This window comes from Heptranchias perlo, unplaced genomic scaffold, assembly GCF_035084215.1.
Source record: "Heptranchias perlo isolate sHepPer1 unplaced genomic scaffold, sHepPer1.hap1 HAP1_SCAFFOLD_44, whole genome shotgun sequence".
NCBI classification, from domain to species: Eukaryota; Metazoa; Chordata; class Chondrichthyes; order Hexanchiformes; family Hexanchidae; genus Heptranchias; species Heptranchias perlo.
This window is the reverse complement of record NW_027139453.1, coordinates 11,146,398-11,218,486: the sequence shown is the minus strand read 5'-3', so window position 1 is coordinate 11,218,486 and position 72,089 is coordinate 11,146,398. Positions and strand designations below refer to the sequence as shown.

At 44.7% G+C, this 72,089-nt stretch overlaps 1 long non-coding RNA gene across 2 annotated transcripts; it reads right to left on the bottom strand.

Moving 5' to 3' along the window:
* Positions 1-22,962: 22,962 nt before the first annotated feature.
* On the bottom strand, positions 22,963-71,665 carry LOC137312938 (uncharacterized). 2 transcript variants are annotated; one of them, XR_010960939.1, is made up of 5 exons: positions 71,511-71,665; positions 56,385-56,550; positions 44,028-44,192; positions 25,858-29,129; positions 22,963-24,092 (listed from the first exon to the last, which is right to left on the bottom strand). It is a non-coding gene; the product is annotated as an uncharacterized lncRNA (long non-coding RNA). The 2 variants fall into 2 exon arrangements; XR_010960940.1 differs by having other exon boundaries at positions 25,858-28,914.
* Positions 71,666-72,089: the final 424 nt, after the last annotated feature.

The following is a 72,089-nucleotide window of genomic DNA, read 5'->3' as shown; positions in this document are numbered from 1 at the left end:
TTGGTGTTGAGTATTGATGCTGTCGCAGCGATGCCGTCATCGTGGGGGAGACTGGTGTCGAGTGCCGAGACGTCCATCGTGGTGAGAAGTGTTCCTGGTTCAACAGGTCCGTGGGTACTGAGTTTTTGTAGGAAGTCTGTAGTGTCGCGACAGAAGCTGGGGGTTCCCTGCACGATGGGTTTCAGGATGCCCTCGATGTATCCAGAGAGTTTCTCACACAGTGTTCCGTTGCCTGATACGATAGGACGTCCGGGTGTGTTGGCTTTGCGTATCTTTGGAAGGCAGTAGAAGTCTCCCACGCGGGGACTACGTGGGATGAGAGTGCGTAGGATGCTTTGAAGGTCTTGATCAGTTTGTTGAGCTGGTGGGTGTGTTCTTTGGTCGGATCTGTGGGTAACCGTCTGTAGTGTTCCTGGTTGTCCAGTTGTCGGTATGCTTCTTTGCAATAGTCCGTTCTGTTCTGTATGACGATGGCTCCTACTTTGTCCGCTGGTTTGATGACGATGTTGCGGTTGGTCTTGAGAGCGTTGATGGCGTTGCGTTGTGCTCGGGTGACATTCTGGACTGTCTTGTGAGTGTGGCTGATGAATCTGGCATTGACGCATTTCCTGACAGCTTGAGCATGCATGTCCAGCTGAGGGCAGCGACCCTCCGGAGGAGTCCAGTGTGACTCTTTCCTCTTCGGTTGCTGTACCGCGGAGCCCTCTGTCTGCTGTTCCGGATCATTGATTGTCTCATTGGGTTCGCTGCTGAAATCTTGGGGTTTGTGGATGAATTCCCGGAGACTCATTCTCCTGATGAATTCCTCTGTTTCCGCCGCGAGACAAATGGTGCCCATTTTGGTCGTGGGGCAGAAATTGAGCCCTCGGCTGAGAACTTCGATTTCGCCTGGTTGAAGGGTGTGGTCGGACAAATTGACGATAGACTTCACTGTGGTTGCAACCGTGGTACCGGGGGAGGCTTGATTGATGCTGGGGGTGATGCCGAGTTTATCAAGCTTCCTGCTCTTGGTTTTCATGTTGGCAGCGTAGTTCCGTTGCCTCGTCTGTTTGGTGGTGTCTCGTAGCTGGTCTGCTGTGTCCTGAGTACAGGTTGAGAGCATGGACTCTATCTTGGTTTCGAGATTGCGGCGTCTGCTGTAGAGTTGGTGTCCGAGATGGTTGCGGAGTGTGCGAGAGCTACGACGGCAGAGTCTCTCAGCGTAATCGGAGTTGTATGTCGACTTGAGTGGGTTCGTGATCTGTCGTCCTTTCGGGATCTTGTCTGCTTTCTTGCAGCTCTGTAAAAACTTGATGTCTGTGTCTATATGCGCGATCTTCTTGGATATCCTCTCCACTGTGAGCCGGCAGTTTGTGGTGTCGATGGTAGCCATGATGTGCAGATGCCGGTGATGGACTGGAGTTGACAATTGTAAACAATTTTACAACAAAAATTTACAGTACAACAAATTTATTTTAAATTCCACAAGCTTTCGGAAGCTTCCTCTTTCCTCAGGTGAGTGGTGTGGAAATGAAATTTTCGAATCCTTCGCATTTGAAAATCACAGAACAATGCCTGGTGATTACTGCCCGTTGCCAAGGCAATCACAGTGTGCATACAGAGAGGTGTCACCTAAAAGGCCACCGAATATACAAACCTCCCCCCCCCAAAAAAAAGAGAGAGAGAGAGAGAAAGAAGACAGTCAATGACCCGTTATATTAAAAACTGTTTCAACCGAGGCTTGAAACAGTTCCAATCTCTATAATAATACATATTATAGACCCGGAGCATCTCTAATCTCTACAACAACGTGTAACAAAGGCTTGAAACATTTCTAATCTCTAAAAGATTGTACAACATAGACCTGGAGCATCTCTAATCTCCACAACAATGTGTAACATAGGCCTGGAGCTTCTCAAATCACTAAAACAATGTTTAACATAGGCCTGAAGCATTCCTAATCTCTAAAACAATGTGTAACATAGACCTGGAGCATCTCTAATCTCTACAACAATGTGTAACAAAGGCCTGGAGCTTCTGAAATCGCTAAAAAAATGTTTAACATCGGCCTGAAGCATCCCTAATCTCTAAAACAATGTGTAACAGAGGCCTGGAGCTTCTCTAATCTCTCCCACAATGTTTAACCTAGCCCTGGAGCTTCTTTAATCTCTACAATAATGTGTAACGTGGGGCTGGTGCATCTCTAATCTCCACAACAATGTGTCGCATGGACCTGGAGCATCTCTAATCTCTACAACAATGTGTGACATAGGCCTTAAACATTTGCAATCTGTACAACTTGTAACAATGTCTTGAAACCACTTTAATCATTAAAATAATGTGTAACACAGGCCTGAAACATCTCTATTCTCAACAACAAAGCCCTACAACATAGACAAGTTATAATATCACGTTATACACTGTTAAAAAGATCACAGATGTTTCAGGCCTATGCTCCAGGTTGTTGTCGAGATTACAGATGTTTCAGACGTATGTTAAATATTTTTGTAGAGATAAGCGATGTTCCAGGCCTGTGTTACATGTTGTTGTAAAGATTGCATTCTTTTCAAGCTTGTTTTATACATGGTTGCAAAGATGACAGATGTTTCAGGCCCACGTAGAATCGTATATTCACAGAATGCTTACAGCTCAGAAGGAGGCCATTGAGCATGTGTCGGCTCTCTGGAAGCACAATCCAGTTAACCCCACTACCCGCCCTTTCCGCGTAGCCCTGCAGATGTTTCCCTTCAAGCACTTGTCCAATACCCTTTGCAAAGCCAAGATTGAATCTGCCTCCACCAACCTTTCAGGCATTGCATTTCAGATCATAACCGCTCGCTAAAAAAATGTCCTCATTTCGCCTTTAGTTCTTTTGCCAATCACCGAAAATCTGTGTCCATTGGTTCTCGACCTTTTCGCCATTGGGAAGAGTTTCTCCATATCCACTCTGCCTTGCCCCCTCATGATTTTTTACACCTCTATCAAATCTCCTCTCAATCTTCTGTGCTCTATGGAGAACAATCCCAGTTTCTTCAGTCAATCCACATAACTGAAGTCCCTCATCCCTGGAACAATTCCAGTAAATAGTTTCCACATCCTCTCTCAGACTTTCACATCCTTCCTAATGTGCAGTGCCGAGAACGGGACACAATACACCAGTAGTGGCTGAACCAGTGTTTCATAAAGTTTGGTCATAACCTCCTTGCTTTTGTACTCCATGCCCATAATTATAATACTGAGGATCCCTTTCGTTTTTTAACCGCCTTCTCAGCCTGACCTGCCAATTTCAACGACCTGTGCACATAATCCCCCAGGTCTCTCTATTGCTGCACCCCATTTACAATTGTAACCTTTCGATAATATTGCCTCTCCTCGTTCTTCCGACAGTGGTGCAAATTTTTGCAATTGATAGCAATATTTCAGGCCTATGTTACACATTGATTCAAAGATTATTGAGGTTTCAGACCTGCGTTACACATTGATTCAAAGATTACAGATGTTTCAAACCTATGTTACATATTGATCCAAAGATTACAGATGTTTCAGACCAACCTTACACATTGATTCAAAGATTAGAGAGGTTTATTACCTGTGTTACATATTGTTGCAAAGATTACAGATGATTCAGGCCTATGTTACAGATCGTTGTGGAAATCAAAGATGTTTCGAACCGAAGTTATACATTGTTGTGGAGATTAGCGATGTTTCGGATTGATGTTACACATTGTTGCAGAGATCAGAGACTTTCTAGGTCCGTGTGTCACATTTTTGTAGAGATTAGAGATGTTCCAGCCCTATGTTATGAACTGTTGACGAGATTATAGGTGTTTCGGGTCTATTTTATACATTGTTGCAGTATTTATTGGTGTTTCAGGACAATGTTGCACGTTGTTATGGTGATTGCAGATATCACAGGCCTATTCGTACACATTGTTGTCGAGATGACAGGTGTTTCAGGTCCATGTTATACATTATTGCAAAGATTGCCGATACTTCAGGCAAATATTACAGTTTATTGTACAGATTGGTGATGTTTCATCCCTAGGTTATAAATTGTTGCAGAGATGAGCAATGTTTTAGGCCGATGTTACACGTTGTTTCAGAGATTTGAGATGTTTCAGTCCAATGTTAGACATCGTTGGAGCAACTGCAGATGTTTCCGTCCCTTGTTAAACATTTATGTAGTCCTTACAGATATATCACGCCTATGTTGAACATTGTTGTAAAGATTATTGATGTTTCCTAGGAACATAGGAACATAGGAACAGGCGTAGGCCATTCAGCCTCTCGTGCATGCTCCGCCATTTGATAAGATCATGACTGATCTGTGATCTAACTCCATATACCTGCCTTTAGCCCATATCCCTTAATATCTTTGGTTGCAAAAAGCTATCTATGCTGCACATTTTCGCAACAATTACAGATTTTTCAGGCTTATGTTACAAATTGTTGCAGGTAAGAGATGTTTAAGGGCTATTTTAGATATTGTGCAGATATTATAGAAGTTTCCAGCCAATGTTGTACATTATTGTTGAGATTGGCGTTGTTGCACGGAATAAAGACTTTTCTGGCTTACACAACACATTGTTATTGAGAATAGAGATGCTTTAGGCCTTTTTTATACATTGATGTAAAGATTAGAGATATTCCCGGTCGATGTTACACATTTTTGGATTTATTAGAAATGTTTCAGGCCTGTGTTACACATTGTTTTATACATTAGAGATGATTCAGGCCTGTGTTACACATTGTTGTATACATGAGAGATGATTCAGGCCTATGTTACACATTGTTGTATATAATAGAGAGGATTCAGGCCCATGTTACACATTGTTGTGTACACTAGAGATGATTCAGGCCTAAGTTACACATTTTTGTATACATTAGAAATGATTCAGGCCGATGTTACACATTTTTGTTTACATTAGAGCTGATTCAGACCTATGTTACACATTGTTGTATACATTAGAGATGTTTCAGGACCAATTTACACATTATTGTTTCCAATAGGGATGTTTTAGGCGGATATTACACATTGTTTTATACATTAGAGAGGATTCAGGCCCATGTTACACATTGTTGTGTACACTAGAGATGTTTCAGGCCTATGTTACACATTGTTGTATACATTAGAGATGATTCAGGCCCATGTTGCACATTGTTGTATACATTAGAGATGATTCAGGCCTATGTTGAACATTGTTGTATACATTAGAGATGATTCAGGCCTGTGTTACACATTGTTTTATACATTAGAGATGATTCAGGCCTCTGTTACACATTGTGGTGCACATTAGAGATGTTTCAGGCCTCAGTTACACATTGTTGTATACATTAGAGATGATTCTGGCCTATGTTACACATTGTTGTATACATTAGAGATGATTCAGGCCTATGTTGCACATTGTTGTATACATTAGAGATGATTCAGGCCTATGTTACACATTGTTGTTGAAATAAGTGATGTTTCAGGCCGACGTTACCCATTTTTGTTCACATTAGAGATGTTTCAGACCTATGTAACCCATTGTTGTATATATTAATGATAATTCAGGCCTATGTTACACATTGTTGTTTACATTAGAAATGTTTCAGGCCTATGTTACACATTGCTGCTTACATTAGAGATGTCTCAGCCCTATGTTACCGATTGTTGAATACATTAGAAAATTTCCAGGCCGATGTTGCACATTGTTGCAGAGGTTAGAGCTGTTTCGTTCCAGTGCCAGCTCTGTGAAAGACCTATCCAATTAGTCCCATTCCCCTGCTCTTTCGCCACAGCCTTGTATGTTTCCCTTGAAGTGTTCCCTTTCTTGATCTTTGTATCTTTCTCATTCGCCAGGATCTGTGCCATTTTTTGTCTTTTTGTATGTCCTTTCCTTATGTCTTATACTGTCCCTTACCTCTTTCGTTTTCCATGGCTGTTTTTTTTTTTTGCCAAGTAGAGTTCTTGCCCCTCAGGGGTATAAACCGATTCTGTATCACGTTAAATGTTTCTTTAAACATTTCCCACTGATCATCAGTCGTTTTACCCATTAACAGATTTGCTCAGTTTACTGTGGACAGTCTCTGTCTCATCCCATTGAAGTCGGCCTTGCCCGAGTCTAGAATCTTAGCAGCTGATTCGCTTTATTCCGTTTCCAACACTACATTGAACTCGATCATGTTATGATCACTATTGGATGGATGTTCACGCACTGTTAAGCCGTTAACTAAATCTGGTTCATTACTCATTACCACATCTAGTATGGCTTGCCCCCTTGTTGCCTCTAGGACATACTGCTGTAGAAAACTATCCCGGACACACTCAAGAAATTCACTACCTTTCTGACAGTTGCTAGTCTGCTTTTCCCAATCTATGTGAAGGTTGAAGTCCCCCATTAAGAACACAATGCCTTCCTTACAAGCTTGTCGAATCTCTGAATTTATACAATCTATCACTTCAGAGCTGCTGCCAGGGCTCCTATATGCAACACCCACTATAGTCTTAGATCCTTTTCTATTTCTCAATTCAACCCATAAGGTCTCTGCTTACCTCTCGTTATATCCCCCTTTATCATTGAAGTGATTTCATCTCTAATCATTAATGCCACTCCTCCCCCTCTTCCATTTACCCTATCTCTCCTGTAGACCTTATAACCTGGTATAATTAATTCCCAATCCTGGCCATCCTGCAGCCAAGTCTTAGTAATATCTATCATTTCATACCCTCCAATTTGAATTTGAACCTGTCGTTCATTTAATTTATTCCTTGTACTCCGTGCATTTGTGTATAGAAATCTTAGTTGGGCCACACACCCCAGCCTGACCTTCAGCTTTGATGCTGGGTTAATCGCCTTATGCCTTCTAGTTTTTATTTTATCTATCGTGCCTAAAGTACACTTTCTTTCCGCTGCTCTACGCTTTTCCCTTTCACTTGTTCTTGAACAACTGTTTGCACTATTTGAATTGTAAATTACCCCTGGGTCTTCCCCTCTCTTGCTGCTCTCAACTTTATACCCTTCTGACTCCCCGCTCAGGTTCCCATCCCCCTGCCACTCTAATTTAAACATTTCCCAACAGCACTAGCAAACACCCACGCGGGGACATTGTTCCCGGTCCTGCTCGGGTGTAACCCGTCCAGTTTGTACAGGTCCCACCTTGCCCAGAACCGGTCCCAATGCCCCTGGAATCTAAATCCCTCCTTCCAACACCATCCCTGCAGCCACGCATTCATCCTGTCTCTTCTCCTGTTCCTATACTCACTAGCACGTGGCACCGGTAGTAATCCTGAGATCAGTACCTTTGAAGTCCTGCTTTTTAATTTATCTCCTAACTCATTAAATTCACCTTGCAGGACCTCATCCCTTTTTTACCTATGTCGTTGGTACCAATGTGGAGCACGACGACTGGCTGTTCACCCTCCCCCTCCAAAATGCCCTGCATCCGCTCCGTGACATCCTTGACCCTAGCACCAGGGAGGCAACATACCATTCGGGAGTCACGTTTGCGGCAGCAGAATCGTCTATCTGTTCCCCTTACAATTGAATCCCCTATCACTATAGCCCTGCCACTCTTCTTCCTCCCCTCCTGTGCAGCGGAGTGACCCGTGGTGCCCCGAACTTGGCTCTTGCTGCTTTCCCCTGATAAGCCATCTCCCCCAACAGTATCCAAAGCAAAATATCTATTTGAGAGGGAGATGGCCCCAGAGGACTCCTGCTCTACCTGCCTCGTCCTTTTACTCTGCCTGGCGGTCACCCATTTCCTTTCTGCCTGCGTAATCTTTACCTGCGTTGTGACCACCTCACTGAACGTGCTATCCACGATAGTCTCAGCATCGCGGATGCTGCACAGTGAATCCACCCGCAGCTCGAGCTCCGAAATACGGTTAGCCAGTAGCTGCAGCTGGACACACTTCCTGCACACATAGTCGCCAGGGACACTGGTCGTGTCCATGACTTCCCACATAGTGCAGGAGGAGCATATCACATGTGTGAGCTGTCCTGCCATGATTGCCTTAGACTCTCAGACTCTCGTCCCGCTCTAGGTCTCTCCTGTTATACTGTGCTCACCTTTCGGACTCTCCTGCCTCATCTGTGACGTCGCACAGAAGTTTTCTCTTATTGCAGGTCTGCTGCTGCTTTTGTTCCCCAATCTCAGTCTTCAACGCTCAGGTCCACTGCCCCTCTGTGGAAAAAGTTAGGAAAAGCAAGGCAAAGCAGCACCTCCTTCCCCCACTTCACCGAACTCCCACACTTACCAAACTCTCAGCAGTTCACTGTGTTGTCCGCATACCGTTCTGTTGCACTGACAGGCCCCTGTATTTCTACAGTTTGTGACTCAGATGAGTCAGGCCTGCCCCACCTTCAGGTACTAGTTTAATCCAGCTAACCAATTAACTTCCGACAACAGCTCTCTCTGCTGAAGCCTGGCAAAAACTTAAAAATGTAAAATTTAAAATTGAACTTAAACAGTTGAAAGCAATATACACATACCAAACTCTCAGCAGTTCACTATGTTGTCCGCACACCGTCCTGTTGCACTGATAGGCCCCAGTATTTCTACAGTTTGTGACTCAGATGAGTCAGGCCTGCCCCACCTTCAGGTACCAGTTTAATCTGGCTCACCAATTAACTTCCTACAGCAGCTCTCTCTCCTGAAGCCTGAAACAAAGGAGAAAAAAATAACTTCAAAATTGAACTTAAACAGTTGATAGCAATTGAACTTGAACAGTTGAAAGCATTATGCACTAGATTTTAACGAGATTAACCCGAAAACTCCCACACTTACCAAACTCTCAGCAGTTCACTGTGTTGTCCGCACACCGTCCTGTCGCACTGATTGAATTTTTTGAAGAGGTGACTCAAGTAATGGACATGGGAATGTCACTGGATGTTATTTATATGGACTTCCAATAGGCATTTGATAAGTTCCACGAAAGAGATTGTTAGCTAAGTTAGAAGCCCATGGAATCGAAGGAAAAGTACGGACTTGGTTCGGAAATTGGCTGAGCGAAAGGCGACAGAGAGTAGGGATAATGGGAAGGTACTCACATTAGCAGGATGTGACTAGTGGAGTCCAGCAGGGATCTGTCTTGGGGCCTCAATTATTCACAATATTTATTAACGACTTAGATGAAGGCATAGAAAGTCTCGTATCTAAGTTTGTAATGACACAAAGATTGGTGGCATTGTAAGCAGTGTAGATGAAAACATAAAATTACAAAGGGATATTGATAGATTAGGTGAATGGGCAAAACTGTGGCAAATGGAATTCAATGTAGACAAATGTGAGGTCATCCACTTTGGACAAAAAAAGGATAGAACAGGGTACTTTCTAAATGGTAAAAAGTTGAAAAATGTGGATATCCAAAGGGACTTATTGGTTCAACTATATAGATCATTGAAGTGTCATGAACGGGTGCAGAAAATAATCAAGAAGGCGAATGGAATGCTGGCCTTTATATCTAGAGGACTAGAGTACAAGGAGGCACAAGTTATGCTGCAGGTGTACAAAACCCTTGTTAGACCGCACCTGGCGTACTATGAGCAGTTCTGGGCACCGCACCTTCGGAAGGACATATTGGCCTTGGAGGTAATGCATCGTAGGTTTACTAGAATGATACCCGGACTTCAAGGGTTAAGTTACGATGAGAGATTACACAAATTGGCCTTGTATTCTCCAGAGTTTCGAAGGTTAAGGGGTGATCTGATCGAAGTTTATAAGATATTAAGGGGAACGGATAGGATGGATAGAGACAAATTATTTCCGCTTGTTGGGGATTCTAGGAGTAGGGGGCACAGTCTAAAAAATAGAGCCAGACCATTCAGGAGCGAGATTAGAAAAAATTTCTACACACAAAGTGTGGTCGAAGTTTGGAACTCTCTTCCGCAAACGGTAATTGATACTAGCTCAATTGCTGAATTTAAATGTAAGATCGATAGGTTTTTGGCAACCAAAGGTATGAAGGGATATGGGCCAAAGGCAGGAATATGGAGCTAGATCACAGATCAGCCATGATCTTATCAAATGGCGGAGCAGGCATGAGGGGCTGAATGGCCTCCTCCTGTTCCTATGTTCCTTTGTTCCTAATAAAGCGTCATGCTCGTCATCAGTTAAAGAGATCAGTAAAAGCTTCCTTCGAGTTGTACAAATCTATTTCAATGCAATGTCTGCACATAAACCAATTTATGTTGTTCTAACAAAGCTGTGTCGACGAATAGTTTTCAATGTTAATTTATCTCAACAAGCCCATCTGTTGTATAAATCTCTGTCTGGTACAAGAATTTTAGCCCAGAAACTACATTTGCTCATATAGTGAACAACAAATGAGAAAACACGGTCACAACAGAAATAAGAAGATACCGAGAGGAGTAATGAAAAGCTTGGTCAAAGAGTAGGTTTAAGGAGGATGTAAAAGGAAGAGTGGGAGACTAAGCTGACTGAAGGCATGGCCACCAATGGTGGGACGGAGAGAGTGGAGGTCGCTTAAATGTAACAAGAATAACTTGTAGCGCCTTTAACATTGATAAAGATCACTGGGTGCTTCACAGGAGTATATATCAGACAAAAATAGACCCCCAGCCAAAGGAGGAGATATTAGGAGGCGTGTCAAAAGCTTGGAGCATGAGATTGGTTTCTTGCAAGGTCTGAAAGGGGGAGGCGGAGATGAAAGGTAGCGGGGCTTAGGGCGGGTATTTTGGAGCGTGGATATGGCTTAAGCCGCGTCTGCCAAAATTAGGGCAAATGAACTGCAGATGCACAAGCGGCCAGAGTTTGAAGAGCAGTGGGAGGGGCTGTGGAGCTGGTGGAGATTATAGAGATTGGGAGGCATGAGGCTCTTATGTATTTAAGGTCGAAGATAAGCCATGATATTATTGAATACGGAAGCAGGCTCGAGACGATGAATGGCCTCTTCCTGCTCCTATTTCTTCTGTTCCCATAGACGAAAGAAAAATTAAACTGCAGGCTCAGGAGACAGGAAACCATTGCATCCAATAAGGACTTGGATGATTGGTGACGGACATTGTGCGGGATAGGACACGGACAGCAGAGTTTTGGATGAGCTTAAGTTTGTGGAGAGGCCGGAGAGGAGATCAAAGACCAAAGACGTTACAAAGGCATGGCTGAGGGTTTTAGTAGCACATGAGCTCGACGGGTGGGATGTTATTACGGATGTAGAAGTAGGCTGTCTTTGGGATGGAGAGGATATGGAGTCAGAAGTTTCGCTTGTGGTCGAATAGGACGCTGCAGTTATGAACAGTCAAGATCAGCCTCAGACTAAGGCCAGGCACGGGGTTGGAATCAATGACAACGATGTGGAGGTTGTGGGACCAAAGAGCATGATTCTCCAATTGTAACTGGAGGAAATCGTGGCTCATCTAAAACACGATGTCGGTCTGAAAAACACAAAGACATTGGAAGCGTCCAGAGAAGCCGAGGTTTTATAAGCGTACATCTGAAAACCAGTTTGTGACTGCGGACTATGTCACCAAATGGCAGCCTGTAGATGAGGAAAAGAAGGGAGCCATGGATTCAACATTTTGAAACATCAGAGATAATCCGTGATAGGTTGTGAAGAGGAGCTTCTCCTGGCTGTGATCAGATAGATGAGTGGAACCAAGCGAGGGTAGTCCCAACAAAGGAGGACAGTGTCCATTCAATAAGGGGGTCAGGGGTAGGTTTGTTGTTGGTGTATGGGGAAATTTACAAGGCTCTGCGCTAAGTGTAGACAGCTCTTTCAAAGAGCCGGCATGAGGGATCGAATGGCCTTCTTCTCTGCTGTGGGCTATATGCTTCTTTGATATCATGTGCAGAGGAGGGGAGGGGGATAGGGAGTGGTGGGCCATGGAGGGATTTAACCCAACAATGAGAATTTTAAAATTAAGGCGATGGGGATCTCGGAGCCAAGGAAGATAATGTGAGTACAAGCAGGTCCTGGTGCGCGTCGGAAGTTAGAGTTATGGTGTCTGCAGGAGGGCATTGGAGGAATGGTGTCTGGAGGGGACAGTGGCATGGATGGGGGTTTCTATGGCAATGGGTAGAAGAAGGAATGGAGGCTGGTGAGGGCATCACGGGGCCTTTGTGATGGAGGTCAAATCTGGTCATGAGCTCAGCTCGGTATTAAACGGGGCCAATTTTCTTGCAGTTGTTAACCAATGAAGCATAAACACGTAAATCTGCACTAAAATAGCGGAGAGAGGGATGCCAATGGGGTACGTTCAGTGTCTGTCGCCTAATATCACCCACAATCATTTCTAGGCTGTGGTCCTCAACCTACCCTTTAATGACCTTGTGTCTGACATTCAAAGTTCATATTTTAACTGGGAAACTGCAGGAATAGGGTGAAACCGGTATTCTTGTGTCCCTGGATTCAGTTTACACTGCAGAGAAATCGGTAACATTTATAAATGAATCGCCAGGAGTGAACATGATCAATAACATTTCAACGATAGAAAAACTGTAAATGAAGCCGCTCATTATTCTTGGATCAGTCCTGTATGAGTCCAGTTTTTAACTTTATTCCTGAGAGAGGTCTGATTGAGATAATATCCTGGACTTTGAGATGTTTGTGTTCTATCCACCACATTATTCTTTTTTTTTATTCGTTCATCGGATTTGGGCATCGCTGGCGAGGCCGGCATTTATTGCCCATCACTAATTGCCCTTGAGAAGGTGTTGCTGATCTAATGTGTTTGATCAATTGACTGTATGTAATGGAAATGATCAGGAGTATAACCATGTCACTGGAGACTTATCCCCTGTATAAATCAGGGCTTTTTGGAACGGACCAGCTCAGAGTGCCTACCGGAGCGAAGGTTTCCAGGCCAACATAAGTCAGTGCTTCTCGCAGAAATGCATTATCCAGTAATATATCAGGTACAGGACATTTACTATCCTGTTCTTGCAGCCGTTGGTGTTCCAGGTAAGCCGTTGTTGGTGTTAACTCTGCTGCTATACTTGGCAAATTATTTTTTCTCCCTGCATGTTTCACACAGTGGCCTGTTCTGCTCCATTGGCTGAATGATGGAATGTCTCAAGTCTCTGCTCTTTCTATCCTGTAGCAAATGCATTATAGCTGTAATTAAGTTTTTATGTCCAACCGTGGCCTTGCTTACGGGATTATTCTCTGCACTTACTCTATGTTGAGTAATGGAATGTCCTTAAATTCTAAACGTTCTCAATTGTCAAGTTACATGATATCCGTGATTATATTTTTATATCCAGCCCCGGCATTGTTATTGGATTGTTCTCAGTACTTCATATATTGTCGAATGATGGTATGTCCTTAACACCGATATGTTCGATCATATAACAATTACCTGATATCTTTAAAGACCATTTTTATGTCCTTGGATTATCACTGGATTAGTCTATGTCCTGAATGTATTGTTGGATAAAGGGATGCCGTTAGCTTCTAACCGTTCGGTCTTGTAGAAGTTACATCTATTGTGTATCGAAACCTAGCATTGTGACTGGATTATTCTCTGCACTGAATGTACTAGAACCAGGTGTCTTTGTTCAGAGCTGATATCAGACCACCAGGAGCTGTTAACCGTTTCATGACGGGTAACTACCCTGTCCTGGAATATTTTTTCATCAAACTGTTTTCGGTGATTGATAATGAGACAGCCCAGGGTCTCAGTGTTACAAGGAGGCAGCGCAAAGTCCTCCTGCCCCTAAAACATGCTTCGGTTTCACTAGCATTTCAATGTATTTAGAATCACTGTTATGTAATATTATTTCATCATGTGTGTATCTGACGCCACTTTAGATGCCTGGCAACTGAACTGAGTTTGCTTCTGATTCTTTCACCTCTCCTTCTCTGCTGCACTGTGGATGAATTTACTGACAGTCATTGTAAAATGCAATGTTTGTAGTTATGTTGTGTCAGTTTGCATTGTAAGAATCAGGAGGCCATTTATCTGTGGATTATTAGTTCCATGCAACCGTTTTGTTAATTGAACAATCGCGCCATCTATCGCTTTTCTTCATAATTGCAGGAGATGGAATCTCAATTATTTTGAGACCTGTCTGGAAGAGGTGTTCGATTTTGCTTATTCTATGATTTGCAGATGAAGTAAACTGTTCGGTGAAATAAGCAGACGTTCCTGAAAGTATCAGCAGATCAGACAGTATCTGTCGAGAAAGAGACAGAGTTAACCCTTCGGGTTGATGATCGTTCCTCGGAAAGGGAAGTTTAAAATGTAACAGTTTTTAAGCAAGTACAGAGCCCGACAAAGTGGGGATGAAGGCGGGTGGGGGTTGGTTAGGTTGTGGTGGGGGGGGGAGAACAAAGGGGAAGATCTGTGATAGGGTGGAAGGTGGGAGTGATTAAATGACAAAATGATGCAAGATAAGTAGGGTGGCAATGGGACAAATAAATAAATAAATAAAAGATTGGTCTATGGGAACTGTAAATGGCAAAATCAGAACCATTACCAGCACCTACAGTCCGAAAAAATGAGAGCAGTGTTTATGGTCTGAAGTAATTGAAATCACTGTTGAGTCCGGAAGTTTGTAAAGTAACTGATGGAAAGATGAGCTGATTTTAATGGAGCTTCCGCTGAGTTTCGTTGGAACAGTATAAGGGTCCGAGGGCACAGTGGACAGAGTGGCAGTGGGATAGAGAATTAAAATGGCAAGCGACCAGAAGGTTACAGTCAGGCAAAGCGGTTACCCAATCTGTGTTTAGTCTCCCCAATGTCGAGGTGCGAAGACTTGGCAGTGTATGTGAACAGGTGGAGAGGTGAATGATCTGTAGATACAGTGAACTGTGCCTTGGCAGCTTTAGCATTTAACAAACTGACACTGAGAATAGGATCGGTGGAACACGTGGATGGTGAAATGAATGCTGGTGTACGATGATAGGATTTAATCGGGAACGAAAATGCACTTGAGAAAGAGATGAGATCGAATGTTAGAGAAGGTGACTGAGAGAGAAAGCGATAGGCTGTGTTGTGAATAATTCATCAGAATGAACTGCTGAAACTTCCAGAACAATTAATCATAGAAAAGCTCGGCTGAATTCAATAAAGAACGTGGCTGGTTTAATTAAAATTTTGAGTTTAACTTCAATTGAATGTACAAAGTAAATTTGATGATCACATTTTATCCCCTGACACCAATGACCACAGAAAAGAACTGTTGAATTTATGAGTTGGATTGTGTTTGTGGGACATATAGATTAGATTTCCTCTAACACTCTGCTCCAGTCTCTTTCCCTATGAATCCCAGCCTCTCCTCCCAATGCATTGAATCATCTGTCTCCTCATTGATTGCTTCAGTTGATCCGCTTTCTCAAACTATCTGTTCAGGACTCCCCTTCAGCTCCTCATGTCCATTTCCTTATCTCCCTCCCAATGTCACTCACTGGCTCCGTCTCCACCTGATTTTCCCGTTTCGTGCCAGCCCCTGTCGACTCTCTTAACCCTGGGCAACAAATCAACAGCATCTCCCCCTGTCCCCTCGCCTTCCCGACACTTCGCTCCCTTTCCCCGTCCGTTCGGAGCCCAAATCCGGCTTTCATCCGCTGGATTCCAGATCGGTGACGCCACGTCTCCTTTCCAAACCGGAACTGTGCCCTCACTCAGCCATTCCAATGGATCAGATGCTCATTTTACTCACTTTCTTTATCGATCTCCCAATTCATTATTGATCATTGTGTTTAAAAACAATTCTCTGCCCGAAAGCGCTGACCAGGTCAATGAATCACTTTCCACCGTTAGATGCAGCAACAAAGCTGGAAATTTCACCCCAGATCCTCTCAAACTGCTGGTTTGGCTCCAGATCTGATCAGTAATTTGTCTGCTTCCTTTTCTACCTTTTGCAGTTACCTCGGTAGCGATTGTGATCCTGTCCCGAGGAAAGTGCGGTCTCTCCAAATGTATCAGTCGCTGCCTGGTGGGAATGGCAGTGGCCGATCTCCTGGTCGTTATCACTGATCCGATATTGAGATGGATTGGTCAGATTTATCTCCCACGGTCATTCCTGGACATAACTCCCGTGTGTAGTTTCATTATCTTCTTGAGTTATGCAACCGCTGTGGTTTCAGTCTGGCTCACAGTCGCTTTCACCTTTGATCGATTTGTGGCCATTTGTTGCGAGAAGCTGAAAACAAAATATTGCACCGAGAAAACAGCGGCTGTGGTTCTGGGAACAGTGAGTGCGTTGGGCTGTTGAGAGAGTCTCCCCTGGTACTTTACACTTAAACCTGACTATATAATTGATAATGTTCCCTGGTTTTGTGTGATAACACGGAGCTTCTGTACATCCCCCGCATGGTCCGCATTTGACTTGTTTCACCTCATTTTAACCCCTTGTGTCCCGTTCTGTCTGATTTTGCTGCTCAATGTTCTGACGGTCAGACGTATTTTGGTGGCCAGTCGAGCCCGCAGTGGACTCCGGGGCCACAGCAATGGAGAGAATCACAAGGATCCAGAGATGGAGAACCGAAAGAAATCCATCATTATACTCTTCAGCGTATCGGGCAGTTTTATATTGTTATGGGTAACACAGGTTATATTTTAAATTTTTGCGCGAATTATAAACATTCAGTCTTATAACTCTGCCACTGACCCTGTTTATATCGCAGAACACACAGCAAAGATGCTGCAGCTTTTCAGTTCCTGCACAAACACGTGTATTTGTGTCCTGACCCAAACTAAATTCAGAGAGGAGCTGAAGAACGCGGTGAAATACCCATTCCATCTAATTGTCAAATTAGTGAGATCATAGAAGGAGCTGATGGGTTTCAAGCATTGGAACCAATTCCGATTTTATAATCCACCCCAACACTTCTCAGGGGACGAAAAGTGCATTTTATATCAGCAGCACAGGGCCATGACATGATCTTAAATCGGACTCTGATATTATATTTTATTGACAATCTGATTTATTGAGGCGGGGCTTGCTTTACAGACAACACTTGAATGGTTGGTCAAAATGGCCGGACCAAAGATCTCAGCTGGACTTCAACTAAATGGCTGCCCCGCAAAATGGGCAAACCTGGCAATCAAAATAGCTCCCTTTGGCCTGATCAGAATGGGTGCAGTCCACATAAATGGAGAGAGAGAGAGACAGACAGACAGACAGGCAGAAGATAAGACAGGTATAGAGAGAGACGGACGCACAGACCAAGGGAGAGAGAGGTCGAGATTGATGGTCAGACAGAGGGAGAGAGAGAGAAAGAGACAGCGAGAGAGACACAGGCAGAGGGCGAGATGGAGAGAGACAGACAGATAGTTGGAGATAGAGATCAAGACAAAGAGAGACCACATCAATGAAGTCCCTCCTCCCTTATTCCATTTTAGTAAATATCCTCTGCACCATCTCCAGGGCTTTGACATCCTTCCTGGAGTGTCGGGCCCAGAATTAGACGCAATACTCCAGCTGACACGTCATCACTGATTTACAACGGTTTAGCTTAAATTCCTTGCTTTTATGCATTATGACTCCATTTGTCAAGCCAATGAACCGGTATGCTTTTTGTGACACTTATCAATCTGTCCTGCCACGTTCAAAGATTTGTGCACTTAAACCCGCAGTCCTTTCTGTTCCTGCATACCATTTAAAATTGTACCATTTAGTTTATGTTGCACCTCCTCACCCTTTCATCCAATCTGCATCACTTCACAATTCCCTGCGTTAAATTTCTCTGCCATGTGCCTGCCCATTACACCAGTCTGTCTATGTCTTGCTGAAATCTGCTACTATACTGTAATTACATTGTTTGGAACTATCCCTGTAAGATATTCAATGCTGCTTCCGGAGAGCGAGTGTGTGTCTGGTGTGTGTGCGTATGTGTGTGTTTGTGTGTTTGTGTGTTTGTGTGTGAGAGAGAGATAGAATATAGAAAGAGAGGGAGGTGTGGAAAGGATGAGGCACAGTTGCACAGGAAGATAAACATACTAACGAAGGCAGACAGAAATGGAGATTGAGAGAATGGCAGACTCAAACTCAGAAACAGATATAGAGTTCAGGACAGAAAGAGATCAGGGGAGAGAAAGATAGAAAGGAAACGGTAGGAAAGGGGAAATATGAGGAGGAGAAAATAAAAGATAAAGAAAAAAACACATGAGAGGCGATTGGAAAGACATGAAGACGGATAGAGATATAGTCGGAGAAATAAACAGAGATAGTCAAACAAAAGACAGAAAGGGAAAAGAAAGTAGGAAAGAGACAGGGAGAAGGCAAGAAATGGGCCAAAGGAAAGAAGTGATAAGGACAGGGACAAAAATAAAAATCGGAACTAGGACACGGATAGAGAATACAAGGACAAAAAAAAGTAATGATAAAAAAACAACGACAAAAATGAAGACAGGTTCACATAAAGGGGTGGGAGTGTGTGTGAGGGAGATATATAGAAATAAAGAGGGGCAGAGACACGGTTGGGCAGAGATGGAGATAAATAAATAGAGAGTTATTCAGACAGAAGGGAAAAATAAAGGGAGAAAGAAAGCAGGTAAATATATATATGTAGAAAGAGAGAGAGAGAATGCAAACATGGATGGAACGAGAGAGAGAGAGACTGATAAAGAATTATAAAGTGATAGCAGCAGGGTGGTTAATAGACAGAAGAAGTCAAACCAAATCAATTAAAGACTGAGGGATAGACAGAGTACGAGAGTTTCAGACATAATAAGACGGTAAGAGGAAGAGAAAAAGAAGAATTGAAAACAAGAAGAATAGAAAACAGGAGAGAGGAGGAGAAATACAAAGATTAAAGCCGAGATAGAAAGAAATGGAAGAAAATACAGAAACAAATGCAAAGGAAAGAGTGAGAAACAAACAGATTGAAACAAAGTCATGCGAAAATGGGAGCGGGAAGAAACAAATAGAGAGAAAGAAACAGTCAAAGTAGATACACAGAGAGAAATAAAGAGTGAGATAGACAGGGGCAAACAAAAAGGGACAGGAGGAAGCGGAGACAGAGGTGAAAGAGTAAATGACAGATGAAGTCAGAGAGAGAGAGACAACGAGCGAGAGGGACAGGGAGGCGGTCGTAAAAAAAAGACATAGGAGGCAGAGAGAGAAGACAGACAGCGTCGTACAGACACAGAGAGAGGCAAATAGCAAAAAAAAAAGCCAAGAGCATAGATAGGAAAAGATAGAGACAAAAACAGCGGCAGAGAATTAGAAATTAAAGTAGAAATAACAAGATAGGAAAACACACAGAAAATAAATGGAGATGAACGATATGCACAGAAAACAGACACAATGAAAGACAGACCAGTATATGAAATACAGGAGGTTCGAGTCAGGAGTGAGAATAAAACATAGAAAGCATTAAATATACAAACAAACTGTGTAATCAGCCTGGAGTGTGAGTGCTGACTCGCAGGACAGCAGCAGATGAAGCCAGTGAGACAATTAATGTTTCCTTTTTTCTGGGTTAAACTCTTTTCGATTTAATTTTGACAGTTCTAAAGATGATGCCTGGAGGCTGCACAATAACGTCACTCAGCCTTGTGTAACTTACCCGGCCCATTATTTATCGCGGGAGTTTCCCAGATGCGCTGTGCAGTAAAAAAAAAATCATCTGTTAAACGAAATCCTGATACTAAATCGGCTTCAGCATGTCTGGAGGAAAGGGTCTCTTAAAAGGTGGACGGGCTTTTAAAATGATTGTTAATGGCCCATTGTAAAATACACACAGCAAAGGATAACAACAAGAAGAACAATCCCAGGAGGGTTGGAGGTAGTTTGAACACCTGCCGACTGAACTTGGTTACATTGTGGACCCTCAGAGAAAACAAGTGAAGTGCCAATCAATCATGGCTCTATTAGTACGAACCTATTGTTGACAAATCACCGCCCCAGTGGTTTGAATCTGTGTTAAAAAGGTCTTTAAAAGCTGACCAGAAAGTGAGTGCGGAGAGGCACAGATCCACCAAGACTGCCCCGACTTCACCTTTCGCTTCCTGCCCGCACCACCACAGTTGTACTATTCATGACTGTTCGCTACCACACAGCTTGGTGCCTCGATGCAGGTTCACAGATTGTCTGTGAAGCAGATGACCTGGCGACAAGAGAAAGACATGCGACTCTACAACGGTATCCCTCAAAATACCCAGAATCTGCCCGGCAAGCTTGAGCCAACCATCAGTATATAACTTTCGTCCTGGGATTAATCTAAGATCGACATTTGATTTCCAAACGGTTATGCATTTTGGGAATTCAGAATGTATTGTTTTATTTTTGTTGAAGCGATTCTCAATCAGGCATAAACCCAAGATGTTGTTAACATTCGAATGTCAATTTTCCCAATGTATTAATAATAAATTATTGTTTTCTTTGAAAGCCTTTGTTTGTGCCTGAAGCTCTTTCGGGGAAAAAGCCCATTAAATTCAAAATAAAAATAAACCACGTGGAGATAAAAAATCATTGCCCCAAATTAAAGTGTAAAATCACATTGCAGCTTTTTGCTCCTCCCTAGTTTTGGTGGAGAATGCGGTCATCCTAATTTTTCACATCATAATGTTTTTGATTCTTAACTAGAAATCTTAATTTTGATATCCTGAGATATCTTATTTTGTAATTAAGGATCAGGAGATGTAGAATACAATTTTCAGGCATTCTGTGATTTTTAGAAAAGCAATCGAACTGATTTGACTTCAAGTGGCAGCTAAGACACTGCTAATTGAAGCTGAAATTAAAGCTTTAATGTACAGATATGGCGACTTTAAAGAGGAATTTGAGACTTGGAAAGACTCTTCCCACAAATTGACAACAGAAGCGAAACATGGGCCCAACTCCAACGTAGAAAATGTTGAGGTTCCAGTAGAAATTTTGACTAACAAAAAAAAGGCTCTGGTCGAATGAATTGCGAAATCGGTAGCGCTTTGAGATTTAATGAAGCGGTTATTAATATACCAGACAATAGACCACGAATCGTTACCAGATGAAAAGGAGAAATTGGAAAAGGGAAATTGCTGGTTTAACAGTAGAAGTGTTTTCTCCCCTACCATAGCAACACCTGCTGATCAGAGTAATAATGAATCTTTAACGTTCATTGTATTAAGAGTATTGGGACCTGTCGAGGAGATATAGACAAATCAAGAACATATTAGGTTCCAAATGAAAAGTTATATGAATCCAGGACAAAGGGCGAGAAACATTTGTCCGAGTGCTGCAAGTTGAATAATTAAATACAATAGTTCGAAATACGGTTATACTCTGAATCATTTATGGGGCAAACAGTCCGTATTTCAGAAGCAGAGAATAGTGACTCAGAGGAAAAAAGCGTTTGTTCTTCTGGAAGCTCCAGTGATAGATCTCTGCCCATATCTTCTTCTCGTTTCCGGGATCAGAAAATAAATGAGCGCACAGAATCAGTTGTGGTAATCCATGGGGTTAAGCATAGGAAGAGTGTAAGCACATTAACAGTACTGAATAACATAATGGCACTAATGAGTGACAAGTCCCAGAGGACCAGGAGGTTGCCATCCCCGGGACTTAAAGGAAGTAATTGAGAATATTGCAGATGCCTTAAATATAATCTTGCAAAGTTCTCTCGATTCAGGAACCGTTTCTTCAGATTGGAAAATTGCACATTGCACTCCGCTGTTTCAGAAAGGTGAGCGAGGGAAACCTGGGAATGATAGACCAGTTGGCCGAACATCTGTTGTCAGGAAATGACTAGATCCTCTAATTAAGGATGGAGCTACTAAATATCTTTAAAATTTCCAGCTGATCCGAGAGAGACAGCAGAGATTTGTAAAGGATAGGTCATGCCTGACGAACCTGATTGAATTTTTGAAAATGTGACTAAAGTGTTGAACAGGGGAATGTCGATGGATGGTGTTTATATAGTCTTCGAGAAGGCATTCGATAAAGTCCCTCATAAGAGATTGTTGGCTAAAGTTAAAGCCCATGGAATTGAGGGCAAATTATTGACCTTGTTCGGGAATTTGCTGAGCGGCAGGAGACAGCGAGTAGGGATAAAGGATAGTTTATCAAACTGGCAGGATGTGAGGAGTGGTTTCCCGCGGGGACCTTTGTTGGGACCTCAACTGCTCACTGTATTTATTAACGAATTAGATGACGGGATAGAGAGCCACATATCCAAGTTTGCTGATGACACAAAGCATTGTAAGCAACGTAAATGGAAGTATCAAGTAATAAATATATTAGTAGATTAAATGAATGTGCAAAACTGTTGCAAATTGGTTTCAATGTAGGCAAACGTCAGGTCATCCACTTTGCAACAAAACAGGATAGATCAGAATATTTTATAAATGATAAAAAGCTCGAAACAGTGGAGGTCCAAATATACTTCGGGATCCATGTACATCGATCATTAAAATGTCATGGTCAGGTACAGAAAATAATCGAATAGGCGAATGAAATGCTGGCCTTTATATCAAGAGGACCAGAATACAAGGGGGTAGAAGTTATACTGCAGCTATACAAAGGCTTGGTTAGACCACACCTGGAGTTCTGTCTTCAGTCCTGGACACTGCACCTTAGGATGGATATATTGACGTTGGAGGAAGTGCAGTGTAGATTTAAAAAATGATAGCTGGACTACAAGGGTTAAATTTCGAGGAGAGATTACACAAACTGGAGTTGTATTCCCTGGAATTTAAAAGATTAAGTGGTGATTTGATCGTAGATTTCAAGACATCATGGGGAACTGATAGGTTAGATAGAGAGAACCTATTTCTGATGGTTGTTGAGTCTGGGAAGAGGGGACACAGCCTAAAAATAGAGAAAGAACTTTCAGGAGTGAAGTTCAGAAGCATTTCTACTCGCAAAGGGTGATCGAAGTTTGGAACTCTCTTCCACAAACTGCAGTTGATGCGAGCTCTGTTGTTCATGTTAAATCTGAGATTGGTAGATTTTTGTGAACCAAAGGTATTCAGGGATATTGGGCTGAGGGGGCTATTTGGATTTAGGTCACAGATCAGCCACGATCTCATTGAATGGCCATGATGTGGAGATGCCTGTGATGGATTGGGGTTGACAATTGTAAACAATTTTACAACAACAAGTTATAGTCCAACAATTTTATTTGAAATTCACAAGCTTTCGGAGGCTTCCTCCTTCCTCAGGTGAATGTTGTGGAAATGAAATCCTCGAACCCTTCGCATTTATAAATCACAGAACAATACCTGGTGATTACAGATAGTCTTTCCAACTGCCCGTTGCAAAGGCAATCACAGTGTGCAGACAGAGAGGTGTTACCTACAAGGCCACCGAATATACAAACAATCAAAAAAAAAACAGAGAGAGAGATGCAGAAACATAGAGACTTCCGGAAGGAAGGGAAAGACAGCAAATGTCCCGTTACATTAAAAACAGATAACATTTGTTCCCTGGTGGGGGTACGTGTAGCGTGACATGAACCCAAGATCCCGGTTGAGGCCGTCCTCATGGGTGCGGAACTTGGCGATCAATTTCTGCTCGAAGATTTTGCGTTGTCGTGTGTCTCGAAGGCCGCCTTTGAGCTTACCCGAAGGTCGGTGGCTGAATGTCCTTGACTGCTGAAGTGTTCCCCGACTTTGAATGGCGGAAGAGGCTCGAAGGTCTAATTGGCCCACTTCTGTCCCGATGTTTCTATTGGCACTTTAACCAACTACACCACGCAGCGAAATGACGCTCTCACAATCTCGTTGAGCTGCAGTCTGTGATTCTCCACCTGTTGTTTCTGAATGAATGAATTCGTCAGTTTGTATTTCTTTGTTTGTGAGCGGGAGAATTTTCGAAATGTTTTGAAGATTTCCCAGTAAATCATTCACACAGAGTTCTCCCGAACTTTGTACGAGTGCATTGATGTGAGGATCACATACATCGTTCCCCAAACTCGTCCGCTAAAGTTTTAAACGCGACTGTGTTTATTGTGAGGCGGTTCGATTTATCCAGACACACATCTGGTATAAAGGTAACTGTGACCCCGACGTGATTTTAACTTGCAGCCTCCAGATCTGAATGTGCTACCTTATTGCCTCGAGGTCGTTGATGGTCAGTTCGCCCTTCTTGGCTATGGAGATATTTGAGGCACCGTTTCATAAATACTAGCTTTGTGATATATAAAGACTTTCAAATCTCCACCAGCTCCTGCAGGGTGTGATCCAGCCTTGGGAAGTAGAATTCCTTCTCAGCGCCCATATCGTGCTCGTTTCAGCCGCCTTCTGTAGTGAATAGGAGTAAAAGAATGCAATGGAGAAAATAACGAGACTAAAGACACAAAAATCTCCATCTGGTTTCCAACCCAGGGTATTAAAAGAAACAGACGAGGGCATTGCAGATGCTTTAATCATGAACTTCTACATCTCTCTTGATTCAGGAAGTTTCGTCTTGGATTGGAAAATTGCCAATGTCACTCCATTATTTAGGAATGGTGAGAGAGATAAACTAGGAAATTATATTCTATTTGTCTTCCACCTGATTTGGGGAAGTTAATTTAATCTGTTAATAGAGACAGAGTGACTGAACATTTGGACGAACATGAACTGATCAGAGACAGCAAGCATGACTTTTTAAAGGGTATTTCATGTTTAACGAATCGAGTTGAATCGTTTGAGTATGTAACCAACGTGGTAAATAAGGGAGTGTCTGTTGATGTTATTTATATGGCATTCCAGAAGGCATTCGTAAGAGTTCCTCAAAAGAGACTGTTAACAAAAATGAGAGTGCATGTAATTGGAAGGAAACTATTGACAGGGATAGCGAATTGGTTAAGATGTAGATGATATAGAGTAAGGATAATGAGTGTGCTTCAATTGGCAGGATGTGACTAGAGGTGGCACCCACAGATTTGAGAGGGGGCCGCAGCTTTTCACTATATTTATAAATAACTTAGATGAAGGAATGGAGAGCTGGACATCCAAGTTTGCTGACGATGCCAAGTCAGGAGGTACAGTAAATAGTGTAGATAGGAGCAGAAATGTGCAAAAGGATATTGGTAGATAATTACGTGGAAAAAAACTGTTTTGGATGGAGTTCAACGTGGAGAAGTATGAGGTCATCCACTTCGGAACTAAGATTGATAGATCGGAATATTTTCTAAATGGCGAGAAGCTAGGAACTGTGGATGAGCAGAGGGAATTGGGGGTCCGAGTACAGAAATCATTAAAACCTGGTAGACAGGTACAAAAGATAATAAAAAAGACTAATGGAATGTTGGCCTCTTTCTCAAGGGGTTAAAAGATAAAGGGGTGTAAGTGATGTTAAAGTTATATAAAACTCTGGATAGACCAGATCTCGAGTATTGTGTTCAGTTCTGGACACCGCAAATCAGGAAGGACATATTGACCTTCGAAGGGGTGCAGAGCAGTTTCACCAAAATATTACTGGGGCCAATAGGGTTAAATTTTGAGGACAGAATCCACATACGATGCTTGCATTCCCTTAAATATTGTGGTGTTTAAGATGATTAAAGGAGTTGATCGTGTAGATAGAGAGAAAATATTTCCTCTGGTGGGAGAGTCAAGAACAAGGGGGCATAACCTTTAAATTCGAGCCAGGCAGTTCAGGGTTCATGTCAAGAAATAGTTCTTCACACAGAGAGGACTAGAAATCTGAAATACTCTGCCCCAAAAAGCTGTTGAGGCTGGGCCAATTGAAAATTTCACGACTGAGATTGAGAGATTTTTGTTTGGCAAGCCTACGACGGGTTCGGGAACCAAGGTTGTAGATTGAGTTAAGACACAGGCCAGCCATGATCCAATAAAATGATGGAAAAGGCTCGAGGGGCTGAATCACCTACTTCTGCTCCTACGTTGCTATAAACCTTAAAGTTAGGGTTTGCGTTAGGGTGACCCTAACCCATTCACACACACCCATTCTTCAATATAAATCTCACACTCATTCATACCCATACTTCATTTTTAAACGTCATACTCAAATGTATACTCCGATATTTTATAAAGCAAAAGCGCAGTCATATCCACATACCCAGTTTAAAACTTCCGCTGGTCCTGTTTGGAGCTCTCACGAAAGTCTGCACACTGAACGGTTGACTGTTTTCCAGACGCTGTCCGCATTGCTTTGTTTTGGATTTGCTGCCTTCTGCTGACGGCAGGCGATTAATTCGAGCGCGATATCGCCCCGAGCGGCGAAAGCTGCTTCTGACGGATGTCTCCGTCTCCAGGAGCTGGACGGGATTGGAAAGCTCTTGTGTCACACGAAGTGCCTGAAGAGCCCATATAAACTTGAAGGTCATCAGTGCGCTGACTACAGCCTGAGGTTCAATAATAGCGTGTCTGGCATCAACTTAAAGGCGCTGTGTTGGAAATAGGTTGGGGGTCACAGTTTGTTTTTGGAGGAAACTGAACAGAAATCATTCAAGATGGCAGATTTTCTTTGCTGCATCATAATAACCAATATCTTGCTATACATTTGTCTCATTAGTTCCCCAGTGTCAGAAGGAGAATTCTCTGATCTCCTCATTTATTTCGTATAAGAAACAAACACAAGCAGGCGTCTTAAATTAGAATCAACTCACACATTGACACAGATAAACAGAGCGAGAGACACTGGCAGTATCGGGAAACCTGCGGGAAATAGGCAAGAGAAGCGATGAGGATACTCCTCAAACCAACCTTCTCTGCTGTGCGGTAGCTGATCGATCTCGGTGATTTGGCGCCGTGGTTTAGCTGGTCAAAGCACTTGTTTAATAAATAGGACATCCTGGGTTCGCTTTATCGCGGGGCCTTTCTATTACCTCAGTGATATTTATTCATTGTGAGTTTAAGGAAAAAATATCCGAGGGCGCGATTTGTAATAGTTCGGGAGCCAACAAGGTAGGGATTCTGGAATTACTGTGTGTAAGCGCCCCTTCATTGTTCAACAGGCTTCTCATAGAATGTGTCCAGAACACATTTCACCGATACTGCTCTGAAGGGCTGATTTTACAAACTTCCTTCCTTACAACCAGCAACCCATCTCCTACTCAAGGGTGCGAAGCGAAACTGGTTTCAAAGTCGTTTTCGATGTTCAGCTTTTATCCGCAACGTGCAATTGGTAGAAACTCTTTCACAACACATCTCAGTATCAATGAGAATGTCAGGCACAGGACGTTAGGGATGGAACCGCCTCTTACAATAAATACAAAGTATAATCGATTACAAAGTGAAAAAGCCAATCCAATCTCTCAGTCTCTCTCTATGAGTGGACATAAACCAGCAGAAGATGACAGAACAGTTTAGTTTGTTTCATTTTCCTTCTGGTGAGTACAGTTGAAGAGAATGATCGCTGTGTTCTGCTGGACAAATAACAGGAATGAGCAGTGTATCTGGTTCCGACGGTACCCAGTGAACCATCCACGTGCATATCTGATATTTACACTGATAGCTTCCTCCCGCACTAATTACAGGAAACTTTTGTCTCACGGTTCAACCACACTTCAGAAGTCCAGAAACACAAAGAATGGTAAACGCCTCCTGATGATGTCAAATAGAGATGAAAGAAGTTTGCAGGTTTAGAGAATCATAGAATGATACTTTCTTACAGAACAGAACGAGGCCCTTCGTCCCGTCGGGCCCGTGCCGGTTCTTTGAAAGAACTGTCCAATTCAATCCCACTTCCCAGCTTTTTCCACATTGTCCTGCAAATTTGTCCTGTTCAAGTACATGTCCAATTGCCTTTTGAAAGGTCCTATCGAGCCTGATAGGCACTTTCAGGTAATGCGTTCCAGATCTTCATAACCCTCCGTGTGAAAAAATCTCTTCATTTCCCCTCTCGTTCGTTGGCCAATTATTTTAAATGTATTACCTCTGGTTACCGACCCACTTGCCAAAGTGAACACTTTCTCCCTACTTGCTCTATCAAAACCCCTCATTATTTTGAATACCTCCATAGGTATCCCATAACCTTCTCTGCTCTAATGAGAACAATCCTAGCTTCTCCAATCTCTCCACATAACTGAAGTCCAACTTCGCTGGTATCATCCTGGAAAACCTCGACTGTGCCCTCTCCAAGACCTTGACATCCTTCCTAATGAGTGGTGTCCAGAATTGTACGCAATACTCCAGCTGAGGCCTAACCGGTGTATAATAAATGTTTCGCAAAACTTTATTGCATTCATACTCTATGCCTCCATTCATAAAGCCCAGGATCCCATATGTTTTTTACAGCCTTCTCAACTTGTCTTGCCACCTTCAAAGATGTGTGCACATGTACCCCCAGATCTTTCTGTTCCTGCTCGCCCTTTAAAATTGTACGATTTCATTTATATTGCCTCTCCTCATTCTTCCAGCAAATGTATCACTGCACTTCTCTGCGTTAAATTACATCTGCCATGGGTCTACCCATTTTACTAGTCTCTCTGTGTCCTCCTGAAGACTGTTACTATTCGCCACATTGTTTACCACGTTTCTGAGTTTCGTGTCTGCTGAAAACTTTAAATTATATACTGTTTACCTAAGTTCAGGTCATTTATATGCACCAGTCCTAGATCATACTGTGTCACTGTCTGTTTAATCGTGGTGTCCTGTCGTTCCGGATCATTCTGTATCTGTTGAGAATGGGTCTGCCGTCAGTGCCGGATCATTCTGTGTCTATGTCTGTTTAAAATGGGTCTGCCGTCAGTGCCGGATCATTCTGTGTCTATGTCTGTTTAAATGGGATGTGCACTCAATCCCGCATCATTCTGTGTCGATGTCTATTTAAAAGGAGTGTGCAGTCAATACCGGATCATTTTGTGTCGATGTCTTTTACAAAGGTGCGTTCTCAGTCCCAGATCATTTTATGTTTGTATCCATTTGAAAGGGATGTGCAGTCAGTCCCGAATCATTCTGTGCCTGTTTAACGGTCGAAGAGCGATCAGGCTGGAAAATACTCTAGGGCACAGGGAGCAAGCAGGAGCGAGGGGTTAGATACAGGCTTCATGTGGGGAGAATACTTTAGTTGGAGTTGATGGGTTAAATGCTCTGCTCGTCTACCTGGCACATCCTGTCAGCGGAACTCACATGTTAAGCCTTTAAGTTGGGTCCAATTTCACAATCTTGTGATCTGAAAGATAAAGAACTGACAGCTTAGTCCACCTGTCAACTGATCAGCAGTCATACAGGACGGAAGCAACTTTTCCCAGGATATTTTCAGAGACCGGTCAGTCCCCGTGTGTGTGATGATAAAATGCAGCAAACTCTTTGCCAAAACTGATGAAATCGCTGCTCTCGGTCCTTGGAGTCCTGGTGTTGAATTAGTCCATCACTGCTTGAAGTGGGCTGGGTGGAAGAGAGATCAATTTAAGTGGTATATTAAAGGGCACGAGGAGGGAACAGGAGAGAGGGGGCAGATTTAGAGCTCCTGTGGAAGCAATAGTGGGGGTGGAGTTAACCATTAAATGTCCTGCTTTTGCACCTGGCACAATCTGTCAGATGAGCTCATGTTTCAAACATGAAGTTGGGCCAAAAACACAACCTTGTGATCTGAAAGTTAGAGAACTGCCAACTGAGGCAAGCTGCCAACTGATCCACCGTCACACGGAAGGGAAAGTCCTGTTCCCAGGATATTTTCAGAAAGTCACTCCCCTTTTATGTGATTATAAATACAGCAAACTCTCTAAGTCCAGATACAAAAATTGTGATCTCCAGCCGTCTGATCCTGACTCTGAGGTACTCAGCGGAAGATGGCGAAAGTTCTAATTTTGGTATTTGTATTCCTGGTGCTGACTCAGTCCATCACTGCTCGAAAGCTGATCGGTTTCGGTGTTGGAGGTGGCGGAATATCATTCTTTGCAAGAAGTAAGTTTCTTTGATCTCTCAACACCAATTTTTGTTTAAACTATTTTATTCTCAGACTGAAGCTCACGGTTTGATTGCTTAAATGAACATTATTGTAATATTGTAAGAATGAATGAAGAATATTAACCTGAACCAGTTCCACAGGAAAATCGTCCGATTGTTTAGTCGGTACCTGAGCGGGGAGTGGGAATGGTGGGTGTTGTGTGAGGATCCAAACAGACCAAGAATTAAAGCACAAATTACTGGCCAGTGCCGAGTTACCGGATCTCAGCCGGAGAATTGACCTGTTTGGGAAAGTCTGAAATTGGCTTCAGTACCCAGGTACTGTGGATGGGGAAACTCACAGTTCCTGCTCCCGATCAGTGTTACCTGCTGTAAAATGTGAGTGTGCGGACTGGAGCTCCTTCAGTCCCTTTCCCCCACACTCGCTGATCAGACCCACAGACAAAGAATAGTGAATTGGGAGTGATACTGGAGGCGTCTGAGGAACCGATCCCCAGAGATGAGTCAGATTTTCATAACATGAGCGGAGGGGATTGGATCAAAAGGGTTTCAAAATAGGTTTCTGAATTCTAATAATTCTGCAGCCTTCATAGAGATCAGGATATGAGGACACTAAATAAGTGGAGGAGTCAATCGGTGAAACTATCAATTTTCAGGAGCCGGGTGTCAGTTTACCTCAGTTGGGAGTTGAGTGAACAAGTTAAGGGTTGATGTCCCACTCCGGTCCATACAGCCCAGCACTGGGGGAGTGCAGCACTGTTGGAGGTGTCATCTTTTGAATGAATCGTTAAACGGAGACCGTGTCTACCTGTTCATGGGGCTGGAAACACTTGGTCGCATTATTTGAAGAGCTGGGAGTTCTCCTGGTTTCTTGGACCAACATCACTCTCTCAACTAACATCACCAGAAACTCCCCACACTGTCAAATCTCATTTGCTGTTTGTGGGACTTTGCTGTGAGCAATTTGGTTACAAAACAGTGTCGGTACTTCAGAAATAATCCTTTGTCTGTGAAACTCTTCGGGCCCTTCTGTTAACGGGAAAGGCTCCATATAAATGTGAGATCATTCTTTTCTTTGTCTCTAGTCTCAGAAAGCGCGAACGGTGGGCTCCATTCTGTGGAAAAACTATTGGGCTGCCCTTGAGAACAAAGAGTGAGTCTCTACCGGTCGGGGAGGGGTCAGGGTGAGGTTTAATGAAGTACAAATGAGCTGAGGTTCATGTGTGGTCCAGAGTCAGTCCCAGTAACACGGACAGACTCAGCTTCATGTTTTCTCATTGTTCTCCCTCCCTCTATGTCCAGAACGGTCAATTAATTAACTCTTCATTTTGGATTTTAGATGGCAACGATATATGCCGCCCTCTTGTAGGAATGTGTCGTATAGGATCCTGTCACACAAACGAGGAGGCTCTGCCGGAATTCTGCGGCGATGGGTTACAATGTTGTAGACCGAAAGAGTGAAAGATCCAGTGATGGATTCTCACCAGCCCGAGCTCTCCAAGTTCTCACTGAATGAAACCTTCCTTCACGGGGAGCAGGCTCTGTTTGATTGTGTAAATCCCACAACCCCTGACCCTGTATTACTGCTGTCTGAATAATGGGCTGTACTCAGAAATAAATCTCACTGCATTGATCACAGCTTCATATCCGTGTCTTGTTTCTCTTTTGGATCATTGTGTCCGAGGTGTTCAGGGGTCTTATGAGGCTGCGGGAAGATGTGGGAATTGTAGGTAATGGGAAGAGGAGACCACAGCAGGGAATCTCTGAAAGTGCCGAATCACACATTCAGAAAGTTACTGAGATAAGATAGGTGTCCCAGAGTGTCAGCTCTCTGACCGTTCAAGGTTCAAGATTGGAAGGAGACGCGCATTGCATCAGGCCCATCAGATTGTTTGATCGGACATTGAAGCGGGAGCTTTACTGTGAATCTAACCCGTGCTGTACCTGCCCTGGGAATGTTTGATGGGACAGTGTAGAGGGAGCTTTATTCTGTATCTAATCCGTGCTGTTCCTGCCCTGGGAGTATTTGATTGCGGCAGTGTAAATGGAGCTTTACTCTCCTTCTAACCCTTGCTGTACCTGCCCTGGGAGAGTTTGATGTGTCAACGCAGAGGGCGATTGACCAGAGACCCATGTGTAGCTGGCAGTATAACTCGATGCTGCTGGATGAACCTGCTCTGACATCAGTAACTGTCTCAAAATCAATACTTATTGAGCAAAATTTTATGGGTTCAAAATCTGTGATTATAATCCAACAGCGCTCTCATCATAGAAGAATAAAAATATAAGAAATATTTAACTGTGCACAGAAGCAGGGACAAAATCTGTTCCACCTTCTGTCTCTCTCTCCCTGCCTTACCAAATCCCTCGGTCTCGTTTTATCTCACTCTTTCCCTCTTTGACTTATTTTATTTCTCTCTATGCATTTCTTTCTCTGCCTCTGATTTCTCTGCCTCTGTTTATATATCTCTCGCCCTGTCACTCCCTGCCTCGTTCTCCCTCTTTCATTCACCTTTACGGGGATTCTTTTTTCTTTCTCTCAATTCCTCTCTCTCTACCTCTCGCTTATTTCACTCTGCCTCGTCTCTCTTACACTTCCTGCCTTCCTCTCTTCTCTATCTCACGTTCCCTCTTCTTGCCTCGCACTAATTCCCCCTCACTCCATCTGTATCGTCCCTCTTTCTTCTCTCTGCCTCGTTGTTTCTCGCCACTTCTGTCGATTTCCTGTCTCTCTCTCCTCTTTCTATCTCTGCCTCATTCTCTTCCTTTCCATCTCTGCTGCTGTATCTTCCCTCCCTCCTTTCTATCTCTCTGCCTCATTCTCTCTCTCCTACCCTCTCTTCTCTCTCTCGCTCTCTCTAAGTCTCTCTCTCTCTTATTTCCACCTGACACTGTTTCCTAGCTGCCTTTCACTTACTCACTTTCTCTCTCTGTCCTTGTCTTCTTTCTAAGTTAAGAAGTTGCCTGAGAGGAGGTGAAACGAAGGTTCACAAGGTTAATTCCGGCTCCCTAGATTCATCTTTGTTTGTGGAAATACGCTTGGCAGAATAGCAGGTATTGCTTGCCAGCTATTCAAACATTTCAGATCAAATTAGAAAATGAACAAACAGATTCAGTTACAGAGACCTACTGTCAAAAATTATGAAAAACAAGGTCCAGAAGATTTACAGAGAGAAGCAAATCAGAGGCATGTATAATTCCTGGATAAAGAAGAGGGTGTATATGTCACTTGAAGATGGAAGGTAATAAAATTAGTTCAGGAATCGAGGTTGGATGAGAGGTGGGGGCAGAGGTGCGGCACAACTTAGAACCAAAAGCAGGTTTCCCTCTCGAGCAATGGCAAAGTCTTCCAGGACCACAGGCCACTGGTGGGCCTTGCACATCCTGAGCAGCTCATTTGCGAACTAGGGGTGCAACAGGAATATCCAAACACAAACAATTTCACACTGATGCAACAGGACTATCCAAACACAAACAATTTCACACTGACCCCAGCCTGTACTCTGAACACATTGAATGAGCTGATCACAGCTTCTGCACCCCTAGTTCGCAAATGAGAGAGAGAAGGTGAGCACAAGAAGAGAAACAGAGACAGAGGGGAAGACAGAGAAAGACATTGGGGAGAGGGAGAGAAACTGACAGAGGGCCAGACAGAGAGAGAAACAGAGAGAGAGAGAGAGAGAGACATGGGAGACAAACAGAGAGAGGGTGAGACGGCGACAAAACGAATGATAAAAACATGACAGAGAGAGAGAGTAGAATGAGAGAGAGAGTCCGAGAGAGAATAAGGATCAGAGCATCACAGGGAGGGGAAATCACCACATTACCGGAAAGGTGTGATTGCACAAGAGGGGAGGCAGGTGAAATTGACGAGGATATCGCCAGGGCTGGATAATTTTAGCTGTGGGACAGAATTGGTTTTCTTCGGAACAAAGGAGGCTGAGACGAGATTTAATTGAGGTGCATGAAATTATGACGGGAGTAGATAGAGTGGATTGAGGTGACTGGATGATTGACAGCTGCAGACTGCAGACTGCAGTCAGTCTCCCTGGGGAAGACAGGGGATTGATTGACAGCTGCAGACTGTCGACTGCAGGCAGTCTCCCTGGGCAAGAAAGGGGATTGATTGACAGCTGCAGACTGCAGACTGCAGGCAGTCTCCCTGGGGAAATGTGGGTTGATTGACAGCTGCAGACTGCTTGTGGTTGGTTGCATGCAGGAAGTTCCCTCCAACGGTTTGTTTGATTGGCAGCTGCAGAGGATTTGTTTCCCGGGAACGCCATCAATGCAAAGTAAAATGAAAGCACAACAGCCACCGTTCTGCCATGGTCGATTAGCTCCGTTGTTTAAAGCGTGCTATTGATATTACAAAGATGGCGGGTTCAATACCTGTTAAGGTAGTGAACCTTCTTTTTATTAAGAGCGCAGTTTCTGCTCTTTGTTTTTGAGCGAATTATAAATGCAAAGTTTGGAACGAAATTCACTCAGAACAGAGCATCGGAGAAGCATTTTCACGTTGGTGCTGTCAGTCCCGGATCATTCTGTCCCTGTTTAAAAGGGTGTGCTGTCAGTCCCGGATCATTCTGTCCCTGTTTAAAAGGGGTGTCCTGTCAGCCCGGGATCATTCCGTGCCTGTTTAAAAGGGGTGTGCTGTCAGTCCCAGATCATTCGGTATCTGTTTAAAAGGGATGTGCTGTAAGTCACGGATCATTCTGAGTCTGTTTAAAAGGGGTGCGCTGTCAGTCCCGGATCAATCTGCCCCGGTTTAAAAGGGGTGTTCTGTCAGTCCCGGGTCATTCTTCGCCTGTTTAAAAAGAGTGTCCTGTCAGTCCTGGGTCGAAGACTCAATTTACTGTTCAGAGCCTAAACCCGTAGACGGCTCGTTCACACTGGAGATCACAACCCACTGAGGGGAACTGGGGCATGAAAAGCTTTCAATTAATGAAACAAATACTTCAAACAGGAAGTATTGACCCTACACAGAAATACGGAGATCAGAGGAGAGAACAAGCTGGATGTCTTTTCTCTGGAAATGAGAAGACTGAGGAGTGACGTCATAGAAGTCTTTAAGTTTAATGAAGGGTTTGATAGGGTAGACGGAGAGAAGATGATTCCACCCGCGGAAGGGAGCAGAACTAGGGGTTATAAATCTAAGATAGTCACTAATAAATCCAATATTAATTCAGGAGACACTCCTTTCCCCAGGGAGTGGAGAGAGTGAGCAACTGGCTACCACAAACGAGTTGAGGCGACGAGCAAAGATGCTTTTAAGGGGAAGCTAGATAAATACACGAGGGAAAAGTGAATCGAAGGATATGTTGATTGGGTTCGATGAACAAGGGTGAAAGGAGGATCATGTGCAGCATAAACAACGGCATGGACTCTTTGGGACGAGTGGCTTGTTTCTGTGCTGTACAGTCTATGTATTGGTAAGAGAAAGAGAGAGAGTAAAGGGAGAAACAGAGAGTAGAGGGAGAGAGAGAGAGCACGAGAGAGACAGACAGAGAAAGAGATTGAGTTTTAGGAACAGAATATCGAGAAAGAGAGGAGGGATAAGTAAATAGAGGCAGAAGGAGATGTTTTGGAAATGCCTGTGGGCTGTTGGCAGCTGAACAATAGCCACTTGTTGCTGCTTCAATGGATTTGTTCCAGGAAGAATGTCGACCATAACAGCAAATTGTATCTTAACATCAATCGGACTGAAAGACTGGAGCAGAGCATCGATGGAAGGGAGAATGAGCGAGAATGGGGGAAGGCATTGATCTCAGGGAAAGGCACAGGCTCCATCCCGGTCTCCGTCAGTAGATATCACCCGGTGTGGGATTGAGACCCACACACAGAGCATGGGAGAGTGCAGAGGGAGTTTTACCCTGTATCTCACCTGTGTTGTAACAGCCCTGGGAGTGTTTGATGGGACAGTGTGAAGGGAGCTTAACTCTGTATCTAACCTGTGTTGTACCTGCTCTTGGATTGTTTGATGGAACAGCGTAGAGGGTGCTTTACTCTATATATAACCCCTACTTCACCTGCGCTAGGAGTGTTTGATGGGAGAGTGTAGAGGGAGCTTTACTCTGTTTCTAACCCTGTTACTGCCCTGGGAGTGTTTGACGGGACAGTGTAGAGGGAGCTTTACTCTATATCTAACCCCTACTTCACCTGCGCTGGGAGTGTTTGATGTGACAGTGATCCATTTATATCTGACCCATTTTATACCTGTCCTGGGAACAGTTTAAACGAAGGTGGTTGATATTTGCCATGCCTCATATTCCAAAGCATTAAGTTCGTGACAGTGTTTATGTTGGTGAGCGCTGTTATTACAAAAATCTTTCTGTTCACAACGGAAGGTTCTGTCTCTCACTGGTGTTCAGTTACTCGAGCAGTTCCTTCACATGTCAGTGCTCAGTGTGGCAATTGTATCATTGGGGGCATCAATCCCAGTGCCCACCATCGTGCAGACACAGAGAGAGTAGATCGTAGTCCAGACAATGAGAGATGAAAACACAGTCCAGACACTGAGAGAAAAGATCAGACCGGGCATTGAGAGAGGAGATCACAGTCCATACACTGAGAGAGGAGAATAGAGTCCAGACGCTGAGAGAGGAGATTACAGTCCAGACACTGGGAGTGGTGATCACAGTCCAGAATCTGAGAGAGGTGATCACAGTCCAAATACGAAAACGATATCACAGTCTAGTCACTGAGAGAGGAGGTCACGGTCTAGACACTGAGAGAGAGGATCACAGTCCAGACACTGAGAGAGGAGATCACAGACCAGACACTGAGAGAGGAGATCACAGTCCAGACACTGAGAGAGGAGATCACAGCCCGCACACAGAGAGAGGTGATCACAGCCCAGAATCTGAGAGAGGTGATCACAGTCCAAACACTAAAAGGATATCACATTCCAGTCACTGAGCGAGGAGGTCACGGTCTAGACACTGAGAGAGAGGATCACAGTCCAGACAGTGAGAGAGGAGATCACAGCCCGGACACAGAGAGTGGTGATCACAGCCCAGAATCTGAGAGAGGTGATCACAGACCAAACACTAAAAGGATATCACATTCCAGTCACTGAGAGAGGAGGTCACGGTCTAGACACTGAGAGAGAGGATCACAGTCCAGACAGTGAGAGAGGAGATCACAGCCCGGACACAGAGAGTGGTGATCACAGCCCAGAATCTGAGAGAGGTGATCACAGTCCAAACACTAAAAGGATATCACATTCCAGTCACTGAGAGAGGAGGTCACGGTCTAGACACTGAGAGAGAGCATCACAGTCCATACACTGAAAAAGGAGATCACAGTCCAGAAACTGATAGAGGAGATCACAGACCAGGCATTGAATGAGGAGATCGCAGTCCATACACTGAGAGATGAGATCACAGTCCAGACACTGATAGAGGAAATCACAGACCAGGCATTGAATGAGGAGATCACAGTCCAGACACTGAGAGAGGACATCACAGACCAGACAGTGAGAGTGGTGATTACAGTCCAGAATCTGAGCGAGATGATCACAGTTCTAACACTAAAAGGATATCACAGTCCAGTCACTGAGAGAGGAGGTTACGGTCTAGACACTGAGAGAGAGGATCACAGTCCAGACACTGAGAGAGGAGGTTACGGTCTAGACACTGAGAAAGGAGAGCACAGTCCAGACACTGAGAGAGGTGATCACAGTCCAGACACTGAGAGTATCAGGAGCAATTTTTTTTAAAAAACAGGCACTCAAGGGTTATAATCTCTGGATTATTACCTGAGCCACGTGCAAATAGTCGTTGGGATTAGCAGATTAGAGAGGTGAACACATTGATGAAGGAGTGGTGTGGGAAGGAGAGGTTCCATTTCGTGGGACACTTGCACCTGTACTGGGACAGGAAGGAATTGTACCGTTGGGACCGGCTCCACCTGATCTCGGTGGGAACAGGGTCACAGCGCCATGGATAAATAAGGCCATAAACTAGTAAATGGGGGTAGGGCTCATTGGAAAAGTAATATAAATAAAAAATCCAGAATATAAAGGAAGAGAGTAGAGTGATAGTCAGAAATTATGCTTTAGGTACTACAGGTAAATGAAAAACTGAAAGATGTAAAGTAATTAAATCTGGAGATAGAAATAAGGAAAGTGTGAGAAATACAACATTACAATATGGGTAGGGTGTGTGGCCCAAATAAGCGTTCTTTATACAAACGCATGGAGTATAAGTAACAAATTGAATGAAATTCGGGCACAATTTCAACCGACAGGGCACGACATGTTGGCCATTACTGAGGCATGGCTGCTCAACAGTCAGGAATGGGAACTGAATATATCAGGTTATAAGGTCATAGGAATGATAGAAAAAATGGGTAAAGGGGGAGGACTATCCTAAGTGATTAAGGATGTAATTACTTCATGATAAGAGAGGACATAACGAGAGGGAGGCAGGCAGTGGAAACTTTATGGGTAGAATTAGGAAATAGAAAAGGATTTAAGACCAAAGTGGGGGTTGTGTATCGACCCCCTTGTAGTAGCTGTGAAGCGGCACAATGTATAAATGCGGAGAATAGACACGCATGTAGCAAATGCAGTGTGGTTTTAATGGGGATAGATTTTAACCTTCATATGGAATGGGATGAACAGACGAGCTCATATCAGAAAGGTAACGAATTTCTTGAGTAGGTTCAGGAAAGCTTTCTGCAACAATATGTCCTGGGACCAACAAGGGTGCAGGCTTTACTCGAATTAATAATGAGTAATGAGGCAGATTTAATTAACAGCCTAACGGTGCATGAACATTTATCTAAATTGGAAAACTGCACATGTCACTCCACTATTTAAGAAAGGTGCCAGTAGCAAACCAGGGAATTATAGACCAGTTCGCCAAACATCCGTTTTCGAGAAATTACTCGAGTCTCTCATTAAGGATAGTGACTGAACACCTTGAACATTTTCAGCTGATCAGTAAGAGCCAGCATGGATTTTGTTTTGAAGAGGTGACTAAAGTAGTGGACAGCGGAATGTCTATAGATGTTGTTCATATGGACTTCCAAAAGGCATTCGATAAAGTCCCTCAGAAGAGACTGTTAGCTAAAGTTGAAGCTGATGGAATTGAGGGGAAATGATTGACCTGGTTAGGAAATTGGCAGAGCGGCAGGAGACATTGGGCCAGAAATCGCTGCGAGCGGCGAGGCAACACTCACTGCAGCTCTTGCGAATTAAATTAACAAAAATACTGACTGTAGGCTCTGTGGCGATGAATTCCTTGATTTCGAACTTCACAAAAATTTTGCATCATCAACCCAGCCTCTGAGCAGCGTGATTTGCTGCGCAGCTGGAAATATGTGTGAGGAGAAGACACGCCCACAAAATTCGTGAGGACGAGAAGTCCCGCCCACAGAATCAGGCTGCATTGCTCAAACAATCAAGCAGAATTCATTCCTTTCAAGTTGGCATTCTGTATGGCATTGTAAATTTAAAAAATCAAAAACCAATGAAATAATTGAATTAAGTTAAAGAGACAGAAGGGAAAAGTTTAAAAAATAATATTGTAATTTTAATTCTTCTTCAATAACCAAAAACTAATAAAATAAGTAGTGATATGAGAGCCCTCGTTTTTAAAAGATAATCTTTACTTGTTTGGCAGTCATTAAAACTTACCGAGCGGTTAAAACTCTGTTTGTCTTTATTTACTAGAATGCTACCTGGACATCAAGGGTTAAATTTTGAAGAGAGATTACACAAACTAGGGATGCATTCTCTGGAATTTAGAAGATTAAGGGGTGATTTGTTTTAATTTTTCAAGATATTAAGGGGAACTGATAGGGTAGATAGAGAGAAACTATATCCGCTGGTTGGGGAATCGAGGACCAGGAGACATCGCCTAAAAATTAGAGCCAGAACTTCGAGGAGTGAAGTTATGAAACATTTCTACCCGCAAAGGCATTCGACAAGGTGCCACATAAAAGATTATTACTTAAGATAAAAAATCACGGGATTGGGGGTAATATTCTGGCATGGGTGGAGGATTGGTTATCGAACAGGAAGCAGAGAGTTGGGATAAATGGTTCATTTTCGGACTGGCAACCAGTAACCAGTGGTGTTCCACAGGGGTCGGTGCTGGGTCCCCAACTGTTTACAATCTATATTAACGATTTGGAGGAGGGGACCGAGTGCAACATATCAAAATTTGCAGATGATACAAAGATGGGAGGGAAAGTAGAGAGTGAGGAGGACATAAAAAACCTGCAAGGGGATATAGACAGGCTGGTTGAGTGGGCGGAGATTTGGCAGATGCAATATAATATTGGAAAATGTGAGGTTATGCACTTTGGCAGGAAAAATCAGAGAGCAAGTTATTTTCTTAATGGCGAGAGACTGGAAAGTACTGCAGTACAAAGGGATCTGGGGGTCCTAGTGCAAGAAAATCAAAAAGTTGGTATGCAGGTGCAGCAGGTGATCAAGAAAGCCAACGGAATGTTGGCTTTTATTGCTAGGGGGATAGAATATAAAAACAAGGAGGTATTGCTGCAGTTATATAAGGTATTGGTGAGACCGCACCTGGAATACTGCATACAGTTTTGGTCTCCATACTTAAGAAAAGACATACTTGCTCTCGAGGCAGTACAAAGAAGGTTCACTCGGTTAATCCCGGGGATGAGGGGGCGGACATATGAGGAGAGGTTGAGTAGATTGGGACTCTACTCATTGGAGTTCAGAAGAATGAGAGGCGATCTTATTGAAACATATAAGATTGTGAAGGGTCTTGATCGGGTGGATGCAGTAAGGATGTTCCCAAAGATGGGTGAAACTAGAACTAGGGGGCATAATCTTAGAATAAGGGGCTGCTCTTTCAAAACTGAGATGAGGAGCAACTTCTTCACTCAGAGGGTGGTAGGTCTGTGGAATTTGCTGCCCCAGGAAGCTGTGGAAGCTACATCATTAGATAAATTTAAAACAGAAATAGACAGTTTCCTAGAAGTAAAGGGAATTAGGGGTTATGGGGAGCGGGCAGGAAATTGGACATGAAGCTGAGTTCGGATCGGTCAATGCCCTGTGGGTGGCGGAGAGGGCCCAGGGGCTATGTGGCCGGGTCCTGCTCCGACTTCTTGTGCTCTTTAGATTTGTGGTTGGGATCAGATCAGCCATGATCTTATTGAATTGCGGAGCAGGCTCGAGGGGCCGATTGGCCTACTCCTGCTCCAATTTCTTATGTTCTTATGTTCTTAAAGGGTGGTAGATGTTTGAACTCTCTTCTGCAAACGGAAGTTGATGTTAGCTCAGTTGTTAATTTTATAGATAGATTTTTGTTAACCATGTGTTCAGGGACTATGGGATTAAGGCGGGTAAATGAAGTTCGGTCAGAGATCCGCCATGATCCCATTGAATGGCGTAACAGTCTAAAAGGGCGAAATGGCCAACTCAATACCACCTAAACACCTCGCATATCCCTCAAACCAGAGCTACACAACTTCTCCCCATAACACTCAACCCTACCTACTCACATTCTCATAAGACCCCTCAATCCCAACCAACACACATTCCCACCATATCACTCAAACCCAAACTAACCAGCTTCTCCTCATATACCTCACTCACACCTACCTATCTTCTCCCAATATTACTCAATCCACACCTACCATCTTCAGACCAGATTCATCCGACACTCCTATCCACATCCCCAAAGACCACAATCCTCACCCACCCAACCTCTCGCCATATCCCTCAATCGCACCTACCCACCTACACACCTTCTCTCCACATGCCTCAACCCCACCTACCCACCTTCTCACAATATCCCACAATCCCCACCACCCACCATCCCATCATTTCACTAAATCCCTACTTAAGCACCTTCTACACATATCCATCAACCCCACCTACTCACATTCTCATCTCATCCGTCAATCCACACCGACCCACCTTCCCCACTTATCCCTCAATCCCCAACTACCGACCTTCACAACAATTCCTTCAATCCCCACCAACCCTTATTAGCTCCTTATACCTCAATCCCACTAATCAACTTCTCACCATATCCCTCAATCCACAACCACCCAACTTCTCACCATATCCCTCAATCGGGACGACACACCTACCCATATCCCTCAATTCACAGCTACACACCTTCTCCCAATAACACTCAACCCCACCTACCCACATTCTCAAAACATCTCTCAATCACCACCGAAACTTCTGTGCACCATAACGCTCAATCCCCACCTAACCGCCTTCTCAATAATGTCCCTCACTCATGCTTACCCATCTTCTCCAAATATTCCTCAATCTGCACATATCCATCGACTCACCAAATGACTAAACTCACCTACGCACCTTTTCAACAAATCTCTAAACCCCACCTTCCAAGCTTCGACCCATATCCCTCCTAACCACCTTCACGCCATATAATTCAATCCCCAACTACTCACGTTGTCCCAATCCCTCAAAACCATCTACCCAACTTCTCATCATGTCAGTCAATCCCAACTAACCACATCACAATATACCTCAATCAACACCTCCGCACCTTCGCCTCATATCTCTCAATCCCACCTCCGCAACTTCTCAGCATTGCCCACAATCCCCAGGTAACTACCTGCCCTCAGTATCCCACAAACTCATCGACGCACCATCTCCACAGATCACTCAAACACACCAAACCGCCTTCTCACTATATCCATTATTACCACTTACCCACCCTCTCACCATATCCGTCAACACCACCTACCCACATTATCCTCATAGCCCTCAATCCCGACCTGTACAACTTCTCCCCGTATCACACAACCCCAACTACCAACATTAAAAAATAACCTCTATCCACAACTACCTACCACATCCCTCAATCACCTGTACACATCTTTCCGCCATATCCCTCAATCCCCACTTAATCATGGGTGACTTTCATCTGCATATATACTGGCCAAACCAAATTAGCAATAATACTGTGGAGCATTATTTCCTGGAGTGTGCACGAGATGGTTTTTGAAACCAATATGTTGAGAAGCCAATTCGGGAACAGGCTATTCTAGATTGGGTATGGTGCATTGAGAAGGGGTTAATTAATTAAATTGTTGTGCGGGGTCCTTTAGAGGAGAGTGACCGTAACATGATACAATTCTTCATTAAGATCGAAAGTGAAGGAGTGCAATCCGAAACTAGGGTACTAAATCGAAGGTATGAGGAGTGGGTTGGCTATGATAGATTTGAGACCTTCATTAAAAGGCATGACGGTGAATAGGCAATGTCTAACATTTGAGGAACGAATGCATGAATTGCAACAGTTATATGTTCCATTCTGGCACAAAAAGACAAAAGGACAAGAGGCCCAACCATGGCTAACAGAAGAAGTTAAGGCTAGGATGCGATGCAAAGTGGAATCATAACATTTTGCCAGAAAATGCAGCAAGCCAGAGGATTGGGAACAGTTCAGAACGGAGCAAAAAAGGGTCAAGAGATTGATTAAGAGGGAAAATAGAGAATGAGAGTGAACTTGCAAGGAACATAAAAGCGGACTGTTAAATCTTTGACAAACGGGAATATTGTATTGAGATAGACGGTCAGCCATGATCATATTGAATGGTGGAGCAGGCTCGAAGGGCCGAATGGCCGACTCCTGCTCATCTTTTCCATGTTTCTATGACTCGGTGGACTAGATTTCCACCTTCAGCAGGTGGTGTCAGATCGACCGTCCATTACACACCCTGTCACTTTTTCACTTCCATTTACTTCTATACCATTAAAAGTAATTGACAGAATATTATGGGCTGATTGCATGCAATTTCCTAAAGTGCTCTGCCGGGGAGTGACGCTCCACCGCAAGTTCCACTGCCCGGATTGTGAGTCCGCTGAAGGTCGAATTAACCCCCGGTGATGAATGGTGGAGAACAAAACCAGGCACGGCCTCGGTTTCGCGCTCTCCACTATTTGTTTGATTAGTTTCCGTGTTCGGTCTTAGACATTTTAACCATTTTAATATTTTTGTTCTTGAAATGTCTCTTATTTACTCCGCAGAAATTTTTGTCATTTCTCAATTCCTCAATATCCTGCAATAGATTCCAGGTCAGTCAACGCATGAAATTTCCTCTAACTCCTGTTTGTCGCCTCCGTTCTGTCCTTTTCCCAGTTCCACTAAAACTGTTTCACTTTGTTTTCAGTCCACACTAGAGTTATACCTGAATCGTCACCCTGTCCTTTGTCCAGATACTGACCGATCCGCTGGGTATTTTCACCTCTTCCTTTCATTGTTTCAGATTCACAATAATTGCAGTTTGACCCATTTTTTTCCAGTTTGGTCTGTTTCTCTTCTGTTACCTTCTCTGATTCTAAGATCTGATTTCTTGTTGGTTTTGTGATGTTTAAATAATCCAAACTCATCCTGTTCCCCTCCCACTTACCCGATGTTCTTGTCCACTGAAATGCCTCTCGTATGTTGTCAACGAACTGATCCGTCCACCCCTTCTTCAACTGCCGGTTCTAGTCTGTCCCGGTAGAATTTCGTCAACTGGATCAGTTGGTAACCGTCAGACTTTGTCCAGAACTCAGTGATCGCAGTGTTCGGTCTGTGAACAACAATGGAGAAAAATACACATTATCGACATTCCATCCGGGTGGCTATATTTGCTCTTACACCAAACGGCTGACGCCTCCTGTGAGCCACGTTATCAAATTCCTTCTGAAAACCCATATATGCCGCATGTGTTACAATACATTGACCTATATAGTCACGTCTCAACAAGGCTGTCTCAAATTTGTCAAATACAATGTCAAATGTCTACAGTTAATCCGTTCTCACCTTCGACGAATTTGAAATGCTCACCAATTACGTGTCTGTTTAAAAGGGATGTGCTTTCTGTCCCTGATCATTCTGTGTCTGTTTAAAAGGGCTGTGCTGTCAGTCCCGGATCATTCTGTGCCTGTTTAAAATGGGTGTGCTGTCAGTCCCGGATCATTCTGTGCCTGATTAAAATGGGTGTGCTGTCAGTCCCAGATCAGAGAATCAAGTTGCTGTGCAGAGCCTGAACCCATAGACGGCTCGATCACACTGGAGATCACAGCCAACTGAGATAAACTGGGGCATAAAAAGCTTTCAATTAATGAAAAAAGTACTTCAAACAGGAAGTATTGACCCAATACAGAAATACGGAGATCAGAGGAGCCCGTAGCGAAGGCAAAGCAGTTATGAAGGGAGATTTTACTTTTCACATAGACTGGGACACGTTGGCAATACATTTCTAGAATGCATCTTGGACAGTTCTCTGAAACAATATCATGGAACTGAGAGGTTACACATGTCAGGAAGGAGAGAACAAGCTGGGGCTCTTTTCTCTCAAAAAGAGAAGACTGATGAGTGACGTGACAGAGGTTTTTAAGATTAATGGTGTGTTTGTTAGGGTCGATCTGGAGAAGATGTTTCCACTTGAAGGGGAGACCAGAACCAAGGGTCATTATTATAAGATAGTCACTGATTAATCGAATTGAATCGAAAAATGAATTCAGTGAAAACGTCTTTACCCAGAGACTGGTGAGAATGTGAAACTCGCTACCACAAAGGGTAGTTGAGAAGAATCGCACAGATGCATTTAAGGGGAATATGGATAAACACATGAGAGAGAAAGAACATATGAACATAAAAAATGGGAGCAGGAGTAGGCCATCCGGTCCCTCGATCCTGGTCCACCATTCAATCAGATCATGCTTGATCTTCTACCTCAACTCCACTTTCCCGCCCGACCCACAAATCGCTTGATTCACCGAGAGCCCAAAATTCTATCAATTCCAGCCTTGAATATACTCAACGACTGAGCATCCCCAGACCTCTGGGTGGAGAATTCCAAAGATTCACATCCCTCTGAGTGAATAAATTCCTCCTCATCTCAGTCTTACATGGCCCACCCCTTATCTGAAGACAATTTCTTCTTTTTCTAGACTCGACAGCCAGGGGAACAATCTCTCCGGATCTATCCTGTCAAGCCCCCTCAGAATCTTATATTCTATTTTATATGTTTCAAAGAGATGTCAGAGGAATAGATGGACATGTTGATGGTGTTAGATGAAGATGGATAGGCGTGGGGTGTTTTATAGAATAAACACCGGCATGGACCTTGTGGGGTGAATGGTCTGTTTCTGAGCTGTGCAGTCCACATAATTCTGGAACCTTAGCCTATATTCGGCCCGTCATGCCCGCGCTAGCTTTTTGAAAGAACTGCCCAATTTAGTCCTACACCCCAGCGATTTCCCCATCACCCTGCAAATTATTCCTCTTCAATGACATGTCCAATTGCCTTTTGAAAGTGCCTATGGAATGTGGTTTCACCGTTCTTTTAGGTATTGCACTCCATCTCATAACAAACCTCGGTGAAAAAATGTTTCTTCATTTCCCATTGAGATGTATTGCCAATTATTTTTTATCTCACAGAGGAGCGGTGGGGAGAGAGAGAGAGAGAGAGAGAGAGAGTAGAGGGCGTGAGAAAGACAGAGTAGAAGGAGATAGAGAGGGTACAGACAGAGAGTAGGAGAAAGAGGAGAGTAAGGTGAGGAAGAGAGATAGAGAGAGGTTGGAAGGAGACAGAAAGAGTACAGAGAGATCACGAGAGACAGATATAGAGAGAGAGAGTAGGGTGAGAAAGAGAGAAACAGAGAGAATAGAAGAAGACAGAGAGGGTAGAAGGGTAGATAAGAAGAGAGGATGAGACAGAGACAAGCGGAAGATAAGGAGAACACAAAATGAGAAAGAGAGTCAAAGGGGACGACAGTGAAAGACCACGGAGAGAGTGACAGAGAACGACAGAGGGACAGAGAGAGGGAGAGAAACAGACAGAAAGAGAAACAGGGAGAGACGGACGGAGAGAGGGAGAGACAGGGACAGAGCGAGTGATAGAGATTGGTCAGAGAGAGAGGGAGTCGAGTGTGAGAGCGAGAGAGAGAGAGAGACAACAAGGATCACAGCATCACAGGGCGTTGGAATCACTGAGAATGGGGGAAGGCAGTGATCTCTGGAGAAGGCCCAGGCTTCATCCCAGTCTCTGATGGCAGATCTCACCCGGTGTGCGACTGACACCCACACAGAGAGAATGGGAGAGAGAAGAGGGAGCTTTACTCTGTATCTAAACTCTGTTGTTCCTGCCCTGAGAGTGTTTGATGGGATAGTGTAGAGGGAGCTTAACTTTCCATCTCACGCGTGCGGTACCTGTCTTGGGAGGGTTTAACGGGACACTCTGGAGGGGCTTTCACTCCATATCTAATCCGTGCTGTACCTGTCCTGCGAGTTTTTGATGGTACAGTGTCTTGGGGCCTTTACTCTGTATCTAACCGGTGCTGCACCTGCACTGGGAGTTCTTGACGGGACACTCTGGAAGGGTTTTCACTCCGTATCTAATCCGTGCTGTACCTATCCTGGGTGTGTTTAATGGGACAGTGTCGAGGGGGGGGCGTTTCTCTGTATCTAACCTGTGCTGTACCTGCCCTGGGGGTGTATGATGGGAGAGTGTAGAGGGGATTATACTCTGTATCTAACTCGTGCTGTACCTGCCCTGGGAGCGTTTGATGGGACAGTGTGGTGGGGGATTTACTCTGTATCTAACCTGTGCTGTGCCTGCCAGGGTAGTGGTTGATTGGACAGTGTCGAGGGGGCTGCACTCGTTATCTAACCCGTGCTCTTTCTAACGTGTGAACAGTTCAGACTGAAGTGGTTGATATTCCTCATGCCTCACATTCCGAAGCATTAAACACTGTGACAGTGTTTTATTTTGCTCCGCCCTGTTATTATAAAACTCTCTCTGTTCACCTCAGAAGGTTCTGCCTCTCGCATGGATCCGTGTTCCACCGGGAGATGCCCCACGGGTCAGTGCTGAGTGTGGTTATTGTACCATGGGGTCTATCACTGCCAGTCAACATCATGTGCTCGCGAAAAAGGCCCAACCCACCGACTGCATCCCTCTCCCTGGCGAACGTCTGGTGCAGAAACAGACCATTCACAACCCTCGACGTCTGATTTGAACCTGAGCTGAAACTCGGACCACATATTCTTTCCATCACCAAGTCCGCCTACTTCCATCTATGTATCTCGACCGTCTCCGCTCCCGCCTCTTCTCACCTATTGCTGACACCCTTGTCCGTGCCTTTGTTAACTCGAGACTGGACTATTCCTATGCTCTTCTGGCCAAACTCCCATCTTCCACCCTTCATTAACTTCAGCTCATCCAAAAATCAGCTGCCCGTAACCTAATTCGCAAAAATTCCTGTTCAATCATCACCCCCTGTGTTCGCATTGGCTCCCGGTCCGGCAAAGCCTCGATTTTAAAATTCTCATCGTTGTGTTCAAATCCTTCCACGGCCATCTCTGTAACCTCCCCCAAGACTACAACCCCATCCTCCCCCACTGAGGTATCTACGTTCCTCCCATTCTGGCCTCTCGCGCATGCCCGAATTCCTGCAGTGCACCATTGGTGGCCGTGCCTTCAGCTGAATGGTCCCTAAACTCTGGAATTTCCTGCCTCTGATTCACTCTCCTCCTTTATGACGCTACTTAAAATGCACCTTCTCACGATATCCCTCAATCCACAACTGCCCACCTTCTCCCCATATCACTAAGCCCCACCTACCCGCCCCCCCCCATATCCCTTAATCCCCAACTGCAAGCCTTCTCTCCCAATCGCTGATCCCGACCTACCACCGTCTCAACATATCCTTCAATCCCTACCGACCCAGCTTCCCACCTTCCAACCATATCCCTCAATCCCCAACTAGCAAACCTTCTCCCCACATCCCTAATTCCAACCTACCCACTTTCGACACATATTCCTTAATCTCACCAATCCATCTTCTCCCCGTATTGCTCACTCTCACCTACCAACCTTCTCCTCTTATCCATCATTCCCAACTACCCACCTTCTCAAGAGTTCAGAATATACTCCTTTCATTATGGTGAGTTTGGAGATTGAGAATCACTCCTAGGAGTATTCCAGTTTCTGAAGGGGTATAAAGAGCTATTTTGTTCCTGATACTCAAACTTCCCTTCAAACTCTGAATCAACTCCCACACTAACCTGGTTGACTTAACTGCCCTCTGAAATATGGCCTTGGTATCAGACAGGCGCACCGAGCCCAGACGGACCTGCAAAGTCCTTCTCACTAACGACTGTGAACTTGTGCCAAAGTTGGGAGATCTGTCCCACAGACTCGTCAAGCAATAACCTGACATCGTCATTATGAGCCGGGGCTCAGGAGGTAGCGTCTGTCCTCAGAGTCAGAAGGTCGTTCTCTCGGACCCCACACACACCAGAGACTTGAGCATCTTAATCCAGGCCGACAATTTCCTGTGCCAGTACTGTGGGAGCGCTGCACGCTCAGAGGGTCAGTACTGAGTTAATGCTGCATTGTCAGAGGAGCAGTACTGAGGAAGCGCCGCACGGTCGGAGGGTCAGTATTGAGGGAGTGTTGCACTTTCGGAGGGTCAGTACTGAGAGAGCGCTGCACTGTCGGAGGCTCAGTACTGAGGGAGTGCTGCACTGTCGGATGGTCAGTACTGAGGGAGTGCTGCACTGTCGGAAGGTCACTACTGAGAGAGCGCTGCAGTTTTGGAAGGTCAGTACTGAGGGAGGGCTGAACTGTGTGAAGTGTCGTCATTTGGATGAGATGTTAAACCGAGTGTGCTCATCTCGGTCTGAAATGGCCGACCCCTTATCTGGGGAATGGTGAATGACTATTCCCCATTGTTCCAGATTCGCCAGTCAGTGCATCTATCCTGTCAAGTCCATCAATCCTGTCAAGTCCCCTCAGAATACTATATGTTTCTATGAGATGAGAAAGGAATAGGATATGTTGATGGGGTTAGATGAAGAAGGGTGGTGGGAGGCTCGTGTGGAACATAAACCCCGGCATGTATCTATTGTGCCGAATGGCCTGTTTCTCAGCTGTACAGTCCAAGTATTTCTGGAATCTTAGCATACATTGGGCCCATCATGACTGTGCTGGTTCTTTGAAAGAACTCCCCAATTTAGTCCTGCACCCCAGATTTTGCCCCATAACCCTGCAAATTAGTCCTCTTCAATGATATGCCCACTTGCCTTTTGAAAGTGCCTGTGGAATGTGGTTCCACCGCTCTTTCAGGAAATGCATTCCAAATCATAACACACGTCAGTGAAAAAATGTGTTCAAATTTCCCCGAGGTCTTTTGACAATTATTTTATTATCACAGAGAGGAGAAATATAGAGTGAGACAACATTGGGCTGAAGAAAGAGAGAGAGTGTAGACAGAGACAGAACGAGTATAGTGAGAGAGAGAGCAGGAGAGAGAGAGAGACATAGAGAGAATTCGGTGAGAAAGAGAGAGAGAGAGTAGAGAGGCAGAGGCAGAGGACAGGATGAGACAGGGTAAGAGAGAGAGAAGGTGAGCACAAGAAGAGAAACAGAGACAGAGGGGAAGACAGAGAAAGATAAGGGTGATAAGGAGAGGGAACGACACAGGGCCAGACAGAGAAAATAAAAGTCAGGGAGACATGAAATTCACAGGGGAGACAAACAGAGAGAGTGACATTTAGCTCAGGTGGTTCGAGCGTGATATTAATGCCACAAAGGGCGCAGGTTTCATCCCTGCAAGGACCACGAACGTTCTTTTTATTGAGGGCGCAGTTTCCTCTCTTTATTTTAGACTGTGAGCGAATTATAAATGCAAAGTTTGGAAGGAAATTCACTCAGAACAGACCATCGGAGAAGCATTTTCATGTTGGTGCTGTCAGTCCCGGATCATTCTGTGTCTGTTTAAAAGCGGTGTGCTGTCAGTCCCGGATCATTCTGTGTCTGTTTAAAAGGGGTGTGCTGTAAGTCCTGGATCATTCCGTGCCTGTTTAAAAGGGGTGTGCTGTCAATCCAGGATCATCCTGTGCCTGTTTTAAAGGGGTGTGCTGTCAGTCCCGGATCATTCTGCGTCTGTTTATAAGTGGTGTGCTGCCAGTCCAGGATTATCCTGTGTCTGTTTTAAAGGGGTGTGCTGTCAGTCCAGGATCATCCTGTGTCTGTTTTAAAGGGGTGTGCTGTCAGTCCTGGATCACAGACTCAAGTTGCTGTTCTGAGCCTGAAACCGTAGACGGCTCGATCACACTGGGGATCACAACCCACTGAGGGGAACTGGGGCATGAAAAGCTTTCAATTAATGAAACAAATACTTCAAACAGGAAGAATTGAGACCCCATAGAAATACGGAGATCAGAGGAGCCTGTCGCTAAGGCAAAGCAGTTATGAACGGAGATTTCAATTTTCCCATTGTCTGCGTTATAGTGCATTTCGGACAGTTTACTGAAACAATATCACAGAACGGGGAGGATATAACTATCACGAAACGGAGAACAAGCTTGAAAAGAAAAGACTGAGGAGTGACCTGATAGAAGTCTTTAAGTTGAATGACAGGTTTCATAGGGTAGACGGAGAGAAGATGATTTCACCCGCGAGTGAGAGCAGACCTCGGGGTTATAAATCGAAGCTGGTCACTGATAAATCCAATATTAATTCAGGAGAAACTCCTTTATCCAGGGAGTGGTTAGTGTGAGCAACTCGCTACCACAAGTGAGTTGAGGCGACGAGCAAAGATGCTGTTAAGATTAAGCTAGACAAACACACGAAGGAAAAGGGAATAGAAGGATATGTTGATTGGGTTCGATGAACAAGCGTGAAAGGAGGATCATCTGCAGCATAAGCAAAGGCATGGACTCTTCGGGACGAATGGCTTGTTTCTGTGCTGTACAGTGTATGCAGGGGGTAAGAGAAAGAGAGAGAGTAAAGGGAGAAAGAGAGAGTAGAGGGAGAGAGAGAGAACACGAGAGAGACAGGCAGAGACAGACAGAGAAAGAGATAGAGTTAGAGGAACAGTATATCGAGAAAGAGAGGAGCGATAAGTAAATAGAGACAGAAGAAGATGTTTTGGAAATGCCTGTGAGCTGTTGGCAGCTGAACAATAGCCACTTGTTGCTGCTTCAATGGATTTGAGACGGAAAGTGGAGAAAGAGAGACAGATTAGAGGGAGAGAGACCGGGAGACAGAAAAAGAGAGAGGGAGAATGACGACTTTGAGAGTGGCAGAGAGACAGGCAGATTGTAAGGGTAAGCATAATCGAGACAGATAAATTGTACGCGTGAGGGAGAGGAAAGGTTCAGACAGGGGGAGAAACAGACAGACAGAGAGAGAGAAACAGGGGAGGCAGAGAAACAAGATCGACATAGAGTGAGAGACGGGGATGGATCAGAGAGTGTAGATTGAGGGAGACAGAGAGAGAGAGAGCGATGAGAGACAGAGATAGAAGTGTAGGTGCAGATATACTCGGACAGAAAGGGAGAGATAAAGGGAGTGGTGGGTAAGTGACCGGAAAAGAGAGAGAACCAGAGGGAAAGAGTCAGAGGGAGAGAGAAAGGGACAGAGTTAGAGAGTATAGGGAGAGAGACAGAGGGAGGGACAGATAGAGAGAGGATGAGACGGGGATGGTCAGAGGGCGAGAGATCGGGAGAAAGAGAGACAGAGAGATGGGGCTAGGTCAGAGTTTGTAGTCGCACAGAGTGCAGTCGCACAGAGTAAAGTGGCAGAGGCAAAGAGGAAGAGTAAAGGGGAAGCTTGAAATTGAAGGTGAGATATAGAGAAAGGGAGAGAGTTCGTGATTGAGAGAGGTGGAGAGTAGACGTGGAGAGGGAGAGAGTTGGAGAGTAGGGGGAGAGAGTGAGGGGAAAGAGTGAAGAACGAATGATGGAGACACAGTGGAGACGCAGAGAGACACCGAGAGGGATTATGAGGATGTGGGGGGTGGGGGATTGACAGAGAGAGAGGCGGACAGACTGTGAGAGTCTGAATAATACAGAGAGAGAAAGATGGTGGTGGTGAGGGAGAAAGAAAGAGACAGACAGATAAAGAAAGAGAGAGAAACAGGGGAGACAGAGAAGCGGAAGACAAAGAGTAATAGATGGGGATGAGACAAGGAGCGTAGAGAGAGGCAGAGAGAGAGAGAGAGAGGAAGTGGGAGAGACATGGAGTCGAGCGTGAGAGCGTGCAGAGAGTGAGGAGAGTGTGACAGACAGAGAAAGAGAGGCCGAGAGAGAGAGGGGGAGAGAGAGAGGGTCTGGAGAGCGAGTAGATGGAGAGCACGAGTAGAGAGCGAGAAGAGTGAGACACAGAGATGGAGAGAGGGGTAGAGGGAGGGGGACAGGGAAAGTGGGAGGGACTCCCAACTACCGATCTGCTCCTCATATCACTCAACACAACCACCCAAACCTTCTCACAATATCCCTCAACTAAACTTACCACCTTCTCACCATATCCATCAACCCCACCGACCGAATTACTCCCCATATCACTCAACCCCACCTACACACATTCACACAATATCCATCAATCCCCACTTAAACACATTCTCCACATATACCTCACAAACGGCTAACCAACTTCTCCTCCATATCTCTCACTACCTCCTACCCACCTTCTACCAAGATCACTCAACCCCACCTAACCACCATCTCACAATATCTCTCAATCATAACCTACCCGCCTTATTAACATTTCCCACAATCACACTTACCCAACTCCTCACCATATCGGTCGACCGCACCGACACACCATCTCCCCATTTCACTCAACTACACCTACCCATCTTCATACAAAATCCCTCAACTCCAAACTACCCATCATCCCCCGTGTCCCTCAATCCCCACCTACCTATCTTACCCCCAAATACCTCAATCCCCACCTACTAACATTATGACCTTATTCCTCAATCCCACGGACACAACATCCCACCTTATCTCTCAATACCACGTAAACACCTCCCATATCCCTCAAACCAGAACTACACACCTTCTCCCCATAACACTCAACCCCAACTACCCACATTCTCATAAGACCCCTCAATCGCGACCAACACACATTCCCACCATATCCTTCAATCCCAAACTAACCACCTTCTCCTCATATCCCTCACTCACACCTACCTATCTTCTCCCCATATTCCTCAATCCACACCTGCCATCTTCAGACCAGATTCCTCCGACACTCCTATCCACATCCCCAAAGACCACAATCCTCACCCACCCAACCTCTCGCCATATCCCACAATCGCACCTACCCACCTACACACCTTCTCTCCACATGCCTCAACCCCACCTACCCACCTTCTCACAATATCCCACAACCCCCACTTACCCACCATCCCTTCATTTCACTAAATCCCCACTGAAGCACCTTCTACACATATCCCTCAACCCCACCTACTCACATTCTCATCTCATCCGTCAATGCCCACATACCCACCTTCCCCACTGATCCCTCAATCCCCACCTACCGTCCTTCACAACAATTCCTTCAATCCCCACCAACCCATATTAGCTCCTGATACCTCAATTCCACCTAATCAACTTCTCACCATATCCCTCAATCCACAACCACCCAACTTCTCACCATATCACTCAATCGGGCCGACACACCTACCCATATCCCTCAATTCACATCTACACACCTTCTCCCCATAACACTCAAACCCACCGACCCGCATTCTCAAAACATCTCTCAATCACCACCTACACTTCTTCGCACCATATCCCTCAATCCCCACCTAACCGCTTTCTCTTCATGTCCCTCACTCATACTTACCCATCTTCTCCAAATATTCCTCAATCTGCACATATCCATCGACTCACCAAATGCCTAAACTCACCGACGCAGTTTTTCAACAAATCTCTCAACCCCACCTTCCAACCTTCGACCATATCCCTCATAACCACCTTCACGCCATATCATTCAATCCCCAACTACTCACGTTGTCCCAATCCCTCAAACCCATCTACCCAACTTCTCACCATGTCAGTCAATCCCAACGAACCACATCCCCATATACCTCAATCAACACATACGCACCTTGGACTCCTATCCCTCAATCCCACCTCCGCAAACTTCTCAGCAATGCCCTCAATCCCCACCAAACTACCTTCCCTCCATATCCCACAAATTCACCGACGCACCATCTCCACAGATCACTCAAACACACCCAACCACCTTCTCACTCTATCCAGTATTACCACTTACCCACCCTCTCACCATATCCGTCAACACCACCTACCCACATTATCTTCATATCCCTCAATCCCGACCTATACACCTTTTCCCCGTATCACTCAACCCCAAATTCCCACATTAAAAAAAATCCTCTATCCACAACGACCTCCCACATCCCTCAATCACCTGAAGACATCTTTCCGCCATATCCCTCAATCCCCACTTAATCATGGGTGACTTTCATCTGCATATATACTGGCCAAACCAAATTAGCAATAATACTGTGGAGCATTATTTCCTGGAGTGTGCAGGAGATGGTTTTTCAAACCAATATGTTGAGCAGCCAATTCGGGAACAGGCGATCCTAGATTGGGTATGGTGCATCGAAAAGCGGTTAATTCATTAAATTGTTGTGCGGGGTCCTTTAGAGGAGAGTGACCGGAACATGATATAATTCTTCATTAAGATAGAAAGTGAAGGAGTGCAATCCGAAACTAGGGTACTAAATCGAAGGTATGAGGAGTGAGTTGGCTGTGATAGATTTGAGACCTTCATTAAAAGGCATGACGGTGAATAGGCAATGTCTAACATTTGAGGAACGAATGCATGAATCGCAACAGTTATACGTTCCATTCTGGCACAAAAAGACAAAAGGACAAAAGGCCCAACCATGGCTAACAGAAGAAGTTAAGGCTAGGATGCGATGCAAAGTGGAATCATAACATTTTGCCAGAAAATGCAGCAAGCCAGAGGATTGGGAACAGTTTCGAAGGAAGCAAAAAAAGGGTCAAGAGATTGATTAAGAGGGAAAATAGAGAATGAGAGTGAACTTGCAAGGAACATAAAAGCGGACTGTTAAATCTTCGACAAACGGGAATATTGTATTGAGATAGACGATCAGCCATGATCATATTGAATGGTGGAGCAGGCTCGAAGGGCCGAATGGCTTACTCCTGCCCATCTTTTCTATGTTTCTATGACTCGGAGGCCTAGATTTCCACCTTCAGCAGGTGGTGTCAGATCGACCGTCCATTACACAGCCTGTCACATTTTCACTTCCATTTACTTCGATACCATTAAAAGTAATTGACAGAATATTATGGGCTGATTGCATGCAATTTCCGAAAGTTCTCTCCCGGGGAGTGACGCTCCACCGCAAGTTCCACTGCCCGGATTGTGAGTCCGCTGAAGGCAGAATTAACCCCCGGTGATGAATGGGGGAGAACAAACCAGGTACGGCCTCGGTTTCGCGCTCCCCACTGTTTGTTTGATTCGTTTCCATGTTCGGACTGAGGCATTTTAACCATTTTAACATTTTTGTTCTTGAAATGTCTCTCATTTACTCCGCAGAAATTTTTGTCATCTCTCAATTCCTCAATATCCTGAAATAGATTCCAGGTCAGTGAAAGCATGAAATTCCCTCTAACTCCTGTTTGTCGCCTCCGTTCTGTCCTTTTCCCAGTTCCACTAAAACTGTTTCACTTTGTTTTCAGTCCACACTAGAGTTATACCTGAACCGTCACCCTGTCCTTTGTCCAGATACTGACCGATCCGCTGGGTATTTCACCTCTTCCTTTCATTGTTTCAGATTCACAATAACTGCAGTTTGACCCATTTCTTTCCAGTTTGGTCTGTTTCTCTTCTGTTCCCTTCTCTGATTCTAAGATCTGATATCTTGTTCGTTTTGTGATGTTTCAATAATCCAAACTCATCCTGTCCCCTCCCACTTACCCGATGTTCTTGTCCACTGGAATGCCTCTCGTCTGTTGTCAACGAACTGTCTCCGTCCACCCCTTCTTCAGCTGCCTGTTCTGGTCTGTCCCGGTAGAATTTCTTAAACTGGATCAGTTGGTAACCGGCAGACTTTGTCCAGAACTCAGTGATCGCAGTGTTCGGTCTGTGAACAACAATGGAGAAAAATACACATTATCGACCTTCCATCCGGGCGGCTACATTTGTCCTTAAACCAAACGACTGACGCCTCCTGTGAGCCACGTTATCAAATACCTTCTGAAAACCCATATATGCCGCATATGTTACAATCCATTGACCTGTATAGTCACGTCTCAACAAGGCTGTCTCAAATTTGTCAAATACAATGTCAAATATCTAGTTAATCCGTTCTCACCTTCTCCGAATTTGAAATGCTCACTAATTACGTGTCTGTTTCAAACGGATGTGCTTTCATTCCCTGATCATTCTGTGTCTGTTTGAAATGGGTTTGCTGTCAGTCCCTAGTTCTTTCTGTGTCTGTTTAAAAGGGCTGTGCTGTCAGTCTCGGATCACTCTGTGCCTGTTTGAAATGGATGTGCTGTCAGTCCCGGATCATTCTGTGCCTGATTAAAATTGGGTGTGCTGTCAGTCCCAGATCAGAGAATCAAGTTGCTATGCAGAGCCTGAACCCAGAGACGTCTCGATCACACTGGAGATCACAACCAACTGAGATGAACTGGGGCATAAAAAACTTTCAATTAATTAAAAAAATAGTTCAAACAGGAAGTATTGACCCTACACAGAAATACGGAGATCGGTGGAGCCTGTAGCTGAGGCAAAGCAGTTATGAAGGGAGATTTTTTTTTTCATACTGACTGGGACACGGAGGCAATACATTTCTGGAATGCATCTTGGACAGTTTTCTGAAGCAATGTCATGGAACTGAGAGGTTACACATGTCAGGAAAGAGAGAACAAGCTGAGGCTCTTTTCTCTCGAAAAGAGAAGAATGAGGAGTGACGTGATAGAGGTTTGCAAGATTAATGATGTGTTTGTTAGGGTAGATCTGGAGAAGATGTTTCCACTTGAAGGGGAGACCAGAACCAAGGGTCATTATTATAAGATAGTCATTGATAAATCGAATTGAATCGAATAATGAATTCAGTGAAAACGTCTTTACCCAGAGACTGGTGAGAATGTGAATCTCGCTACCACAAAGGGTAGTTGAGAAGAATCGCACAGATGCATTTAAGGGGAATCTGGATAAACACATGAGGGAGAAAGAACATAAGAACATAAAAAATGGGAGCAGGAGAAGGCCATCCGGCCCCTCGATCCGGCTCCACCATTCAATCAGATCTTGGCTGATCTTCTACCTCAATTCGACTTTCCCGCCCGACCCACAAATCCCTTGATTCCCCTAAGCCAAAAATCTATCAATTCCAGCCTTGAATATACTCAACGACTGAGCATCCCCAGACCTCTGGATGGAGAATTCCAAAGATTCACATCCCTCTGAGTGAATATATTCCTCCTCATCTCAGTCTTACATGGCCCACCCCTTATCTGAAGACTATTTCCTCTTGTTCTAGACTCGACAGCCAGGGGAAACAATCTCTCCGGATCTATCCTGTCAAGCCCCCTCAGAATCTTATATTCTGTTTTATATGTTTCAAAGAGATGGCAGAGGAATAGAAGGACATGTTGATGGTGTTGGAGGAAGATGGATAGGCGAGGGGTGTTTTATAGCATAAGCACCGGCATGGACCTTGTGGGGTGAATGGCCTGTTTCTGAGCTGTGCAGTCCACGGAATTCTGGAACGTTAGCCTACATTCGGCCCGTCATGCCTGTGCTAGCTGTTTGAAAGAACTGCCCAATTTAGTCCTACATCCCAGCGATTTCCCCATCACCCTGCAAATTATTCCTCTTCAATGACATGTCCAATTGCCTTTTGCAAGTGCATATGGAATGTGGTTTCACCGATTTTTTAGGTATTGCACTCAATCCCATAACAAACCTCGGTGAAAAAATGTTTCTTCATTTCCCATCGAGATATATTGCCAATTATTTTTTATCTCACAGAGGAGCGGTAGGGAGAGAGAGAGAGAGAGAGTAGAGGGCGTGAGAAAGACAGAGTAGAATGAGAAAGAGAGGTTACAGACAGAGAGAGTCGGAGAAAGAGGAGAGTAAGGTGTGGAAGGGAGATAGAGAGAGAGTGGAAGGAGACAGAGAGAGTACAGAGAGATCACGAGAGACAGAGATAGAGAGAGAGGAGAGAAAGATAGAAACAGAGAGAATAGAAAAAGACAGAGAGGGTAGCGGCGAAGAGAGGAAGAGAGGATGAGACAGAGACAAGAGGAAGATAAGGAGAACACAAAAAGAGAAAAATAGTCAAAGGGGAAGACAGTGAATGACCACGGAGAGAGTGAGAGAACGACAGAGGGACATGGAGAGGGAGAGAAACAGACAGAAAGAGAAACAGGGTAGAGACGGACGAAGAGAGGGAGAGACAGGGACCGAGCGAGTGATAGAGACTGGTCAGAGAGAGAGAGAGTCGAGTGTGTGTGTGAGAGAGAGAGAGAGAGAGAGAGAACAAGGATCACAGCATCACAGGGCGTTGGAATCACTGAGAATGGGGGAAGGCAGTGATCTCTGGAGAAGGCCCAGGCTTCATCCCAGTCTCTGTTGGTAGATCTCACCCGGTGTGCGACTGACACCCACACACAGAGAATGGTAGAGAGAAGAGAGAGCTTAACTCTCCATCTCACGCGTGCGGTACCTGCCTTGGGAGTGTTTAAAGGGACACTCTGGAGGGGCTTTCACTCCCTATCTAATCCGTGCTGTACCTGTCCTGCGAGTTTTTGATGGGACAGTGTCTTGGGGCCTTTACTCTGGATCTAACCGGTGCTGCACCTCCACTGGGAGTAGTTGACGGGACACTCTGGAAGGGTTTTCACTCGCTATCTAATCCGTGCTGTACCTGTGCTGTGTGTGTTTAATGGGACAGTGTAGAGGGGGGATTTCTCTGTATCTCACCTGTGCTGTACCTGCCCTGGGAGTGTTTGATGGGACAGTGTAGAGGGGGTTATACTCTGTATCTAACTCGTGTTGTACCTGCCCTGGGAGTGTTTGATGGGACAGTGCAGTGGGGGATTTACTCTGTATCTAAACTGTGCTGTGCCTGCCATGGGAGTGTTTGATGGGACAGTGTGGTGGGTGATTTACTATGTATCTAACCTGTGCTGTGCCTGCCAGGGGAGTGTTTGATGGGAGAATGTAGAGGGGGCTGCACTCTGTATCTAACCCGTGCTCTTTCTAACTTGTGAACAGTTCAGACTGAAGTGGTTGATATTCCTCATGCCTCACATTCCGAAGCATTAAACACAGTGACAGTGTTTTATTTTGCTCCGCCCTGTTATGATAAAACTCTCTCTGTTCACCTCAGAAGGTTCTGCCTCTCGCATGGATCCGTGTTCCACCGGCAGATGCCCCACGGGTCAGTGCTGAGTGTGGTTTGTGTACCATGGGGTGTATCACTGCCAGTCCACATCATGTGCTCGCGTAACAGGCCCAACCCACCGACTTTATCCCTCTCCCTGGCGAACGTCTGGTGCAGAAACAGACGATGCACAACCCTCGACTTCCGATTTGAACCTGAGCTGAAATTCCGACCACATATTCTTTCCATCACCAAGTCCGCCTACTTCCATCTCTGTATCTCGACGGTCTCGCTCACGTCTCTTCTCACCTATTGCTGAAACCCTTGTCCGTGCCTTTGTTACCTCGAGACTGGACTATTCCAATGCTCTTCTGGCCAAACTCCCATCTTCCACCCTTCATTAAAATCAGCTCATCCAAAATTCAGCTGCCCGTATCCAAATTCGCACAAAGTCCTGTTCAATCATCACCCCCTGTGTTCGCATTGGCTCCCGGTCCGGCAACGCCTCGATTTTAAAATTCTCATCGTTGTGTTCAAATCCTTCCACGGCCAACGATCCCCCTATCTCTGTAATCTCCCTCAAGACGACAACCCCATCCTCCACCACTGAGGTTTCTGCACTCCTCCCATTCTGGCCTCTCGCGCATTCCCGAATTCCTGCACTGCACCATTGGTGGCTGTGACTTCAGCTGCCTGGTCCATAAGCTCTGGAATTTCCTGCCTCTGATTCACTCTCCTCCTTTGTGACGCTACTTAAAAAGCAGCTTCTCACGATATCCCTCAATCCACAACTTCCAACCTTCTCCCCATATCACTAAACCCCACCTACTCGCATTCTCCCCATTACCTTAATCCCCAACTGCGAACCTTCTCTCCCAATCGCTGAACCCGACCTACCCACCGTCTCAACATATCCCTCAATCCCTACCTACCCAGCTTCCCACCTTCCAACCATATCCCTCAATCCAAAACTGGCAACCTGCTCCCCAGATTTCCTAATTCCAACCGACCCACTTTCTGCCCATATTCCTTAATCTCACCTATCCATCTTCTCCCCATATTGCTCACTCTCACCTACCAACCTTCTCCCCTTATCCCTCATTCCCACCTACCCACCTTCTCAAGAGTTCAGAACATACTCCTTTCATTAAGGTGAGTTTGGAGACTGAGAATCACTCCGAGGAGTATTCCAGTTTCTGAAGGGGTATAAAGAGCTAATTTGTTCATGATACTCAAACTTTCATTCAAACTTTGAATCAACTCCCACACTCACCTGGTTGACATAAATGCGCTCTGAAATATGGCCTCTGGATCAGACAGGCGCACCCAGCCCAGACGGGCCTGAAAGTCCTTCTCACTAACGTCTGTGAACTGGTGCCAAAGTTGGGAGATCTGCCCCACAGACTCGTCAAGCAATAACCTGACATAATCATTATGAGCCGAGGCTCAGTCGGTAGCATCTCTCCTCAGAGTCAGAAGGTCCTGCGCTCGGACCCCACACACACCAGAGACTTGTGCATCTTAATCCAGGCCGACAATTTCCTGTGCCAGTACTGTGGGAGCGCTGCACGCTCAGAGGGTCAGGACTGAGGGAATGATGCATTGTCAGAGGAGCAGTACTGAGGAAGCGCCGCACGGTCGGAGGGTCAGTATTGAGGGAGTGTTGCACTTTCGGAGGGTCAGGACTGAGAGAGCGCTGCACTGTCGGAAGGTCACGACTGAGAGAGCGCTGCAGTTTTGGAACGTCAGTACTGAGGGAGGTCTGAACTCTTTGAAGTTTCGTCATTTGGATGAGATGTTAAACCGAGTGCGCTCCTCTCAGTCTTAAATTGCCGACCCCTTATCTGGGGAATGGGGAATGACTATTCCCCATTGGTCCAGATTCGCCAGTCAGTGGAGTCACCATCTATCCTGTCAAGTCCCTCAGAATACTATATGTTTCTATGAGATGAGAAAGGAATATGATATATTGATGGGGTTAGATGAAGAAGGGTGGTGGGAGGCTCGTGTGGAACATAAACCCCGGCATGTATCTATTGTGCCGAATGGCCCGTTTCTCAGCTGTGCAGTCTAAGTATTTCTGGAATCTTAGCATACATTGGGCCCGTCATTCCCGTGCTGGTTCTTTGAAAGAACTCCCCAATTTAGTCCTACACCCCAGATTTTGCCCCATAACCCTGCAAATTAGTCCTCTTCAATGATATGCCCACTTTCCTTTTGAAAGTGCCTGTGGAATGTGGTTCCACCGCTCTTTCAGGAAATGCATTCCAAATCATAACAAACCTCAGTGAAAAAAATGTGTCCAAATTTCCCCGAGATCTTTTGCCAATTATGTTATTATCACAGAGGAGAAATAGAGAGAGAGAATATTGGGCTGGAGAAAGAGAGAATGCAGAGAGTGACAGAACGAGTATAGTGAGAGAGAAAGCAGGAGAGAGAGAGAGAGAGAGAGATAGAGAAAATAAGGTGAGAAAGAGAGAGAGAGAGTAGAGAGGCAGAGGCAGAGGACAGGATGAGACAGGGTAAGAGAGAGAGAAGGTGAGCACAAGAAGAGAAACTGAGACAGAGGGGAAGACAGAGAACGATAAGGGGGATAAGGAGAGAGACCGACACTGGGCCAGAGAGATAAAAAAAAGTCAGAGAGAGTGAAAAAAAACAGGGGAGACAAACAGAGAGAGTGAAAATTAGCTCAGTTGGTTAGATATTAATACCACAAAGGGCGCAGGTTTGATCCATGTAAGGGCCACGAACGTTTTTATATTGAGGCGCAGTATCTTCTCTTTATTTTAGACTGTGAGCGAATTATAAATGCAAAGTTCGGAAGGAAATTCACTCAGAACAGAGCATCGGAGAAGCATTTTCATGTTGGTGCTGTCAGTCCTGGATCATTCCGTGCCTGTTTAAAATGAGTATGCTCTCAATCCAGGATCATCCTGTGTCTGTTTATAAGGGGTGTGCTCTCAGTCCCGGATCATTCTGCGTCTGTTTAAAAGGGATGTGCTGTCAGTCCAGGATCATTCTGCGTCTGTTTTAAAGGGTTGTGCTGTCAGTCCTGGATCATTCTGCGTCTGTTTATAAGGGGTGTGCTGTCAGTCCCGGATCAGTCTGTGTCTGTTTATAAGGGGTGTGCTGTCAGTCCCGGATCATTCTGCGTCTGTTTATAAGGGGAGTGCTGTCAGTCCAGGATCAGTCTGTGTCTGTTTTAAAGGGGTGTTCTGTCTGTCCTGGATCATAGACTCAAGTTACTGTTCAGAGAATGAAATCGTAGACGGCTCGATCATACTGGAGATCACAACCCACTGAGGGGAACTGGGGCATGAAAAGCTTTCAATTAATGAAACAAATACTTCAAACAGGAAGAATTGAGCCCCCACAGCAATACGGAGGTCAGAGGAGCCTGTAGCTCAGGCAAAGCAGTCATAATCGGAGATTTGAATTTTCCCATTGTCTGCGTTATAGTGCATCTCGGACAGTTTACTGAAACAATATCATAGAACGGGGAGCATATAACTATCACGAAAGAGAGAACAAGCTTGAAAAGAAAAGACTGAGGAGTGACCTGATAGAAGACTTTAAGTGTAATGACAGGTTTGATAGGGCAGACGGAGAGAAGATGAATTCACCAGCGAGTGAGAGCGGACCTCGGGGTTATAAAACGAAGCTAGTCACTGATAAATCCAATATTAATTCAGGAGAAACTCCTTTACCCAGAGAGTGGTGAGAGTGAGAAACTGGCTACCACAAGTGAGCTGAGGCGACGAGCAAAGATGCTGTTAAGATTAAGCTTGATAAACACACGAGGGAAAAGGGAATACAAGGATATGTTGATTGGGTTCGATGAAGAAGGATGAAAGGTGGATCATCTGCAGCATAAGCAAAGGCATGGACTCTTTGGGACGGATGGCTTGTTTCTGTGCTGTACAGTGTATGTAGGGGATAAGAGAAAGAGAGAGAGTAAAGGGAGAAAGAGAGAGTAGAGGGAGAGAGAGAGAACACGAGAGAGACAGGCAGAGACAGACAGAGAAAGAGATAGAGTTTGAGGAACAGAATATCGAGAAAGAGAGGAGGGATAAGTAAATAGAGACAGAAGAAGATGTTTTGGAAATGCCTGTGAGCTCTTGGCAGCTGAACAATAGCCACTTGTTGCTGCTTCAATGGATTTGCTCCAAGAAGAATTTCGACAAAAACAGCAATTTGTATCTTAACATCAATCGGACTGAGAGACTGGAACAGACATCGAAGGAATGGAGAATGAGCGAGAATGGGTGAAGACATTGATCTCTAGGAAAGGCCCAGCCTCCATCCCGGTCTCCTTTCGTTGATAACACCCGGTGTGGGATTGAGACCCACACACAGAGCATGGGAGAGTGCAGTGGGACTTTAACTCTGTATCTAACCTGTGTTGCAACTGCCCCGGGAGTGTTTGATGGCACAGTGTAAAGGGAGCTTTACTCTGTATCTCACCGTTGTTGGACCTGCCCTGGGACGGTTTGATGGAAAAGTGCAGAGGGAGATTGAATCTGTTACTAACCACAACTTCACCTGCCCTTGGGGTGCTTGATGTGACATTGCAGATGGAGCTTTACTCTATATCTGACCCATTTTATACCTGTCCTGGGAACACTTTAAACTAAGGTGGTTGGCATTTCCCATGCCTCATTTTCCAAAGCATTAATTCCGTGACAGTGTCTCTGTTGGTGAGCCCTGTTATTACAAAAATCCTTCTGATCACACCGGAATGTTCTGTCTCTCATTGGTGTTCGGTTACTCGAGCAATTCCTTCACAGGTCAGTGCTGAGTGTGGCAATTGGATCATGGTGGGGGGACGGGGGCATCATTCCCATGGCCCACTATTGTGCAGACACAGAGAAAGTAGATCGTAGTCCAGACACTGAGAATGCAGATCAGAACAGATATTGAAAGAGGCGATCAGAGTCTAGACACTGAGAGAGGTGATCACAGTCCAAATACTGCGAGGGTATTACAGTCCAGACACTGAGAGAGATCAAAGTCCCGACACTGAGAGAGTGGATCACAGTCCAGCCATGAGAGAGGAGATCACAGTACAGACACTGAGAATATCAGGAGCAATTTCTTTTTAAAAATGCACTCAAGGGTTATAATCTCTGGATTATTACCTGAGCCAGGTGCAAATAGTCGGAGGGATAAGCAGATTTGGGAGGAGAACACATGGATGAAGGAGTGGTTCCATTTCGTGGGACACATTCACCTGGACGAGGACAGGATGGAACTGTACCGTTGGGAGCGGCACCACCTGACCCGGGCGGGGACCAGGATCCCAGCGCCAAGGATAACTCGGGCTTTAAACGAGTAAATGGGGGTTAGGGCTCAGTTGGAAAGTAATAGAAATAACAATTCTAGAACAAAAGGGAAGAGACTATCGTCAGAAATTATGCTTTAGGCACTGCAGGTAAAGGAAAAATTGAAAGATGTAAAGTAATTAAATCGGGAGGGAGAAACAAGGAAAGTGTGAAAAATAAAATATTACAATATGGGTAGGGTGTGTGGCCCAAATAAGCGTTCATTATAGAAACGCTTGGAGTATAAGCAACAAATTGAATGAAATGCGGGCACAAATTCAACCGACAGGGTACGAAATGGTAGCCATTGCTGAGGCATGGCTGCACAACAGTCAGGAATGGGAACTGAATATACCAGGTTGTAATGTCTAGAGGAAGGATAGGAGAACTGGTAGAGGGGGAGGAGTATCCTGAGTGATTAAGGATGAATTTACTTCATTGATAAGAGAGGATGTAACGAGAGGTAAGCAGGCAGTGGAGCTTTATTGGATGAATTAGGAAATAGAAAAGGAATTAAGACCAAAGTGGGAGTTGTGTATGGACCCTCCTGTAGCAGCTGTGAAGCGGCAGAATGTATAAATGCGGAGATTAGACAAGCAGTGTGTTTGTAAAGGGGACAGATTTTAACTTTCTTATTGATTGGGATAAACAGACGAGCTCATGTCAGAAAGGTAACGAATTTCTGGAGTAAGTTCAGGAAAGATTTCTGCAACAATATATCCGAGGACCAACAAGGGGGCAGGCCATACTGGAATTATCAATGAGTAATGTGGCAGATTAGTTAATAGCCTAAAGGTGCATGAACATTTATCTGAATTGGAAAACTGCACATGTCACTCCACTATTTAAGAAAGGTGACAGAAGGAAACCAGGGAATTATGGACCAGTTCGCCAAACATCTGTTTCGAGAAATTACTCGAGTCTCCAATTAAGGATAGTGACTGAACACCTTGAACATTTTCAGCTGATCGAAAGAGCCAGCATGGATTTTGTTTTGAAGAGGTGACGAAAGTAGTGGACAGGGGAATGCCGATGGAGTTTGTTTCAATGGACTTCCAAAAGTCATTCGTTAAAATGCCTCAGAAGAGACTGTTCGCTAAAGTTGAAGCTGGTCGAATTGAGGGGAAATGATTGACCTGGATAGGAAATTGGCAGAGCGGCAGGAGACATTGGGACAGAAATCGCTACGAGCGGCGAGGCAACGCTCACTGCAGCTCTTGCGAATTAAATTAACAAAACTACTGACTGTCGGCTCTGTGGCGATCAATTGCTGGAATTCGAACTTCACAAAAATTGTGCACGATCAACCCAGCCTCTGAGCAGCGTGATTTGCTGCGCAGCTGGAAAGGTGTGTGAGGAGAAGACACGCCCACAAAATCGGTAAGGACGAGTCGTCCCGCCAACAGAATCAGGCTGCATTGCTGAAACAATCAAGCAGACTTCATTCCTTTCAAGTTAGCATTCTGTGTGGCATTGTAAAATTTAAAAAAAAAATCAAAAAACAAAGAAATAATCGCATTAAATTAAAGAGACAGAAGGGAAAAGTTTTAAAAAATAATATTGTAGTTTTAATTGTTCTTCAATCACCAAAAACTAATAAAATAAAGAGTAACATGAGAGTCCTCGTTTTTAAAAGTTAATCTTCACTTGTTTCGCAGTCATTAAAACTTACCGAGCTGTTAAAACTCAGTTTGGACATTGTATTTACCAGAATGATACCTGGAATTCAAGGGTTAGACAATGAAGTGAGATTACACAAACTAGGGTTGCATTCTCTGGAATTTAGAAGATTAAGGGGAGATTTGTTCGAAGTTTTCAAGACATTAAGGGGAACTGATAGGGTAGATCGAGATAAACTATGTCCGCTGGTTGGGGAGTCCAGCACTAGTGGTCTCTGCCTGAAAATTAGAGCCAGAACTTTCAGGAGTGAAGTTATGAAACACGTCGACACGCAAAGGGTGGGAGATGTTTGGAACTCTCTTCTGCAAACGGAAGTCGATGTTCGCTCAATTGTTAATTTTAAATCTGAGGTTGTTAGATTTTTGTTAACTCTGTTAATATTGTGTTTAAGGCGGGCGAATGACGTTCATTCAGACATCCGCTATGATGCCAATGAATGGCGTAACAGGCTCGAGGGATCAAATGACCGACTCCTGTTCCCACGTACCTGGTAAATGTCATCACCCACCACAATCTTCAACAGTCGGCGCTGCTGACCAGCAGTGACAGAGCAAAGAGATACAGAGAAAGGGGCAAGAGAAAGAGAGACATAAGCAAAACGGTTGATAAATGGGGAGAGGGAGGGAGAGAGAAAAATGAAGACATCGACATATAGTTCGGGAGAGTGAACGAGAGATACAGACAGGTGACAAAGAGAGATAGAAACAGAGAGGAGAGAGCAAGAGATAGAGAGAAATAGGAGAGCCCGAAAGAGAGACAGACAGAGAGGTAGCGACGAGGATAGAGGGAGAGACGAGGACAGAGGGAGAGATAGCTGAGGGAAAGAGAGAGAGAGACGCAGAGGGAGACGGAGAGAGAGAGAGTGGGAGAGAGAGACGAATGGCGGGGGGAGAGCGATGGAGAGGGAGACAGAGAGATAGTGATAGAAAGGCAGAGAATCAGCAGAGAAAGAGAGAGACATAGAGAGAGAGACAGAATTATAGAGACAGAGAGATGGTGGGGGAGAAAGAATGAAAGATACAAACAGAGGGAGAAACGGTCAGAGAGAGAGGGCGGAGAGAGGAAGAAAGAGAGGGAGAGACGGAGATGGATCAATGAGTGTAGATGGAGGGAGACAGAGAGAAAGAGAGAGAGAGTAGAGACAGAGAGAGGACGGTGCTTGTAGAGAGACGGGGAATGAAATAAAGTGGAGGCTGATTGACTGGGAAAGAGAGAACCTGAGGGAAAGAGTCAGAGGGATGGGGATGGGATAGAGGGTGCAGTGGCAGAGAGTGTAGTGGCACAGACTGTAGTGCACAGTGTGTAGTGGCACAGAGTGTCGTGGCAGAGACAAAGAGAACGAGTAAAAGGGAAGCTTGAAATTGAAGGTGAGATATATAGAAAGGGAGAGAGTTAGTGACTGAGAGAGGTGGAGACGAGAGGTGGAGAGGGAGAGAGATGGAGAGTAGAGGCAGAGAGTGGGGAGAGAGTGAATAACGAAAGAGGATGACACAGTGCAGAGGCAGAGAGACACCGAGAGAGACAATGAGGAGGTGGCGGAGTGACAGAGAGACAGGCAGACAGACTGTGAGAATCTGAATAATACAGACAGAGAGATAGTGGGGGCGAGGGAGAAAGAAAGAGACAGGCAGATGGAGAAACAGACAGCAAGAGAATGAAAAAGTGGAGACAGAGAAACGGAAGAGAAATAGTGAGAGATGGGGATGAGTCAGAGACAGAAAGAGTGAGTGAGAGAGACAGAGAGAGAGAGAGAGGAATGGGGAGAGACATGGTGTAGAGGGTGAGAGCGAGTAGAGAGCGAGGAGAGTGCGACATACAGAGAGAGAGGCCGAGAGAGAGAGAGGGAGAGAGGAAGGGGTGAGATAGCGAGCAGAGGGAGAGTGCGAGCAGAGAGCGAGGAGGGTGAGACACAGAGAGAGAGTGAGGGGTCTAGGGAGAGGGACAGGGAAAGAGAGAGAGACTCCCACCGACCGATCTTCTCCCCATTTCACACAACACAACCACCCAAACCTTCTCACAATATCCCTCAACAAAACGTATCACCTTCTCACCATATCCTTCAACCCCACCTACCGAATGTCTGCCCACATCACTCAACCCGACCAACACACATTCACACAATATCCATCAATACCCACCAACTCACATTCTCCACATTTCCCTCAAACTCCACCTAATCACCTTCTCCACATATACCTGACACACGGCTACCCAACTTCTCTCCATATCCCGCATTCTTTCCTACATCCTTCTCCCACATCACTGTAAACCACCTGACCAGTTTCTCACAATATCTCTCAATCATAAACTACCCCCTTTATTCATATTTCCCACAATCACACTTAACCATCTCCTCACCATATCCGTCCACCACACCGACCACTTTCTCCCCATATTCCTCAATCCCCACCTACACACCTTCTCCACATATCACTCAACCACACCTAACCACCGTCATACAAAATCCCACAATTCCCAACGACCAATCTTCCCCCCATATCCCTCATTGCCCACCGACCTATCTTACTCCCATATCCCGAAATCCCAACCTACCCGCATTCTCTCCTTATTCCTCAATCCCACCTACACACCTTCTCACCCTATCCCTCAAACCCCAGATACCCAAATTCTCACCATATCCCACAGTACAACCTAACCAACTCCCAATAACACTCAAATCACAGCTACACAACGCTCCCCGTAACACTCAACCCCAACTGTCCACATTCTCACAACATCACTCAATCCCCACCAACACACCATCCCAACATATCCCTCAATCCCATCTACACAACTTCTCACCATGTCATTCAATCCCAACTAACCACATTCCGAGATCCCTCAATCAACATCCATGCACCTTAACCCCATATCCCTCAATCCCACCAATCCAACTTCTCAGCATAGTCCTCAATCCCCACCTAACCACCTTCCTTCCGTATCCCACAAACGCACCATCTCAGCAGATCACTCAAACACACCCAACCACCTTCTCACTATATACATTAATTACCACTCAACCACCCTCTCACCATATCCGTCAACCGCACCTACAAACATTCTACCCATATCCCTCAATCCCCACCGACACACCTTCTCCCCATATCACTGAATCCCACCAACCCGCATTCACAAAAATCCCTCAATCCACAACGACCTCTCTGATCCATGAACCCCCGATTGACGTATTTCCGCCATATCCTTCAATTCCCACTTCATCATGGGTGACTTTAATTTACATATATACTGGCCAAACCAAATTAGCAATATTACTTTGGAGCATTAAATTATGGAGTGTGTACGAGATGATATTTTAGACCAGTATGTTGACGAGCTAATTTGGGAACAGGCTATCCAAGATTGGGTATTGTGCATTTAGAAGCGATTAATTAATAACCTTGCAGTGCATGATGCTTCCGGGAAGAGTGACCGGAACATGATAAAATTATTCATTAAGATAGAAAGTGAAGTCGTGCAATCCGAAACAAGGGTACTAAATCTAAACAAAGGAAACTAGGAAGTTATGAGGAGTGAGTTGGCTATGATAGATTGGGAACCTTCATTAAAAGGTATGACGGTGAATAGGCATGAATTGCAACAGTTCTACATTCCAATCTGGCACAAAAAGACAAAAGGAAACGAGGTCCAAACACGGCAAACAAAAGAAATTATGGATAGGATGAGACCCAAAGAGGAGTCATAAAAAATTGCCAGAAAATGTAGCAAGCCTGAGGATTGGGAGCTGTTTAGAATTGAGCAAAAACGAGCCAAGAGATTGATTAAGAGGGAAAAATAGAGTATGAGTGTGAACTTGCAAGGAACATAAAAGCGGGTTTTAAGAAATTCACAAGAGTGAACATGATATTGAGATGGAGGATCAGCCATGATCATATTGAATGGTGGAGCAGGCTCGAAGGGCCGAATGGCCTACTCCTGCTCCTATTATCTATGATTCGGTGACTCGGTTGCCTCGATTTCCACCTTCAGCAGGTGGTGTCAGATCGACCGTCCATTACACACCCTGCCACATTTTCACTTCGATTCCATTGAAAATAATTGACAGAATATTATGGGCTGATTGCCTGCAATTTCCTAAAGTGCTCTCCCGGGGAGTGACGCTCCACCGCAAGTTCCACTGCCGGATTGTGAGTCCGCTGAAGGTCGAATTAACCCCCGGTGTTTAATGGGGGAGAACAAAACCCTGCACGGCCTCGGTTTCGCGCTCTCCACAGTTTGTTTGATTAGTTTCCCTGTTCGGGTCTTACACATTTTGACCATTTTAAAATTTTTGTTCTTGAAATGTCTCTCATTTACTCCGCAGATATTTTTGTCATCTCTCAATTTCTTAATATCCTGAAGTAGATTCCAGGTCAGTCAACTCATGAAATTCCATCTAACTCCCGTTTGTCGCCTCCGTTCTGTCCTTTTCCCAGTTCCACTAAAACTGTTTCATTTTGTTTTCAGTCCACACTCGAGTTATACCTGAACCGTTACCCTGTCCTTTGTCCAGATACTGACCGATCCGCTGGGTATTTTCACCTCTTCCTTTCATTGTTTCAGATTCACAATAATTGCAGTTTGAACCACTTCTTTCCAGTTTGGTCTGCTTCTCTTCTGTTACCTTCTATGATCCTAAGATCTGATACCCTGTTAGTTTTGTGATGTTTAAATAATCCAAACTCATCCTGTTCCCCTCCCACTTACCTGATGTTCTTGTCCACTGAAATGCCTCTCGTATGTTGACAACAAGCTGACTCCGTCCACCCCTTCTTCAACTTCCTGTTCCAATCTGTCCCGGTAGAATTTCGTGAACTGGAGCAGTTGGTAACCGTCAGACTTGATCAAGAACTCAGTGATCGCAGTGTTCGGTGTGTGAACAACAATGGAGAAAACTAAACACATGATCGACCTTCCATCCAGGCGGCTGCAATTCCTCTGACACCAAACGGCTGAAGCCTCCTGTGAGCCACGTTATCAAATAACTTCTGAAAACCCATATATGCCGCATGTGTGAAAATCAATTGACCGATATAGTCACGTCTCAACAAAAGCTGAGTCAAATTTGTCAAATACAATGTCAAATGTCTACAGTTAATCCGTTCTAACCTTCCCCGAATCTGAAATGCTAACGAATTACGTATCTTTTTAAAAGGGGTGTGCTGTCAGTCCCGGATCATTCAGTGTCTGTGTCAAAGGGGTGTACTGTCAGTCGCTGATCATTCTGTGTCTGTTTGAAAGGCGTGTACTGTCAGTCCCGGATCATTCTGTATCGTTTTTAAAGGG